We start from the raw sequence: 53,502 nt of genomic DNA, 5'->3' as shown, positions 1-53,502 counted from the left end.
AAACTGGCTCTGAGAGTGTTGTGTTGGTTTTCTGTTTGGGGTGGGGGGAGGGAGGCTTTGACCATAAAAATCCTTTGTTAAAGCCCATCGAGAACCTCAGGGGAAAAAAGAGAAAAACAAATTAAAACAAAACCTATGTCATTACTTGCATGTTTCAAAAGGAAATAGGACACGCTGTACACGGTGAGTGTGGTGGGCTGGCTAGGGAGCCAGGGACAGCCTTCTGTATTCAGCATGTGGCATCTGTAAGCACTCAGGCGCCCAGACCTGAGCGCCTGCGCACTGGATACAGTGAATCCTGACCATCGACGGCAGAGCTGGGCGGGCGCGGGTGCTGAGAGACGAGACACAGGTCTGGGCTGTGCGTCACCTCTCAGCCCAAAGAGGCCAGGGGCTCTGGTTTCAGGGGACTCCACCATGTGCACCGAACTCACAGACACTAAATCTCCCCATGCTGAGCCCAAGCTAACATCCTAACCTTTCCGCTGAAAGAAACCTTCACAGAAAACCATTTTTGTTTCCTTAAGAAAATAAATATTTCTGGGAGGTTAAGTAAAGTACAGGGGCTGGACAGGACCAGGCAGTGGGGCCAACACTTTCAATGAGCTTTGTGGCTTCCTCCTCCACAGAGTACCAGCTAGGGCATAAGGACCCTCATCTCGTCCGTCTGTCCAGGTATCCAATGCTCACAACTGCCCTTCCCATCCCAGAGCTACACAAGTTGCCCCTTTCTTGGAGGTGATACAGTGCACTGCCATGTTGGCTGAGTCCCAGCTGGCCCCAGTGACTTGGGGTGGTGGGGGCTGCAGGCTCTGGTCAAACCAGGCATAAATCTCCCTGTTTCTATTTCACCACCAGGGAAGAAATGCGAGTCAAGTTTAGAAAATGTCCAGTTAAGATATTCAGTCACTGGACAGCTGTATCCTCAGGACCACCTTCTCACAAGTAAGAGTCCAAGCCCCAGGCCAGTGCTGCAGGAGATGCAAACAGACAAGTCTTGCCTTTCAGCGCCGACGGAAGGCCCGGGATATTCTCCAGGCGTTGGGCTCCTCATAGCGGTTGTACAAGGGTTCAAGACGCTGCTGCTTCTTCTGTTTGCTTAGCTTGGTCGGGTCGGAGACCTTGAAGAAGGCCGGAGCAAACTCCACAAGCCACCGGGGGTCGATGGTGGTAACCTCACGCATGTACTCCTTCGTGGTCAGCACCAGCTCGTGGTACACCACCCTGAGGAGGGGTGGACAGACATAGGCTCAAGCCTCCAATACAGGCCCTACTCCAGTCACCCGGGTCCCCGGGGGTCAGCGCTGAGCTTGCATTTTACCCTTCCCTCTCCTGCCTGACCCCTCAGGAGACTGAGTCTCTCATATGACAACCACCCTCCAATACTGAGGAGCCTGCACACCAATAACCACAAGAAAGCTGTCAGGATGATGCGTTCTAAACCGGGCTTTGGCTCCAACTAGTTAAGTAACACAGCCAACCACATCACTTCTCTGGACCTCAGTCTCCTGGTCTGTGAAATGGGAGGGTAGGTTTGCAGGCTGTCTCCACAGAACTCTAGGGCCCTGAAGAGGAGCTTCAGGGGCTGTTACAAAGGGAAGGGGAAAAGCCACACAGGCTAGGCTCTACCTCTCCAACTCTTCTACCACGGTGGCATAGTGGTTTTAACTCACTTTTATATTAGGGTGGGTAAAATTACAACATTTTAAAAATGCTACTTCAAAAGAAATTGTTTTTCTAACCACCTCACTGAGTGATCTCTGAAATCCTTTCTAGCTCCTATCACTCCTATGATTTTATTTCTCTGCAAAGGGCCTGATATTGGGCCTAATTCAGGCTCTTGCTGCCCTAGAAATATAAGCAATGTGAGAATAGGAAGCGTTGGCAGTGGGTGAAGACACAGACACAAAGTGCCAGCAGATTATAGGTTCTCTCCGCCCAGAACCGCCCACCTACCATTCCGGTTGCCTGTTGAAGAGAGCACTGGAAGGATGGATGTAGACCACCTGCTGGTCGATCAGCGTCCGGTAACCCTCCTGCGGGTCCTTCTTGGCAGCGTTTCGAAAGAACCCACTGCAGATGGCCTTCTGCACTCGGACTGTGGACTTGCCACAGGAGACCACATCCAGCTTGTGTCTGTCAGGAACATAAGTCAAGACAGGATGAAGAGGTGGGCAACTCTGTTTCCAGAGGTTCTGTCTTCCAGAATCATGGTGCCCAACACCCCCATCTCGGGTCCCCAGAGTAGGCACCAGGACGCTCCTTCCAGACCTAAATGTACTACAGGGCAGCTCTGCACAGTGGGCAAGATGGATGCAGTGAGAGCCAGAGACTTAATTCAACTCGACTATGAATGTCCCAGATGCTTGTAAACAAAGAGCATTTTTCAACAATTAAGAAATCAATTTCCTTAGGAACTCTTTCTGAAGTGATTCTCGGCTGCACCCTTGCCTAGGGAGGAGCACAACCAAACTAGAAAAGCTGGAGGAAAAGGGTCATGCAAGGAGTCTACAGCTTCGCAGGTATACAGAGATGAACAGACATGACATTCAAGGAGTTTCAACTCAAACGCGGGAGAAGTCACCATGTTACCTGTCCATTATGCCCAACATCTGCTTGCGAATGTCCTGGGCCCGGCGCAGAGAACGAGCCTGGATAAAGTTCTCATAGCACCATGGGTTGGAGAACTTGTTGTTCTTCCAGGAGTTGTACACGGCCAGTAGGGTGAGGTGGTCCCCTTCGGTCTGGTGGAATTTGGCCTTCTTCTGATCAGCGAGGGCTTGTTTATCCTGCCAAGCAGTGGCACAGAGGATCATTTTCCGCCCAGAAGCTACGAACTGAACACCCAGCAGTTCCACGGAGCCCTACATGGCCCTGTCAGTGTCCACATGAAGCACTGAGTGGCAATGGCTGATTGCACCACGACATTACCACACCCCCATGTGAACGTGGCTCTGCGCTCCCTACCTTGGGCCTGTAGAAGACGTTCTGCACAGACAGCATGGACACGATGGTCAGCATTTCCTCACTGCAGCCCAGATGCACAGACATGATCAGCATTTTGCACAGCATGGGCTCCAGGGGGAATTCTGCCATCTAGAGGGAGAAAAAGAAACTGCAATTGCTTCCCTGTGGAAAACCCATCTGGACCCGCCTGCGGGAGATACTGGTCAGAGTGGGTAACAGACCATAGGGGGCATGACGACGTGGGGTGCCCGTCTCTACCAGAAGGTTGTTACTGTTTATTCCCAAATAAACCCCAATGAAATGTATGAGACCAAGAACATGACTACTGTTGGGGTAGGTGGGGATTTTGCTGACATCTTTTAAAATTAAGGCTCGACTCAATAATATATCCTGAGGTAAAACTGACTGTGGATAGACTTTCCTTTTTCTGGAACAGTTTTAAGTGATAGTTGAAAATCCAACTTAAAAACAGGCATCTAGAATTCTACTCAATGCTTATCCAGGGCCTCAGAGCTTCACTTTGCACAAAACAGTAGGGAAGACTGGCCAGGGAATCAGCCCAAAAGCACTGGAAGTTAAGTCCCCTACCCTGCGGCCAAGGCGAGTAAGGAGGCCCTCGTCATCCAGGGCCCCCAGCGTGTACAGCTGCTCCATGGCTGTGATCAAGGTTTCCATTGGCGGCGCGTCCATGAAGTCAAAGGACAGCAGGTCATTGATGCCCATGGCCTAGAACAGAACGTGTGTGATGGGAGGATCAGTCTCACCAGGGTGAAATTAACACGCAGGAAGACTACTTGTCGCTGTCTTCCCTGTTTCTTCAATTGCATTAGGAAGCCACCAGCAAGATGAGCAGTAATCTGCAAGGCTGGGCCACACAAAATTCAGACGAGTAGAAAGCATACACTTTCTCAGGAAACTTTAAAAAACACTCCCTCAAAATGATAGCACACACAACTCAACAATAACAAGACAACAATTAAAAAATAGGCAAAGGACTTGAATAGTCATTTCTCCAAAGAAGATATAAAAATGGCCAAGAAGCACATGGAAAGATGCTCAACATAACCAGCAATTAAGGAAATGTAAATCAAAACTACAATGAGATACCACTTCATACACACTAGGATGGCTATTAAAAAAAAAACAAGTGGCAAGGATACGGAGAGACAGGAATCTTCATACATTGCTAGTGAGAATGTAAAATGGTGCAGCCACTGTGGAAAATAATTGGATGATTCCTCATAAGTTAAACATAGAATCACCATATTATCCAGTGATCCCACTTTTAGATATACACCCAAAAGAAGTGAGAGCAGAGTCTCAAATAGATACTTGTAACTAATGTTCACAGCCGCATGACTTATAATAGCCAAAACGTAGAAACCACCCAAATGTCCATCAACAGATGAATGGATAAACAAAATGGTATATACGTATACTGGAATATTACTCACCCTTAAAAAGGAATGAAATTCTAACACATGCTATAACATGATGAACCTTGAAAACATTATACGAAGTAAAATAAGCCAGATACAAAAGGACAAACATTGTTTGAGGCCACTTATATGCGATACGTAGAGTAGGTAAATTCATAGAGACAGAAAACAATGATTACCAGGGGCTGGGGTCGGGGGAGAAGGGATAGTTTAGTTTCATGGGTACAGAGTGGTGATCGCTGCACAACATTGTGAATGTACTTAATGTCACTGATTGGAAAATTTTCAAAAGGTAACAATGGTAATGTGTTGTGTATTTTACCACAATTTTTAAAAATAGATAATACATTAGCCCGTCCTGTCTCTTGCACACATAATTTCTACTGTGCATCCAGGACCTGTCTCATACCATGTTCGGTTGTAGGGATATGAAAATGACTAAGATATGGCACCTGTCTCAAAGAGTTCACAATTGTACGACACATGGGCACAAAACCACGACAACACAGTGCAATCTGCATGCCTGGCACACAGTAGGCAGTCAATACATTTGTTAGCCAAGTTGAAGAATAAAAGAAACGAATGATGTGCTAACCAAGTGTATACAAAGGGTGATGCGGGAGGACATAAGCTTTCTGTGTCTTTCCCATAAAGTGATTGTGACCATAAACACAGCAGGTGTTCAATAAATGTTTATTGTATGACTAATAACTACTAGGAATTATGTTAGCAATCAGTAAGCATTGTGCCAAGTTCCTTTACCTGCATTATCTCATTTATCTTCACAACAGATACTATTAATAGCCTCCCTCCCCCTTTGAGAGAATACCGAGCAGAGGGCCGAGCAGGTAAATTTGCCAAGGAGAAACAGCTCAAAGCAGAAATTTGAGCCACAGATGCCTCTGTTCTCACTCCAGAGACTGGAGCAGGTTTTTTTCTGCAGCTCTGTTGTAGCCTCTCTCCCGGGGAATGAATAATAAATTACAACAGAGCATTCTGCACCAGGAAAGTGCCAGGGCTCCAGGGTAGCATCAGTGTCGGGGTGGTGGGGAGGGGGTGCCATCATCTGGAAAATTACTCATGTGGCTCTCCCTGCCAAAGGAGAATGAAGGTCCTCACGGGGGACTAAGAGAGGAAGAGCAATGATTCAGAATGAAAACCAAGCCCCAGAGGGCCAGTCTGAAACCTCTACTGATGATAGCTCCTTTGCAAAGTTTTTGGACTGGGAGCTTTGCTTCCATTCTAAAAAAACACAATTGGATCTGAAAGCTAAAGGGATAAAGGAAGTGAATTTGTCCACAGTTTGGCACTGATTAGATTTTTCTAATATCCTTTTAGAAAATGTTCCTAACTGAAATCTTTTATAACCAAACATTCTGCTGGTTATTATGGTAAGAAAAAAAAATGCATGTGCACAGCACACATGCCAACTTTGCCCCAGAACCACAGTGGAAAGGCTGTTATCACAGCCATTTGCATTTCACTCAAAGGGACTGGTTCTATGAGGTTACTAAAGTATTTAACAAGGTTCATAAAACAGACTCATTTACTAAGGCCATAGGATTAGACTGTCCTACCAACCCATTCTAACAAGGCAATGGTTTCTACCTTGAGTGAGAGCACCGTGCTGGCTAAGTTGGTTCTCTGGATTTCCGGCACGTTGGTGGTCAGCATTTCATCTCGGTAGGCACGTTCTGTGTATAGCCTGTAACACTTTCCTGGGCCTGTTCTCCCAGCTCTGCCAGCTCGTTGCTTTGCCTGAGCCTAGAGGGGTGGGCATGTAAAAGTAACGTATCTATTAAAAACTGCTTAACAGCCTTACCCAGGAAATCTGTTAAAAGAGGGGCAACTAGCAAAATTCAAAATGGGGTTTATTTCACTTCATTTAGGACCATTTCCAAGACTATCAATGTTATTATTATCCCCTCTCCAATATTCAACATTTTGGGAAAGTTTGTTCAAGTGACGCAAATATAGGCAAGGTGAATAGAAGAAATATTGTACAGATTACAGAAATGTACCTTCAAAACTGTGGCACAACACAAAAGGCAACGTATAAAACAAGATGACAAAATATCATCCCCACAATTAGGACCAAAAATATAAGTGAACTAAATAAATGTACTGTTAATATACCAATGATGACTGCACCCATTTTAAAAATCAGGCTTGATATGCTCAATGCCAGAAAGAAATGTTCACTCACATAGGTGAAATAGCAAGTTACAAAACAATACTGATTTTTAAAAAAATACCTTTATGCATATATAGCATAAACTACCAAAAGGAAAAAACCCAGGGAAAAATAACCTAAAATGTTAACTATGGCTAACTCTGACAGTAGGCTTGCTGATGGATTCTATTTTCTTTACTTTATCAAATATCTGATATTGAACACATACTACCTTAATAATCAGGACGATTAAACCCTTAAAAAATATACAAAACCTACTTACTAGACTACTAGAATTGCAACCATAAAAAAAAAAACATGAAAAAAGATGGTCAAGAAAAGCATCAAAATGATGACAGCATTGGTAGGATCATGGGTAATTTAAATTTTTCCTATTTCCCCAAAATAAAATGTAATATTACTTCTATACTTAGGGGCACTAATTTTTAAAATTAAATATATATATATATATTTGTAGTTTAGCCTTAGGCTGCTAGGAAACAGTGACTAGCAATCTGAAGAGGGCCATTTTTTCACAAAACCATCTATCTTACAAATAGTATCAGGATTTACAAATTCCTATGCCAGCTCCAAACCAAAGGATGTATGTAGTATGAAAGGTCACGAACCACACAAAGGCACGTAACGATCACACACCGTGGCGGACTCCACAGCATTCTACAGACATCTCTCTCTAAATCAGCGAGGGCAAGTGTACTAATTTCTTGGTCACTGTGAGTTGCATGCACCACCCTGAGAAGTGGTGCAGAGTACACACACTGGAGCCAGACTGCCCAGGTTCAAATTCTGGCTCCACTAGCTGTGTGACCTTAGGCAAGTCACTTAACCCCTCTGCCTCAGTCTCATCTGTGAAATGAGGATAATAATATCTTCCACAAAGGACCGATACAAGAATGTAATGATTTCATTTAAGTACATAGGACAGTAAGCAGCACTTACCTTGTTTCCCCGAAAATAAGACCTAGCCAGACAATCAGTTCTAATGTGTCTTTTGGAGCAAAAATTAACATAAGAGAAAAAAAAATTAACATAAAACCCAGTCTTATTTTACTATAATATAAGACCGGATCTTATATTAATTTTTGCTCCAAAAGATGCATTAGAGCTGACTGTCCGGCTAGGTCTTATTTTCGGGGAAACACGGTACTAAGCACCCTGCAAGTATTAGCCACTATTACTTAAATTTCAAAATGAAAATAGCCTAAAGGTTTTTATAGACTATGAAACTAATCATACCTATTATAAAATATTAAGAAAATATATAAAAGTATAAAGAAAAAAAAAAGCTTCAGTAACCAGTAGCACCACCAAGAAATAATACCAATTAACATTTCAAATACCTGCTTTCAAGTCTCAGATGGGTTTGTATACACTGTGCACAAGCGCACACCATCTTTTTAAACAAAAATTGCTTTATGCTATTCCTACTATTTTGTAGCTCACTTTCTTCAAATAATATATCACAGTTTTATGCTTATGTCACTAAATATATATACACGCCACCATGTTAATGCCACATAACGTTCTATGCCATGGATATACTTTATTTTATTAAACTACATCCCTTTTGGAGCTCATTTAGAATTTTTCCAAGTTTCCTCTTATATAAACAGTGCTTTAGTGAACATCCTTTTCCATTATCTTTAGGTATGTATTCATTTCTAACTTTCAGATATATTGGAACTATTAGGTTAAAGAGATGATCTTTAAAATTTTGGATACATGTGGCCGGACTGCCCCTCAGATAGGATCATCAGGTTCTTCACTTTTAAATATAATTTAGGCAGGAAATTATTCCATAATTACCAAAGAAACACATTATCATCTCATTAATTATTACATCTCAGCTATCTATGGCTAAGGACGGTATTTAGAAAAGACATTCTAATCAACTATCTTAGATAACCTATGTTGCTAGGATTCAAACTTTTTTTTTTAAGTTCAAATTATATGGGGCTTTTTAATGTTAAAAAACTATTCTAAAAATTAAAAACAAACAACACAAAATCTCTATCTCACAAAAGCATCTGGTATCTTAAAAGTTCATCTTTGAAAACAACCAAGTTCAAAATACAAAACGATAAAAAAACTTCCGAAAGGCCACAACCAGGATTTGCAGGCAAGCTGTTGGGAGAAGCCATCATACCTGAGAAATAGGAGTCACCACCAGCTGGTCGATCCCTGTCTTCGAATTATAAACTTTCTGCTTTACAAATCCAGGGTCAACCACATAATAGATGCCATCAATAGTCAGCGATGTCTCTGCAATGTTGGTGGCAATCACGACCTGCAGGCAAGAGGGACACAGCTGGATTGAGCTGCCCAGGTTCAGCCTTGAGGTGTGAAACAGGACTTCTGAACTCAGACATCTTCCCAAAGGAGTGTGCAGTTATCTCCCTCTACAGACGATTACATAGCACTGAATCTCAGTTTGGCCCCAAATGTGGGGAAAGAAAGGAGCCTTCATCTTAAGGGTTAGCTTGGGGAGGGGGTAGAACCTGAGAGAAGTGGAACAGGAAAAAGCAAAGGCCAATCAAAGCCAATTTCATTTGGTACAAATGGCTACATAGCTCATTTTCTAGATCCAATGTTGATTACTACAATTTTAATTTTCTAGCACCCTGGGAAAGAAGAGACTTCCTGGCATCACATGTGCCAGTGCAAAATGAGATTTTTCTTCCCCCACGGGGACATCTGGACTACAAAATGGGCTGTTTGTGTATGTGGAACAAGAGGGAGCCTTTCTTTTCCCTGATCATAAAATGAACCACGAGGTGGCAGAGGAATTTCACGGTTTGCGTGAATGCAGCAGTATTTGTGATCTAGAAGATTATTGGTCTCAGCTTGGCACTGCCACTGCTCTTCCACCCAGAGGTTCAGCTAATAAAACACATTGCTTGGGAAAATCATTGCCAGGAGGCACCTGACCGACCCTGAGAGGCTTCTACCTGCCACAGAGCTGCAGATGACCTCTCGGAAAGAAGTCCAATCATCAGGAACAGAACAGAGAAGGAATCACCATCTTTCTCCCCAAACCTGCTCCTCCTGTGTTTCCATTCTCAGCACCATCTTCCCTCCAGATGCCCAAGACAAAAACCTGGGAGTCATTCCCGACTTCTCCTCTGCCCTTCCTCTCTACACTTCCAGGCACCCACTATGTCTCATCCATTCTAATTCTTTAATGTTATTCAAATCCATCTGTCTTCCATTTCTAGGAAAATGAAAACATGTCCACACAAAAATTTGTAAGCAAATGTTCACAGCAGCATATGAATAACAGCTAAAATGTGGAAACAACCCGAATGTCTATCAATTGATAAATGGATACATTTTGGATGCAGAATAATATTCTACAATAGAACATTATTCAGCAATAAAAAGAAATGCTTATATAGGCTTCAACGTGGACGAACCTTGACAACATGCTACGTGAAAGACGCTAATTACCAAGGACCACACATTATATGATCATTTATATGAAATGCCCAGAATAGGCAAATCTCTAGAAGCAGAAAGTAGATTAGTGGTTTCTAGGGGCTGAGCAGAGGGGTGAATGGGCTAAAGGGCACAGGGTTTCTTCTGGGGTGATAAAATTATTCTAAAATTAATTGTAGTGATTAAGGCTTAAAGATTAGTTACCATTACTAATGGTAATTAATGGTTGCATAATTCTATGAATATACCAAAAACCACTGAACTGTACACTTTAAAGGGGTGAATTGTATGGCATGTAAGTTATATTTCAATAAAGCTTTAGTTAAAAACAATCCGTCTGTCTCCTCTCCCATTGTCTCACACACAGACACAGTCAGTGTCAGCTCCTGGAACTACACAGCTCCCTGAAATGGCCACACTGTCTCGCCTCTAGACAGAGTACCACAGGCTATTCTGTCTAATCAGAACGCGTGCCCTCCTGCCCTTCTTGCTAAGATGGACATCCAAGTGTTCTTCAAGTCAGATCCTTACTTCCTCTAAGAATGCTGCTTTGGGTGCTCCCCCCGGGGTATCCAGAGCACCAGTAGCATTTTCACACTATATGCTAAAGGCCTGCCCACTGGTGGATGACGTCCCACAGCAGAGAGAGGCCTGTCCTCAGACTGCAGCCCTGGTGTCTACTCCAAAGCCTGGAAGATGCTCAAAAAATATTTGTCGACTAAAGGAAAGGAGAGGAAGAGGAAGAAGAGCAGGGGTCACATACGAAACCCTCATTCCTTAACAAACTGGCTGACTAGTCTCTAAAACAATAAACAAGACCGGCACACATCTAAGCAATCGCCCTCAGGGCCAGTGGCATATACCACGTGGTTTCAGAACATAAAGGAGCTTCATTTCTGCCCAGGGTTACCTTTCTGCTGCCAGGCGGAGCTGGGTCAAAGATTCGGGTCTGCATCTCACTGGGAAGAGCAGAGTACACCGGGAGGATGATCAGCTCTGGAACATCAGGCCCCAGGGATTTCATTCTTTCATACAGGATCTCACAAGCAGTATCGATCTCTTCCTGACCAGTCAGGAAGACCAGGATGTCACCTCAGAAGAGAATAGGAGTATTAATTTACTTTCCCCGTGTATGTTCTATCCAAAGGCCATAGTGACATTAGCAGAACTCCAGATGACAAAAGACACACTCAAATTCTCACCTCTAATAAATCAAGAGGTTTTTATCTGTCCATGTTTATTCTGTTTATTTATTTATAAGTTGTGTCTATGTTTAGATAGATTTAAACCCTGTACACCATTATTTACATTTTTACATCACCATTTCAAACATGCAAGCCTGAGACTTACAATATTTAAAAGGCATTTGAGTGGAAAAGATACATTAGGACTAAGAGGAAAAAAATGTTCTTTGCCCCCACCTGGTGGTTCTGTTAAATGGATCTGCATGACAGTGATCAAGCTGGCATCCAGGTAATCTGTCTCAGGTTCCTTTGTGTACAGTATTTCCACTGGATATGTTCGACCGGGAATGGTGAAGATGGGAGCTTCATAGAAGTACTGAGAAAACTTCACCGCATCCAAGGTGGCTGAGGTGACAATCAGCTTCATGTCCTGCCGTTTCTGAACCGTCTGAAGGGAAATGCGATGCGGCTTACGAGGAAGGACTACCCAAAAGGCACAGGTACTCCCACCCCATCCCCAGAATCCAGTTCCCAACAGCCAGAAGGGTCACCAAAGAACAGCCAGTTACCTTTTTCAACAATCCAAAGAGCACGTCGGTGTGAATTGTCCTCTCGTGCGCCTCGTCCAACATGATGATTGCATACTGCGTGAGGTCGGGGTCGATCAGGCACTCTCGGAGCAACATCCCGTCTGTCATGTACTTGATGACCGTTTCGGGGCTGGTGCAGTCTTCAAATCGAATGGTGTAGCCCACCTAAGGCAGAACAGAAGCTGAAAACCTTAGACACAAACCTCTCCTTTGTGCAGTCACCAGGCAAGATTTCAGCCCAGTCAGACTGTTACCCGTAATCTTATTGGATTCCGAATTTGACCAAGATATACAGTGATACCCTCATAGTAAAATCAGCCTTGGACTTGATTCTAAACAGATCAAAGAGGACAATGAGAACCCTCTCTCCCTCAGGAAAAACTTGAAAGAAGGTAGCATTATGCCCATACTTATAGAGACCTGGGCCTTTACTCTTTCTTCAGGCATTTTCAGAACACCTTCACTACCCACTTACCTCTTGGCCTAAGCAACAACCAAACTCTTCTGACACTCTTTTGGCCACCGACATGGCTGCCACTCTTCTGGGCTGGGTACATCCAATCTTGCCCCTGGAAGTGTAGCCCGCCTCCGCCAGGTACTGGGTGATCTGCGTTGTCTTCCCAGATCCTGTCTCTCCGATAACAATCAAGATCTGATTGTCATGGACAGCCTGAAAGCAACAACAGAATATAAATACTGTCATGAAAATTTGTCACTCATTACTCTGGAGTAAAATAACTAATGCTTACGGTCTAAAACTAAACGAGAAAAAGGGCACACGATAATATACATATGGTAAGACTATAACCAGGGTTATAGTCTTAAACATGCATAGAAAAAAACATTAATGATTTTTTTCCTATGGGCGAGGCTCTTTCTTATTTTAACTGCATGTATAACTTAAAAACTTTAACCTTTATAGGTATTCTTTAACTGACATTAATTTTTTAATTTATTGGTTTTCCTAAATTCATAAAAATAAAAAGATGCTAAAAGCATAAACTATCACCCAGATATCCCTAATATGTGTGTGTGCACGCGCACGCACCCTATATATACATATATATGGTATATATACACATACTATGTACGTACGTACTATATACGTGTAACTTTTAAGCATTACATACACATAGTTAAAGAGTTTAATAGCAAATAAAAAGCTCTATAAAGTATTCCTTTCTACTGTCACTCCCAAATCACCAGTGCCTTACCTCCAACAGTCACCTCATTTCTATGCTGTATATAACAGCTATGGATTGCCATCAACCTACATGTCTATTAATACAGGACTAGTTAAAAAAGCCAGAGCACATCCATACAACAAAGCACTAAAAAAAGTAATAATAATAAGGACAACCTCTGAGCTATATCATTAAGGAGAAAAAGCAGGATGCCCAACAGTTATATAACATGCTGCAATCTAGAAACACACACTGTACACATGAAATATATAATGTTTGTGTGAGTGCACACATACGTATTTATATTTGCTTACATACGTATAAGATATTGCTGAAAGGATTCACTAGAAACTAGTAAACTCGGTAGCCTCAGGAAGTTTGGTAGTCTAAAATCAGATCTCCAGAAAATGGAAATAAGTACTTGAAGCAAAGTCTTGCTGATATGAGATTGTTGGCCAAGCACCCCCATTTTTCTTATTGACCAGAGCTAGTGTTCTGTGCTACAAATACTCTGTCCATTTGGAACTACTCCAGGGTCCCCCAGTTCAAACAGATTTCTTTCCTCATAGGAAAAATAAAATATGTAGACTAATGTATGTTTTTAAAAAAGTACTTGGAAATATTGTTTATTTCCTATGCCCTCTGGAAAAGCCACTTCAAATATGCACACACCTGTCCAGCTAATTTCAATTAAAACATGTCGTCCTTCCCTTAGGAAAGACCCCTACTTCCCCACCACACATCATAAAGGGGCTTCTCACCTGGACCAGCTGTTCCTTCAGTTTGTAGATGGGCAGGCTCTCTCTCTGCTCAATGATTGACATCTGGGTCTTTTTTCCATAAGAAGCTTTGTTGCCCCCAAAGGCATGCTTCTTCCACTCAGGAATGTCATTGGGCATCATCCCAATACCCCTCATGTTGGCAGCAATCTGCCTGCCTTCCGCTGCAAAGGAAATAAACGACTTAGAAATGTCCTGAAGCTACCCCACTGCCCCTCCCCACATCCAACAAATCACATTTCTGCAGTACACCCTTCCTCTCTGCTAGTTCCATGTGAAACCACCATCCCCTGCCTTCTGAACTATTATAAAAGCCTCGTAATTCATCTCACGTGTCTACTCCTGCCCCATCCAATCCATTCTGCAGGGCACCTTCAAAATCCTTTAGAAACGCAACTCTGATCATGCCACTCCCCTGCTTAGAACTTTGCAACATTTCCAAGTGAACTTCAGAATTAAGCCCTAATTCCTAATATCATCTACAACGTCCTGGCCTGCCACCCATCACCCCCCACCACTCTGCCCATCCCTCGCTGTATTCCAGGCACACGGGTCTTCTTTCCTACCTCACCGCCCCAGCACAGGCTACTCCTCAGCCTGGAACACGCTCCCCAACCCCTGTCCCATCCCCTATGACAGACTAAGTCCTATTTATCCTTCGATTCTCAACTTTCCCAGGGAAGTGACCCCCTAAGCCAACTATACTACCTGTACTTCTTCATACAGCACTGGTCATGATTTAGTTAGCTGGCAATTATTTGGTTAACATCAATCGTCCCCACTAAATTGCATGTGTCATAAAAGCAGGGATTGTGTCTAATTCACACCTGTATTTCTAGTTGCCCAACATAAATGAATAAATACTTGTCATGACTGTATCCAGCAATTAGTTAATACTTGCCATACAAAGAATCGTATGAAAAGGAGTTTCAGAGCTATACTATTTTTTTGAATAAAAATTTTAAGTTATTCAGAAGAAAAACTCAATCAATCTAATAATAACCTGACCAGGGTTACTAAAATATTTTTGGTTTTAAACACTTGTTTAAAAAAAACAAAAACATGCTTTAACTGAAGGGAAAAAGCAAATCACCAAAGCCAAGGCTAAACGTTTAGTATGTGCTGACATTCCCCCTCCCTGTGTACTTGAAGGCTCAGATTTTTTTTTGAAAAGTCCACACCCCTATCCCAGGGTCTTACCATCAGGCAGAGGATCAACCCAGTGTTTGTTGAGTCCCATGGGAATAGAATCCATCTCAGCTTCCCGTTGAGCCTGCTTGAGTTCCCGTCTTTCTTTGGCCAAGGCACTCTGCATCATCGCTGCTTGGGAGAGGGAGCCATCTGGGTTCTAGTGCAAAAGAGGAAAGGCAACGTCAGAAGGGGATCTCAGCATGCATTAAATATCCAGGAAATACGAAGCAGATGTTAAGCCACTTGAATCTAAAGAATGAGACCCACCTAGAAGAAAGTTCCTATCAACATACCAGACTACATGAAAGAAATGGATAAACTACAGCAAATTCAGAGAAAATAAACAAGGACAATGATAAATCACTGAAGGAACTGGGGATGCTGGCTTGAAGATGGGAACTCCAAGAGAGATAGGACATATAAAGAAAGGGACAAAAATTCTTCTGTATGGTCCCTAGAACTAAAATGAAGACCAATGTGGACACCGCAGTAAGAAAGATTTCCCTCCTGCCTAAAGAAGAACTAATGATCAGATCCACCAGAAAATGGAATGTGTCTTCTTAAGGGCTGATGAATTAATTCCCTGTCACCAACAATGTCAAGCAGACACGAGAAGACCACATGGGAGGAACACTGTAGAAGGATACATGGGATTGCAAGCACTGAATGGTGGCTGGGCTGAGAGACCTTTAAGACAACCTTTTTCAAATCTAAATTTTATCATAACTGTTCCATGAATTCTTCTCCTCATAGCTCCGCCCTCCACAACACCCAGCATTAAAGCTTCCTATTGGGTGCCAGCAGCAATCGGTCAACTGAACCCTTCAAAACTGCCTTTGAATCTGCAAGGTTCAAGCCCTGAGGCCTGGGAAAAAGCAGTGATAGTAGATCAAGCACATGTAGTGAGATCTCCTTTCTCCCAAAACACACTAAAATGAGAACAAAAGAATTAAAAAGGCAAAAGCCACAAAGCTGAGTCGATCTCCCTTTAAAATAAAAATATTCTAGATCCTGACCAACAGTCAGTGCTACCTCCTGTGACTTGAGTTCTGCTTACACAGATCTAATAACCTGCTCTGAAAAACTGAAGTGTTACATTAAGAAAAGTTCACTTGACATGTCCAGGTTAGAGTCCCAGCATTTCTCACCTTAACAATTTTAATAGGACTCATGTCCATGCTTTGCTTGGTGTGCCCTCTCAGGAACGGAGGTTCTTCTTCAACCAGTTCAATCTCAAGGTCCTCATCTAAAAGGCCCCCCGAAAGAAGAATTAGCCAAACACAAAACACAGAAATGACCACAGAAATGATCATTTTCACCAAAATAATTAATTTCCATGAACACCAGCAGTTTTTATCACAGTTGGCTCCTAAGGTCAAAAGGACAGCAATGCAAGTGAAATAACCCAGGTGACTATTCCCCCTACTCTCCAGCCATTTCTAGCAGCCATTTCTGCGCTTTGGCCCAAGAACTGATCAAACCTACTTTCAAAAGCAATTAAGCCTGTGGAAAAATGCTGTTCTGATACTCTAGATAGTACTAAGGCATTTGCCATTCAACTTCATTATAAAGTAACTGTTAACCCACAAAAAGATTGGCAAAAAGAATTAGAGGTGGCCGGTTAGCTCAGTTGGTTAGAGCGTGGTGCTAATAACACCAAGATTGCCGGTTCAATCCCCATCAAAAGTAAAATCAATAAATTATGGTAAATTTATATACAGCAACACTCTACAGCACTGAAAACAAGTGAAATATGACTATAAAAATCAACAAAGCTAAATAGCAAAACAATGATGAATCAAAAAAATTAAGTTTGGGGGCGGCCAGTTAGCTGAGCTTGTTAGAGCGTGGTGCTCTTAAGGTTGCTGGTTCGATCCCCACATGGGCCACTGTGAGCTGCGCCCTCCACAACTAGACTGAAACAATTACTTGACTTGGAGCTGATGGTCCTGGAAAAACACACTTAAAATAAATAAAAATTAAAAAAAAAAAAATTAAGTTCAAAAACAGACTAAACAATACAATGTTTACAGATAGATACCGTGTTTCCCCGAAAATAAGACCTAGCCGGACCATCAGCGCTAATGCGTCTTTTGGAGCAAAAATTAATATAAGACCCGATATTATATAACATAAGACCCGGTCTTTATAATGTGATATGATATGATATATGATATGATATGATATGATACCGGGTCTTATAGTTCACTTAGTAGGTGTTTATTTATTATTGTTATATGAATTATGTATGTTCCATCATAGGATTTATTTCACAATTTTTAAAAATTTTTAATGGGCTGAGTTAGAAGTTGTTTCCAGGGCAACTCAGAGATAATCTAGGCAGATCCAGGGTTTTTTAGAACAATTACTAAGAATATGAGATCAAATTTACTCCCCCAAATACAATTATAACTTTTTATATCCTAAAAACTTATTATAAGCAACAAGTATAACAATACATAAATGTTTCCCAGAAAAATGAAGTTTTTTGCTTCCATCACGAGGGGCGCTCACTCTTTTGAGAGATGAATGGTGAGATCCAAGGAACAAATGATTCATAACCACTGGATTAAATTACAAATAGAACCACCTAGTCCAGGGGCTCAAATTGCCACATGTTCTCCTGAACCATTATCCTGCTCAATCTCAGTGGCTAATTACCTTCTTCGTCATCCACTTTAGGGAGAATGCCAGTCTCTTCATCGAAGTCTGGAAACTCTTCTTTAGAAAGGACATTGGCGGCAATCATCTAGCCAAAGGACAGAAGGCAGCACTTGTTACTTGCTAGGATCAAAACTCTTCTTTTGTAGGAGAGTTAAGAAAGGTTTCGTGTAGGAAACCAAGGTATTTTCCTCCTCTGACCCAGGATTGCAGGGCCTCAAACATCATGTATCCCATCCCTAGGGGACAAGACAACATGGTGCCCAAACACATGGCTCAAGGGTCTCTTCCCCAGGAACAGTTATCTGACTCTTCCCTTGCTTCCCTCCACAGCACTCTGCACACTCCTCGTTACGTAGTATGTAAACCTTCACAGCTATTTGTTTCCCTCTGCCTCTTCCACTGGACTTGGAGTTCCTCAAGGGCAGGAACCATGATACATTCGTCTTTGCAGCCCTAGCATCTACACGGTGCCTAGCTCACTGTGGTTCTGCTGTTCAGTGAATGATTGAATGATGGAAACAAGAACGAACCTTTACGTAGCATTACCACATGCAGGCAGTAATCTAAGAGCTTCATTCCTATTAACTCATTTAATGCCAAGGCCACCAGTGGCCCTGTCTTACAGAGGAGCGCAGCGGCACAAAGAGGGAGAGTAACTTGGCTCAGGATCACACAGCTAGTCAGTGGCCGGAAGTCACGCCAGGCCATCATGCTCCAGGGCCCACACTCTTAACCACTATGCTACCTGCTGTATGACTATGTGGCCATAAAAGCAAATAGTCCCGACCTGTTTGATCTCCCACTTCTCTGGGTCAGAGATGCGGGTAAGGCGCTTGCGTTCCAGCGAGTCATCTTCTACTTCAGGGGCGCTGACGAGGGACAGGTGAGTGGGTCTGTCTGGATTCCTCATTGAGGTCTCCTCATTGGTCTCCCCAACAAGATTTCGTCGTCGATTTGGGTTTAAATCTTCCCCGGTCTCTTGATCCACATCCTAAGGCACAAAAACAATGAAACTAGCTCACTTGCTGTCCTCTTGTTTCCTTGGCCATCAAATGTGGTCATAGGCTGGCTCTCTCGCCTACCTTCATGCTCAGACTAGTCTTGGTGCCAGTGAAGGACAGCACTTTGACCTTGACCCTCTGGCCTTTGCTCACCACATCAGCCACATTGGCCACACGGCCTTCCCTCCGGAGCTCGGAGATGTGCACCAGGCCTTCCCACCGCTTCCTGAGGGAGAGTCAGAGACATCAGGAACATTCCCAAAACACCTTTTCCCCAATAGACTCCCCCCTTGTTGGAAGGGAACAAACGAAAATGGTCTTAAACTCAAGAGGAAAGTACCAAGAAGGTGGTCAAATAAAATAGTATTACCTCCCTCCCAAAGGAAAGACATGGGGGAGGGGGAGCAGACATGACAAATTCTCATGTCTTAACCAGCAAAAGGGTCGATCTCTTGAAAGCAGGGGAAGGAATAAATGGCTCTATGACATTTCAAATAAAAAATCAATTTCTAACAACCTGATATGGCTGATTTAATTCAAGTGTCATTAATCATAACTTTTAGAATGTGAAAAATCCCGTGATAAAAGAAATTCTGGCCATCACTGGTGTGAAAGAAGAGCACCAGCCATTACCTTAGTCCCTCCAGCTGCACAAAGCATCCAAACTGCATGATGCTGGTAACTTTGCCATTGTAAATGTCCCCAATAGCGGGCTCTTCCGGGGGAGGGCGGTCCACATGCTTATCCCGCCATCTGTCCAGATTCCTCTCCCCATACTTGTCTCGGTCCTTCCGGTCTTTGGGGGGGCTCTGACTTCTGCTCCTGGACCGATATCTAGACTTCCCTTTATTTCTCTCCCGGGTCCTGGAATGTGATCGAGAGCGGGACCGGTGTCTCCGCTTGTGGTCTCTATCGCGGTCTCGCTCTCTCTCACGGTCACGGTCACGCTCTCGCTCTCGGTCACGGCTCCGGCTGCGCTTCTTCTTCTTTGTCTTGTCCCTAACAAATCAACAAACACCTATTTGAAAAAGAAACCAGCCCAATTTCATCTTTGCATCCTCAAGAACACAGCATAGTGCCATGCATGTGGTAGGTACCTTCTAAGTGTTAAACTAAATTAGAGTTTCAATAACTATGACGTCCCTGCAGGCCAATAAAGAATGAGGCCAGAAAAATATTCAGCCTCTCTGGGTCCAGATTGCTATCCTCTGAACATCTTAGCATTTGTTGCATAAATATTCTTGACAGGGAGCAATGAAAACAGATCCAACAATATGGTACACGGCCAGTCTAGATTGTGTAAACTTGCCCCCAATTTTGCTTGGCTGGTTCACAAAATTCAACTACCACAGTATCCTAAACTCCCCAAAAGACAGGACACCAGGAACAAACCGGTGCTCAGCATCTCTTTGCTTCTCCTGGCCTGCTGCACTGGGCATTAAGGCCTCCAGTTCCTTCAGGACATCCACAGCGACTTTCACATCATCCTCGTCCAGCATGGTCTATAGGGGCGAGGCCAGCAAAGTTAGGAGAAGAGGGGGGGAAAAAAATCACTCAAGAATCTGTACTTCCGGTACTACAAATATGACAGCCCCTATATCACTGCCTACTTATGTGAGAGAAGCAGGAGGGGGTTGAGATTTCCAACACAATTTGAGGCACAGGAATAAGCGAAAGCTCTTAGAAGTCATTTCTACATTTGGCAAACCCCTTTGTCCTTAGTACAAGGCTATGGAAAGAAATTAGATATCACTCCTTCTGTGAATCACACAAATAATGATTACAAATAGAAAACAGATGCTAAAATTTTTTAAAAGCAACTCTCCATTTGCACTCCCTTCTCCCCTTTCACCTGCTTTATTTTTTTCCATAGTTCTTGTCACTATCAGCTATATTGTATACTTACTTATTTGTCTATTGCCTGTCTCCTCCCCACCAGAAGAGTTTACATGTTTATTTCCTGACCCCAGCCCAATATTAGAACGTAGTCTCCAAGAGGGCAGAAACTCTAGACTGTTTTGTTCACTGCTGGTACTTAGAACAGTGCTTGGCACATAGTTGGCACTCAACAAATACTTGCCAAGATAAAATTTAAAAATCAAAACATTTCAAAGATTAGATATTCTAACATGTAATGGAGCAAAAAAAATCAAATTTCACACATCAGGCATGTGTTCTAGAGGTTTAAGTTATTTTATACATACTTCATAATCACTGCTTTCTACAATTCCCAAACTCATTTCCCTCAAATATCATTATCTAAACCCTTTAACACTACTCTACACATAGCACATGCTCACAGAGTGATCACTTTCACTTTGAAAAATATGTGACAATAAAGGTAAACTTAAAGTTAATAACTAATGACACAAAGAAAAGAAGCAGGGGTGGGGCAACATACAGTATAGTAAACATTCTCAAAATGATATCAGTACCCGAACGGAAGGGTTGTCTGGTTGGCAAAGGCCTGGGAAGAGTTCCTTCAGTTTTTCTTTTTCAGTTTTGGGTTTAATAACTGGATCTTGTTTCATTAAAGAGCATGAAGGAATTAAAAAAAAGAAACAAAGATACAGTCAATATTCTCAATCACTGACCAAAGAACTTCAACATTAGATATGCATCAACGTGGCATTTTTCTACATATTATTCATATACATTACTATACACATAATTGAATTTTCTAAAAATAACATCGATTACAAAACCCTCAACAAACTATCTGAGTATTAGGGTGGGGGGAGGGTGCATCAGTATTCATTTGGTTGGTTATGTCTTATAATTCTTATTTTAATTTTGTCTTAAGTCATTTGAAAACTTATACTAGAACATTTACTTGTTCGGCAGCTGCTGCAAGGGAAACAAACACAATTTACAGAATGCTCGCGACCTAAACCATTCTTCAGGCTAAGCTCAGCTGGAAGCTCTGCTCACCTTTGCTAGTAGAAGGCTTTGCTGGAGGCCGCATGGTTTGTATGAGACGTAGCAAGTTACTAATAAGAGAATCCTTTAAAAAGAAACAGAACAAAAATTGTCAGCCCCTGGACCAGTGCTTAAAAACACTAAGACAAGGGTGTCCTTTAAAGAAGGGTGATTATGCCCACCTGCCCCATTTTTCTAGAAAGGTGTCACAGGAAATCCAGTTACATCACCACTGCTTGGTGGCATGAAAACATTACACACTTATGGTGAATTTGATTGGTAGGTATAAAGTATCTCCTTTCTGTATCAAAACCCCATATTAAATCCTATCAAAATTTAAATTCAATTGTGACATTAAAATAAAACAGAGTGCTTCAGATACACATACCGTGAATTCTGCACCATTTTTGACCAGAGATGCCTTAAAAGTATCAAAGGTGGTATTTTTCTCAGCAAGACTGATCACAAATTCAGCTGCAAATGAAAAAAGGGATGAAAACAAGAATGGAGACTTGAGCAAAAAATCAATTTCAGTATGCTAAAATCAAAATCAGTATGCTAAAAACAAAACCAATTAGGCTATCCAACAATCATAAAAGCCAAAGACCACCATCCAGTAAAAAAAAAAGAATTTAGACTACCAAGATTATCCATGTATGTTCTAATTAGTTTTTATAAATGAAAAGGAGATATTACTACAAAACGGCTCACCAAGCCCTTGAGTGCATTTAAGGGAGGAAGACATTGTCCCATCCATACCATTGTTCTCTCTTCTCATGAAACTAATAGCTGTGTACACTGCCATATAGACTCTAGAGGTAACAATGTCCAGAAGCATGAGTCCATGTATACACAAAGGACACACACATAGGATGCTTTCTTGAAAGTTTCTGGAAAGGCAGATGCAATCTACATATGATGGCCAGGCAGCTGCTGGATGGTGCAATCTACAAGTTAAAGGAAGACTCACTTGCCCCCCAAATTCTTCTCTGTGATACTGCCTAGTTCTTGAAATTTCTAATATCAGAGCTATTTTATTAAGAGCTTTTCATGGTTAGGCCCGGTGGCTCAGGAGGTTGGGGCTCCGTGCTCCTGACTCCAAAGGCTGCCGGTTTGATTCCCACATGGGCCAGTGGGCTCTCAACCACAAGGTTGCCAGTTCAGTTCCTCGAATCCCGCAAGGGATGGCGGGCTCCGCTCCCTACAACTAAGATTGAACACTGGCACCTTGAGCTGAGCTGCCTCTCAGATGGCTCAGTTGGTTGGAGCGCATCCTCTCAACCACAAGGTTGCCAGTTCAACTACTCGAGTCCCGTAAGGGATGGTGGGCTTTGCCCCCTGCAACTAACAATAGCAAATGGACCTGGAGCTGAGCTGCGCCCTCCACAACTAAGACTGAAAGGACAATAACTTGACTTGGAAAAAAAATCCTGGAAGTACACACTGTTGCCCAATAAAGTCCTGTTCCCCCTTCCCCGATGAAATCTTTTTTAAAAAAAAAGAAAAAAAAAGCCTTTCAGGAGAGAAGTGCATTTTATGATAAGCCGAGATAATATGCCTCAACCTTGTGAGTCCTGCAAGAAAATTTGAATGATTTCATTTGGTTTTAATCCTAACAAATAACAACAACATGGAAGATCTGAGTAAGTAACTCATAAACTAGTACTGCCATACCATTTCCATGCTGGAATCTGCCTTTACCTTTTTGATGACAATAAGTGAAGAAAGCCAAACGCCATCAGGCTACCTAAACACAGCTTACGCATATTAAGTTAGTAACAACGCCAATGATTAAGACCTTTTGACCATCTACTACATGCCAGGCACTAGGCTAAGTGCTTCACACTTAGTTATCCGTGATCCTTCACACAGTTATCCGTGATCCTTACAACACCCTCACAGGTAGGTACTGTGGGGGCCCAAGACAGGCCGCCCCAAGATATCCCACAATGGCATATTGATTACTTGAATTAAAGTTCCTTGACAAGTACCGGTGCAAGAATTACGTCTGCCATTATCACCATCATCATGTGGCTGCTGCTGTCGTTAACGCTATTTAATTACCTGGGGCTAAAATAAAATTTAAAAAGGAAGCAGCGATGGCCGCTCCGGGTTTCCCTGACAGCTCTGAAAAAATGGTTTCTAACAGCTCGGTCTGGCGGGTTCTCATGCGGAGGCCAAGGCCGCAGGTTCTCCAGGCCTAAGTCTCTGTGACAGAGACTCACACCGACACACAGGGCCCCTCAACCCCCGTTCTCCTTCCGCTTCCCTCAATCCCAAACCCAGAGGCCGCAGGAACTTCCCCGTGCTCACCCAGATCCTTGTCGTTGATCCCCAAGTGATTGTCCAGCTCGGTGCAAACCTTCGACACTAAAGACAGATACTCGAGTTTGGCGAGTTCTTCCGCGGGGCCTAGCTCCGTCCCGACTATGGCTCCCGCCATGGCCACAGCCACCGCCATGGCTACGGCTTCCCGCGCCTCCTCACCGTCGGCCTTCGGAGCTAGTCCAGCCAGGCTCCAATTTTCCCTTCCGGGTCAGCGTACATCCCTTTTGTTTACGGTATGTTGAAAACTCAAGCAACGTTTCCGGTCGTAACCGGATAGATCACAGAGATCAAACAGGAAGTGCGTAAGGAAGGGACGGCCGAGTGGGTTACTCTGCGCGCCGGCTGGCGCCCTCTACAGGAGAGCGAGCCTCTCGGCCGGCTCTCAGGCCCAGAAACGTTCCCTCTCAGAGCGCTACCGCCCTACGTCGGCAGAGGGCAGCCGTGGCCTGCGCAAAGGGTGCCATGCGCTTTAGAAGCCTTGCTAAAGGAACCCTAATTCAAGTAGAAGGGTGGGGGGAAGCAAAAGTCTCTTTGCAACAGATCCCTATATTCATTCCCAGGGCTTTGCCTCTGCGTGGCTCATGGCTATCTCAAACGACTCTGTGACAAACGACCAGGCAAGGGAGTCTAGTTGTGTTAACTCATTTTACAGAAGAGGAAACTGAAACTACCACTATCTAGCTGAATGACCTTGGGCAAATTAATCTCTGGGACCTTAGTATTTTCACCTGTAAACTGGGGTAGTGTTGCTCTAACTGGGTTTAGGTGAGGACTGTGAGGTAGCTATGCAAGGAGCCTAAAGTAAGTAAACACACAAAGGTAGTTACTACCATCCCAAGGCCGGAACAACGGTCACTTTAACATTTGTCAAAAACAGATCACCTCAGTCTGAGACCTCAGAATGCCACCTGGCTCCTCTCTTGTGAAAACCATTTCTCAACCCCTGATTTTCCCAATGTTAATGATGCTAATACCCTCAGTCCTCTCAGAACTCATACCTCCAAATATCTGCTGTGCTATGAACCCAGTGCCATAAGCTCAGGTCTCCCAACTTCTACTCCAGGTCCCCTTTTCCTTTGTGGCAACCCTATGGTGAGGTGAGGATTTTCCCACATCACACTGCTCTGTGTGATAAATAAAGAAACAGAGGCACCCCAAAGTGAGTGACCCTGTAATCAAACAAAAGGAAGGAAATCAGACCCTTTTACTTTTAACTTCAGGTTGCATTACACTGCCGCACTTTTGTACTCTGTTCTTCCAACATCTCACCACGGACTGAAGAATGGCAGAAGGAGAAAACCCCAGAGCAATAGTTCTCACTGCCTCCAAGAGCTCCGTGTTTCCACGTTCCTAGGGAGTCAGTATTGTACCCTCTGAGCTCTTCCCATTCCTCCCCTTTCTCTTCCTTCTTTTCCCCATGAATGGAATGGAAAATCCTGCACTTGATTCCATGTGCTCAACTTGCCAGTTTGGAGTTAGGATATCAGGGCTTAATCCATTTGACTTCCTTTCTTGTGCCTCTTTGCCTTTAAATTCTGCTTTCCTCCAATATTTAAGTGGGAAGGGGGCAGAATCTGGAGTTTGTTTTGTTTTAAAAGTTCTGTGGAGGGGTGGCCGGTTAGCTCGGTTGGTTAGAGCATGGTGTTAATAACACCAAGGTTGCTGGTTCGATCCCCACGTGGGCCACTGTGAGCTGCGCCCTCCTTAAAAAAAAGAAAAAGAAAATTTAAAAAAAAAAGTTCTGTAAAGAAAAGTATAGAGCCATACATGTAGTAGGAGTAGCAGTAAATACTGTAAGAACTTTTGTAATTATTTGGGAATTGTTGAACATATATCTCAATAGTAAATATTAACAGCAAAACTTATTAAATTTTATTTACATATGCCATTAACTTTACATTTGCTGAAGTAAAAGTTTTTTATGCAACACACTTATTTCCTGTAACATTAAGGAATTTTTTTGAAGCTGAAGGAAAACAGATAAATACATAGATACTGATAACTTGACAGCCCAAATACAGATACACGTGGAAACCTACTGTGGATGAAAAGCGGTGCTGTAATAAATCATAGATTCCTAACTGGACAGGTCATGGTGAGTAGTCATGCCCCAGGCCTATAACTTCTTTAGTGAAAGGTTTTTAAGCAAGCCCTATCCTTTGTTCTTGTGCATTTGGTTAATATACCTTTGAAATGCCAGAAGTACTACCCCTCAAAGGCATAACCACCATCAAGAGAACACAATCTTGTAACCCAATCCCTGCCTTGCTTTCTCCCATCTTAATGTAATATTTCTTATATTCCGTCTTTAATTTCAAATGCATAAAAGAAACTGCAAAATTGTCATTTTCCAGAGCACTTTAGATCTTGCTTCCCAGCAATTGCCGTCAGTTTTGGCTCAAATAAACTCTTATAAATATTCTCTACCCTTTTGGACTTTTTTTACATGGACACTACTCTCTCGTCCCATAAGAGATGCTGAACCAAATGCAATTCAAAGTGAATGCATCCTAATTGTCCTTTGGATATCATATTTTAAAATATTATACCAGATATAATTAATTGCCCATTATTGTTATACGGCTTTCTTTAGACAGCCTCCATGTGGCCCTTTTAACACAGCCATGATAGTTCCCAGTAAATAATTTACCTTCACCAAAAAATATTTTTTAAAATAGCCTATGCTGAGTCACTACCCACACTACCACCCATGATGCATAAGAAATTATTTCCCACCACCCCCCTTGTAGTAACAAAGGCTGTGCTTTTATGCTTATTCCCAGACTGATATATGTGTTCAACCCTAACCACAATTCCCACATTATTTCTGCTCTGTCCTGGAGACTGGTCCCAGCTGTGGGCCTTTGGGTAAGAAGTTGGACAGTCGGGGGGAGGTCAGGAAGCAGAGAAGAAAGTACTGAAGCACTTAGCAGCCCTAGATTGGATGGGGGAGGACAGATATAGTCTGTTTGTAACTGAAAGGTGGCATCCTCAGGGAAGTTGGTGAGAAAAATTACAGGACTTCCTGTCACCACACAAAATGGTGTTGCTGCAAGCAAGACAGCTCTGGCTTTTTCTGATGGAGTAAAACTGGGATCTGAAGGGAAACATTCCTGCTCTGGAAGGCAAAACAAGAATGCTTTGCTTCTAAGCATGTAACTGCCATCCAACTGTGATAGTTATTAATGCAGAGAGACTTCAGAAAGAATGGACCCTTCTTCACTGCTCCTCTGGAACCCGACACAACCAGAGAGCCTGGGAACCAACCTAAAGACATTGATTAGACTGGCCTGAGCCCTTTTATCTGAGGCCCACGCTGATAGGGACAGGACCCCAGAGAAAGTGAAGCAGTGAAACACCCCTCATCTTTCACTCTTTGACTTTTCCCCCAAATTCTTCTCCAAATTTGAATCAATTCATCCAACATGTATGGAACACCAACTTTGTGCCCAGGCACTGTGGTATATTCTGGAAAGGATCATTAGGGGTCTGAGAAGTGGTGGAAAATCATCAGGAAAGAACTAGAATATTCTAAATGCCACGCTCATGGCAGATGACAGAGCTGTGTTTATAACTCAGGCATTTCTGCTGCCTAAACATGAAGGCAGGTGATTAGAAGACAAAAAACAAATCAGGTCTGCTCTCTGTCATCTGAAGGTAGCTGGGAGGAGGTGAGGGGGCAGGCTGGGGCCAGGGCCATCTCACAGGGCAGTTCCTGCTGTTGCAATCCATTATTTGTCTGCCTTACATTCTAATGCCCAAGCACAGCCTCAGTTTTGCGCAAAATGTCCCTGACCTAAAATTCCCTCTCTTCTTAGGCCATCAACCTGCCATCAGTAATAGTGGGTACTTTGGGCTCTAAATTCTCCATAGCTTTCCAGGATCGGGCAAAAAAATGTCTGCCTCAACTAGGTCTTTCTTTTTTGTCTGTCACAGTCAAGTTCCTCCTTTCTCTCTCACTTTAAGGGCTGTCTTAAAAATGTCAGGGAAAAAGAAAAAATCAGACACCCTATGATGTGAACTTGTTAAGAAATTTTGTTTCCCCCTCTACACCTCCTCACCTTCCATTGGAATGGCAAGGAGTTTTCACATACGTATTTGTGAGTTAATTATTCTTTAAGTGACCTTGCTTCCACATCTGGTTGATATTTCTCTGACTTATGTTAGATTGGTTTTCTTTTTTAAAAAATTAATATTACAAGTATAGGTGACAAAGTGATGAGTTACACTGGGCTTCTTTTTTATCTAGTGATATTTAGCCCCCACCTCTGGGGGCAGGAGAATTTTATAGCCTCTAGTTTCTGTTTGAGGTCATTCTCTGAACTTTTAAGGCTTTCCTCAGGAAAGATGCAAAAAACAAGCCGAAACAAGAAGTGTGTTAGTGGGAAGAGACCAGCGAAAAGAAGAGCTGACATTCTGTTTGCAAGCTGAGCATGTAAACAACTGTCCAGCGAGCCCAGGGCCAAAGGTTTGTGTTAACCTGCATGCTCTCACCACTAACTCAAAAGAAACGACTCCTCCGGGAACTCCATCTCTTCCCTCAAGTGAAGGAGGCTGAGTTCCCAGCGTGCCCTCCATCCCAAATCTGAGAGTGCAGGGTGAGCAGGCCCTGTGGGACTCCTTCCTGGCTCTCCAGGCCCTGAGACTCAGGTAGAAGAGCTTTGGTGGTAGCCATAGCTGTTACTCTGGTGCCCGAATAGCTGCCTCTCCATTTTGGGATTATAGTAATTATGGTGATTTATGCTCCCCAGAGTGAAAATTAGCAAACTGGTGAGGTAACTAAAAATGAATGCATCTCTTCCTAGAGTTCACTCCACCCAGCTGAGCCATCAAATAAAACCAGCATATGGGACAATTAGGGAGCCGAGCTCCTGCTTTCACAGCCCAGCAGAAAGAGACAGAGTTCAGGGGCCCAGGTTCCCTTGCCTGGTTCAGTAATGATCAAAAGCAGCTCCTAACAAGCGGCCCCTCTGCCTCTCAACAGTGCCCCAGTCTGGGTCCTCCCATAAACACCAGCCTGTGGTTTTGCCTTTCAAACAAAGTCATTTGTTCCACAGCGTGGCCATTTTACCCTCTTTTATTACAAATTGGCTGGGGGGGGGGGGGGGGGGAAGTGAGACTAAACCACTGTCACATGGGTATGTGTGGGGCAAAGATTTTTTCTTCTTAGTCATATATTTGCTTTTACGCGACCCAGAAAGACTCTGACCTTCACCAACTCTCATGCCCACTCTCAAATATTGGTGTGAGTGGAATTTATACAAAAGTTTTTGAAAGACTTAGAGATCAATAGTGATGGATCAGCCTCACCACTGAGCACAGGCAGAAATTCCCACTCTGTTTTATCCCCATGGACTTGGACCTTGTGGGACTTCATGTGCAACAAGGATGGATGGGGGTCCTACTGTCAGCTCCTTGAACATTGGGATTTAAATGCAGCATTCAATCACTGCATTTCTTGGGAAAGGCTTAGAGTGGGAAGGGATTTAAGAGACAATGTAAGTAAACTCACTCTGAGTTATGCTGAGCTAATTGGGCTGGGTGTGATGTGGGCATCGGGAGTTTTAAAAGCTCCCCGGGTAATGCTAATGTGTGGTAGTTTGGGAACCACTGCCCTAGCCCCTAATGCAAAGTTTTTCAACTTCAGCCTACTGACATTTGGGGGTAGGGGCATTCTTTGCTGTTGGGGGGTTTTCCTGTGCAGTGTAGGGTGTTTAGCAGCATCCCTGACTTCTGCCTATTAGATGCCAATAACATCCCTCCCCTCAGTTGTCATAAATGTCAAAAATGTCTCCAGAAATGCCAGGTGTCCCCTGGGGAGCAAAATCATCCTGGTTGAGGGCCACTGACCTAATGACTGCAGTTCTCACCCTCCTTGACATGTCAGTAGCATTGTGAAACCCCTCCTTCAGAAGATTCTCCTTAATTTGGCTTTCACAACACTGTACTCTCCACTCAGTATGCAAGGACTTATTGATATTTAAAACAGAGTGTAGAGTGGACCTAGAAGTTGCTCACATGTCTTTTGCCCACCTCTTAACACCACTTATCTGCAAGGGAGATGAGAAATGTAACCTTCATTTCGGGTTGGACACATTAGCCATGTGTCCAGCTAATGACTGGAGTTCTGGTCCTGTAATACTTTCAGATCTGTTTCTTTCCTATTTTCCCTTCTTCCCACAGGCTGGAGGAACAGATGTGGTAGCGATGAGTCACCTTGGATCATATGAACAAGGTCATGACCCTGGGGTTGGTAGAGAAAAAGATAGACAGAGCCAAAGTCTCTGACCTCCCAGAGGCACCATACCAGCCCTAGACTGTTTACTCCTGAATTATTATGTGAGAGAGAAAGAAATGCACTTCTGTCTGGTTTAAGCTATCATTATTTGGGTGTCACTATTATATCAATTGATCCTATATCCTAATCAATACAGAGCCAGTCAAGTTCAACTATCACTTCTGGCAACTCTCAGATCTCTATCTCCAGCCCTGAAATTCTCCCAAGTGCTAACCCCACATTTCAGTTAGCTACTGGGAGCTCCAGATGGATGGATATCCAACTACTAGGATCTTGAACTTAGTATATTTAAAATCAAAATCATCACCCTTTATCCTACACTAACTCTTTCTATTTTCACTATAAAGCATCTTATACTCCAAGTCACCCAGTCTCCAAATCTGTGACACCTGCCTCCCTTCTGAATCCTATAGCCAATTAATAGCTCCCCAACAACCTTAGTTCTCCCCACTCCTCTAAATGTCCCATACACTTCAACCAAACCACTTGCTAGTCTGCCCTCCTAATTATGTCCTATGCTTCCAGAACTATTACAGATTCTGTACTCACCTCTACTGAAAGTCCCTACCCGGCATGCCTTTCTCCCTAACGGCATGGCTGAGTCATCCACAGAAGTCATCCTGAAGCTTTGCAAGTGGTAGGTCCGAAAATGTTTTCCAAATTGAAGAGATCAAGCAGCTTGCCCAAAGCCACATGGCTAGTTAGAAATGTTCTGCTATATGATTGAGACAGCACATTCAGATGGTAACTATATTTCCTGCTTTTTTTATTGAGCTGATAATGTCCTGAGGACATAGACTTCTTAGGAAAAGGTAGTGATTTGAGAAATTCTAAACTACAATTTAAATCGGCGTTCTGCTATTCTGAGCCGTTGGCATACCATGCACTATAATTATATCTGTGTGTCTGCATCCAGACATGCTCTAGCCAGCCTGCTTTCTTCATGGGCCAGAAAGCATTTAGAATACTGAGATACTTTTTAAATTGAGAATCACTGTGGGATCCTCTGGGCCAATTTTAAACCAATCAGTGGATACCGTGATCAATATTTGAGGAATGTAACCTGCTCTTACAATTGAATGTCTGTAGCCAACTTTATGTGACCATGATTTTTTTTCCCCAAGTATTTTAAGCCATAAGAAAAAGAAAGAGGATCTGTATTTATTTAGTACCTACTCAGGCACATGGCTAGATACTTTAGTCGTTATTATCACAACCCTAGGAGGTGGGCAGGAGCTGCAAGATACAAGGAAGTGGGAAGACAGGCAGCAGGGCCATTTGGCCAGGCCTCCAATGATGGGGCCTCCAATTTTTGCTGCTTTTCAGAAGCAAATTTGAGCAGGGTTGGTTTAAGCCTTGAACTATATCCTCCAGCTCTTTCTAAGAGACACATTGTCCCCAGTTGCCTGGGCCTGGGCTAGTTATTCACAGCTACCTGTGAATTCCAGCTGGGTTTGTGATCAAGAAACTCTCCCCTTGGCCACTTAGGAAACGTTATCTCTCCTCAGGTTATCACTCCTGCTCACAAGGAGACCTTTCTTCCTCCAGAGCACAAGGAAACATGCTCTTTGAGCATCATCCAGCTATTTCTCTAAATATAAAAGAAAGACTGATTAATTGCACATATTCTTGTATGTTACAAACTGCATACATAAAGATATGTATTATTAATGTATTTATTATAGTTTTAAATTTCTGATTTATTAAAAACACTATTCCTTATAATTTTCTACATTTCACCTTTCCCTTTATTAGTTTTAAATCTGGTTTACATAAAACAGAAAGATTTCACATTCAATTATTTTCTTATACATCTACACTAGTGTTTTTTGTCTTTTTGTCAGTTCTGTAATAATACTGTTTAGATCAGTTTGCATTCTAAAATAGTCACACAGTTTCATTTTTAAAGGTATCGTTTAATTAGACCCCAAATTCCAGAATTTAGGTGTTGCCTAGGAAATAATTTAGGTTTAAAAGTAACTGCTTTACACACTTATGGTATGTGAAATAGATATTGTATGTCACCAAAATTCTTTGTATTAGTACGCAAGTTAAAGTTTTTCTGGTTTGTCTCATTATTTCTCAGCCCCCATACTAGCTAAATCTAAGGGCAAAATGAAAGAGTCAAAATGTGAGAGCTGTATACCTTATTGTGGTATTATTAGTCCCATTTTACATGTGAGAAAACTGAGGCTCCAGAGAGACAAAGTAACTGTATAAGTGGGTTAGCTGCCGACTCAGTGGATTTCCCGGTCTCTGGGAATGGTTTTGTTTCTTCAACATGACACTCCACCATACCCTTTGCCACAGTTGACTGGTCCAGGACCAGACATCTGACCCAAGCCAGGCCAATCAGACTTCTACTCCAAGGATTTTTGAAATTGGAATTGAGGAGAGAGACCAGGCCTTCTCTAATGGTAAAGTTACGATCCATGAGACACAAGAGCTACCAGAAGCCATGATCCCCTCTCTGGGGAGAACGCCAAGCTGAAAGAATAAAGCCAACGCATGGGGGGAAAACATAGGAGAGAGTGTCCTGGGAGTATTTAAGTCCCTGACTCCAGTTACCCCAATTCTAGATGCCCTAGGATCCTTCTACTAGATTACCCTTTCTGCCTAAGCTGGGTCAAGCCATCTTCATACACCTAGCAACTAGCAGAGCAAAGAGGTCTGGATTGGAGAGTATAACTCCTGAGCTCATGCTCTTTCTGCTGTAGGAGATCAAGTTCACCTGATTGCTCAGATCGTGTCTTTGACAATGTGGGTATGAACAGCATAAAGGCACCAAATCCTGTCCTTCAACTTCACGTGATTCACACACGTATTCAGCCTCAATCCCCCACGGCATGTGGGAAACTGTTGTTCCCACTGATCTTGTACATTTCAAGATGACGCGTACACCTAAGGGCATGGGTTTGGAAGGAAATGCTACACTCCCAGCTATGTGTCTACACTGGATTTGGGTGACATGGTGAATAATCAACCCCATGAAGCCACACCCAGGCAAACTGGTATAGACTTGGAAGGATGGGAAGGGAACACAGAGGAAGCAGAAAATCTGAATTAAAGGCAAAGATAACAGGCCTCCACATGGTTATACTATTTGCTTCTTCCAAAGTACTTTCCCACAAGTTATCTTGTTTTAAGTCCCATGGAAACCCTGGAGGCGTAGAGTAGGTACAGTATTACCTACATTTTACAAAGAAGAAAACTGTGAAAAGGCACCTATCACAGTGCCAAGAGCATAGTAGATGCTCAATAAACTCATTCATTCATTCATTCCATGTGCTACTGGTGCTCAGTGACCATTTGATGAATGAACATATGTGACTCAGAAGCATGAAGTGACTTGTCCAACGTGACACAACTAATAACGGGCAGAGGAGGCACTTAAACTTGGGTTGTCTTGCTCAGCACTATGCTACATAAGCTGCGTCTGAAACTGTAAGCAATTCTAACTGCTTCATGCATTCATGGATTTTACCTTCAGAGACTAATTCCCCACTACATGAGAGAGGCACTTCTCAGGCCTGCTGGCCCTGCAGAAAGTTCTTCAAATAAATGCTTACTAGCTCTACACACAATTAGATCTTCTAGCATTGAAAGGTCTTGCTACCCAAGCAAGCTGTATCAAAAATCTATGATTCGAGCACAAAAACATTCAAGAAAAACAGAATGATTACCATAGGAACTGGTGAATGATTTATGGATAAGACACACAGCCCCAATCCCCTTTTTGCTATTCTCAGTGACCTGTGAAGCTAATTTGAGGCAGGAGGACGTTCGAGTGCCTAAGTCCTATGATGGTGAACACCCTGCTCTTCTATTAGAGGCCATGCCAGCAGTTAAAATAATATGTGACTTCTCCTGCTGAGCACATGAAGATGATGGACACCTGTCATTGCTTTATTCCCTTGTCACCAGAAGAATATCAGTTCAGAAATCCCATGCAGAAAATAGATAAAAATATAAGTGGGGGCGGAGGCATTGCTGTCACTTGGGACTCTCCCCAGCTGAAGCTGCTGAAGCTCTTCCTACAGCCCAGGAAAGGCTTTTGTCACTGACTCCTCCAGCACCTGACAGATGCTTCTGTTCCCTGGGCGGGCAGAATCAGCTGGATCTGAATCGCTACCTCAAATCTGTCTTGGACAATCAGAGTCCTGGCTAGATTCCAACCAGACCCAATCCTGAGGAAATAAATGGGCTAATCCCCAGTGGGGATGCTTTGCTCTTTAGGGCAGACTCTTCAAGGTCAGCTAGGATCAACTAGGATCAACACGGGATGCCCCTGGGCTCTGGGGAAAACGAGAACTCAGATTTATCCCAGGTCTCAGGGTGGCTCTGGATATTTGGTCATTCAAGCCAGCAATCCAGAGAGCAACTAAGGGTGTAGGCTAACCACTGCAGGAAATTCAGGTCAGGTGACTTTTAGCCCTTGGGGACTTGCCCACAGGGTATTTCTAATCTGCGGGAGAGATAAATCACTTTGTGGTTATTTATTTATTCATTCAAGAGACATTGGTAAAACAGCCACCAAGAACAGGTACTGGGAAAGATGACAAGGTGCTGGAAAGTTTTTTCAAACAGGGCCTCTTAGAACAGCTAACCCATGGTTGATGACCTCAAACTTCAAGTTTGACCTCAAACTTCAAGAACAAACTGGATTGTAAATTGCACTGGTCCCCTTGGGTTAATGAGCAATCGGCAGAGAATTTATTGATACTCTCCAAAGTCATTAATTAACTGACTTCGAAATCAGAAGGCCAAGTTGACCGTTTATAATGAGGATGAATGCTCAGAGTACTCCAGCCAAAAATTGTGCAGGCACAGGAGGCACATGACATTTTCATCAGTCAGATGGTCCTGACTGACTGACTGGGAGGGGAGTTCTTCAGCTTATAGAATCAGCTGAAGGAAGACCCTGAGGAAGCTTCTCAAGACGTCAACAATTGTCTTAAATTTTTATCTTGCGGTATTTGGTAATATTTATCGAATTTTTAAATCTTGTTTCTAGGAATTTATCCTATAGACATGTGCACCTAAGTATGCAAAACTACGTGTCCAAATGCATGAGGATGTTCATTGCCACGCCGCTTGTAATAGGGAAAAACTATGAACCACCCTAATGCCCATCACCAGGGAAATGATTAAATGAATCCTGCACATCCATAGAGGGAACATAAGGCAGCAGCAAAGTGCAGAATGGTTTGAACAAGGAGACCTTATTGTTGTTGTTTCTTTTTTAAAGAACGGTTGATACAGATGGATATAAACATACTTGGAAACATATGCTTTTATACATATTTAATCTGGAAAGAAGCACAAGAAATGGGAGAGAGAGCTAAGGAGGTGACAATTTTCTCTTTATACCCTTTTATACAGTTAAAAATTTGTATAATGGAGCATCTACTATCTTTAAATTTTTTTAACTTTTTTTTTAAGGGGCTGCAGCTCACAGTGGCCCACATGGGGATTGAATCAGCAACCTTGGTGCTACCAGCACCACACTCCAATAAATTGAACTAACCGGCCACCCCTAAACTATTTTTTAAAAATTCTATCCCTCAGTCTTTCTTCAGAATGATGTCAGCCCAGCATCTGTCCCACCTGACTATTGTCTGGACCATTAATTACCCAGTGAGTTTGCCCTTGAATTTGATAGACCTCAGCAAATTGGGACTTCAAGACACCTTTCCAGCTCACAATTGCAAAGGGGGGATGTTCAATCATTTGATCCCATTATAAGTAGGTGATTCATTCAGCTGTATAATCATTTTTTCTTAGAAACAGTGATGAGCACACACCAGTTACAGGAGACAAATCCACATTTTTAATGTACTTTCTGACCTTCTTAAAACATACTGTCAAAAAAAATTGCGGAGGGGCCAAGATAGGGAGTTCTTGTTTAATGGATACGGAGTTTCAGTTTTGCAAGACAGCACAACAATGTAAATGTACTTAATGTCTATACACTATACACTTGAAAATGGTTCACATGGTAAATTTTATGTTACTATGTGCATTTTACCATATTTTTAAAAAATGCATACAGATAGCTACCCTTTCTTCATTTACCAAACCACACTACACACATCCACGAAATCAGGGTTCATTTTAAAAAGAAAAAGCAAGGGTGGCTGGTTAGCTCAGTTGTTTAGAGTGTAGTGCTGATAGCGTCAGGGTTGCCGTTTTGGTCCTTGCATGGGCCACTGTGAGCTGCGCCCTCCTTAATTAAAAAAAAAAAACAAAAAACAAGCAAATAGTAAGAAGGAAATAAAACAAAAGCCCTACCCCCTTTTTTAAAATGCATTCTATCTGAAAGCAGAATGAAGAACAGTCACTGGGATTTTAGCAAATTAGATCCACTCCGTCTGCAGAACAAAACAAAGTCCTTCATATATTACCCAGCTCTAAAGAGATCTTTTCTCCCTATTACATGGTACTATTTGAAAAGGAAAGATTTTTGTAGGACACCAGGAAAGGACCCATTTGTAAAGGACCAGGACAAATTAAAATTAATGGTGAGCCCTTGAGGGTGACAGAGAAATAATGCACCAAGGTACATAAAACGAAACAGTGGCCCTTCCAGAAGGGCCTGAGCACAGACATCCTAGCAGCTTCTCCTGCAGCACTCCACGTCTAACAGGTAATTGTTTCCATGTTATCTCATCAGTCACTCATTAACATCCAATTGTCTAGCCAAGTCACACAGCAGATGCCTGACTCTTGCCAACTCAGAGAAAAACAGGGATGTGTGGCAAGTTCTGCACATTGAAGAAGTTTAGTGATTGCAGGAAAGTAATCTTTTTGGTGAGTGAAAGGGACAGGTTGGCACTCAATCCCTTATCCTGCTTTCCAGTTTGAATCTGAGCAGACTACAGGTCTGGAAAAATGCTTCTGTCCTCAGAGACTCTGGAAAAATTGTAAGTAGGAAACATTTTTAAATCTTTGAGCCAAGTACAGGCAGAGCTCCACATTCCCTTTCCTATCCCCACGCCGGCTGCTTCCTTTGCCGCTACAAGGATTCTCCTCACTTCACTTCTTTGGGCCTCAATTTTGTCCTCTGTAAAGCGGGGTGACAGTAGTGCCTCCCTCCCTCACATGGTGTGGTTAGGAGTAAATGAGTTAACACGGGAAACGTGGGTACTCAGAACCTGGCCCTGGCACTCAACCAGCGTTAGAGGCAATGCCACCATCACCAGCAGCACCTCCTTTTTTGCAGGTATTTCCAACTGTCCTCTTGCCTCAGTCACAGCCAGCTCTCTGCCCTCATGGAGGTTCTAATCCAGCCAGAGAGACAGATGACAAACAAGCAAACAGATAAATAAGTAAACAGGGTGATGTTTGACAGCAATAAGAGCGATGGGAAATATAAAGCAGAGTGATTATTTCGTTCAATGTTCACTCAAACAAGATGTATGAGCATCTGCCATGGACCAGGCACTGTGCGAGGTGCTGGAGATACGTCAATGAGCAAAACCTGACAGAGATCCCTGCCCACTGCACCTTACATTCCAGCTCCTGGAGGTGACAGAGTGTGAGGTTAAGGGAGGGATACTATTTTTAGAAGCAGTAGTCTGGGGAAGAGACTTTTGAGCTGAAGGAGCAGTCTCTCCAAGAACCTGTCAGGAGAACAGCAGATGCAAAGGCACTAAGGCAGGAAGGTGGCTTCCAGGAATAGAAAGGAGGCTGGCGGAACTGAAGCAAAGCAAGAGAAAACTGATACTTTCTGGAAAAATCCACCAGTTCCCAAACTTTAAGCTGTAGTTGGGCAGGGGAGTCCTGGGACACTGGGCACAACAGCGGAGATGGAGAATTGGAAGGTTTTCACTTCCTTCTTCCACTTGCCCAATTTTCCTGTGCCCACAACAGAACCCTGAAAGGGACTCGTCCAGCTTCCTAATCCAAAACTCCCAGGAAAGTAAGACTGCAGGTGAAGAAACACTGGTGTGTCACCACCCAGCAAGCCAGGAGCCAGTCACCTGTCCCCAAACTTTGGAGGCTTCCCCTGCCAGAGGCATCACCTCCCCCTTGCTAGAGGCAGTGGAGACACCTAGGCAACCTACTATAATGGTTATATTCCATTTTTCCAGCATCCAAGTGGCCAGCCACCTCTCAGTTCTCTGCTTTGTTAGAACTCAGAAATTATTTCTGCCCCAGGGGCAGAACCATATGAGATAAGTGCATTTTTATCTGCTTTGATTACATCTGTTTGTTTCCTCCACCTAGGGAATCAATCCCTCAGCCCCAAGCAGCCTAGACAACCCCATTTTCACTCTTGTGCATTTTCCACTTCTGGGTGTGAGGCTGTCAGGCCCAACAACTGGCAAAGAAAGACATCTCTACAAGGGCAGCCTCTCTGTAAAAGTATGATGCGATGCTTTTGGGGGTAATTTACACTGGAAGTAGATGTTGGAAGTTATTCTTAATTTGCAGCTCACTGGCATTTCACACAATGACAAAACTCACTGGTCCTCACGGTAAGGGGCCAGGTCAGTAATACTTTCTCTCTCTCTCTCTCTCTCTCTCTCTCTCTCTCTCAATCTCTCTCTCTCTCTCTCTCTCTCTCTCTCACACACACACACACACACACACACACAAACACAGTGATTTGCTACCTTTCCTGTTACTTCAGAGGAAAAAGAAGAGTTCAGAACCATAAACCCAGCTCTGGCAGGCAGGTGACAGGTGGGTCAGGACCTTCACTTCAGCAGTCTTCATGTAAGAATGAGCCACCCTCCCTCGCCCCAGGGCTCAACACTTCCTCTGCTTTCCAGCCACTTCTGGGAAGGCTCTCCTACCAGGGGAGTGCTGAGAAACTGGCTCGTGTCTTACATTGCAAGAGTTCCCATCTACCAGGGATTGAGAGGTCCCGCGGTGAGAACTTGAAAGAAGCCCAGTCTTAAATTAGATTGAACTGTTGCCTCTTTGGAAATGGCAGGTTTCTAGAAGCTGGTGGAGTCAATAGTGTATGTATGTCCTGATGAACAATATTGAGAGGGTCTTCTACATAGAGAAACAGGGAGCCCAGGGGAGCGGAGATCCCAGTTCCCAGTACCGGGAGGAGAAAGTGGGGTCACCAAAGGGTGGCTTAGAGTCACTTCACCCAACCCTGTAATCAGTAAGCCCTACTCCCCAGCTTTGACAGGACCTATTGATTGATATTGACTGTTTCCCAGTCTTTTATAAAGGGCAAGCCCCCCCTCCAACCTTCTATGTGGTTGGTTGCCCTTTAAGCCCTCCTGAATAGATATTTTGAAAAAATATTTTGAAAAAATTAGTAAAAAAAATTAACTAATAATAACAACAACAACAACTCAGAAACCACTCAAGACCCTCTGCCATCCACACTCTCATCCTCAAAATATTTTATATTTATAGAATAATTCACAATTTCCACACCCTTCCCCCATAATTTATTGCTTTGAATTTCATAACAAACCCTTGAGGTAACAGATAGGGGTTAACAGCCCCTTTTTACTGTGGAGGAAACTGATGCTCAGAGAGGTTAAGTAACTTATCCAATGTTGCCCAGCTAATACAGGAAGTGGTGAAATAGAGACCCAGATCCATGCAACCACCAGATCTTGGTGGTTGGCAAATGAAGACCACGCGTGCTTAGGTTGGCCAGGAAGGCCGTGGAACAGGCTTTCCCACCAGGGGCGGCAGAGCATGCTCTCAATGACAGCCTTGTTACAATGATTAAACCATCCTGTGTCAGTGACAGATTGGAAGATTGGGAGGCAGGTGGACTATGAACTCAAGAGCACCTCTGGGACAGCCCAAGCAATGTAAGCCATCCATCACCAGGAGCTGGCAGGGCCCACGGGCTCCTCCAACACCTCTGGGGACAAGACAGCCGGGGACCCTGATGAGGCAGATGTTATCTACTACCATTTGCATCTAAAGTTCCTCATTTCTTGGCATGAATTAATGGAAGAGGCATAAAGCGGTGGTATAATGGGGTTGGCACTTTTGATTCCTTTTTGACCCCCATTTAGAGCAGCCTCAAGGGGGAAGCTGCCCAGAGGTTAACTGACTTGAGGTGATGAGCAGGAATACGATTAGACCACTTGGCCCAGAAACATCAGAGGCCTGTGGAGAGCAATTTGACAGAATCTATCAAACTTTTAAACAAATGAATTTATTCTACAAATATATTTTCTCATGGTCCAAATGACGTATTCCAAAGCCATTCATTATAGGATATGTCCACGTATAGGCATACTTCAAAAACAGGTCAGGTTCGGTTCAGACCACCGCTATAAAGCAAATATCATAATAAAGCAAGTCACACAAAGTTTTTGGTTTCCCAGTGCATATAAAAGTGCTGTTTACACTCTACTGTAGTCTATTAAGTGTGTGAGAGCGTTATGTTAAAAAAAAATGTACATACCTTAATTAGAAAATACTTTATTGCTAAAAAATGCGAGCCATCATCTGAGCCTTCAGCGAGTTGTAATCTTTTTGCTGGTGGAGGGTCTTACCTTCCATTTGTAAAAAATGCAATACCAGGGCCAGCCCGGTGGCTCAGGCGGTTAGCGCTCCATGCTCCTAACTCCAAAGGCTGCCGGTTCGATTCCCACATGGGCCAGTGGGCTCTCAACCACAAGGTTGCCAGTTCAACTCCTCGAGTCCCACAAGGGATGGTGGGCAGCGCCCTCTGCAACTAAGATTGAACACGGCACCTTGAGCTGAGCTCCTGGATGGCTCAGTTGGTTGGAGCACATCCTCTCAACCACAAGGTTGCCGGTTCGACTCCCACAAGGGATGGTGGGCTGCACCCCCTGCAACTAGCAAGGGCAACTGGACCTGAAACTGAGCTGCGCCCGACACAACTAAGACTGAAAGGACAACAACTTGACTTGGAAAAAAGTCCTGGAAGTACACACTGTTCCCCAATAAAGTCCTGTTCCCTTTCCCCAATAAAATCTTTTTTTAAAAAAATGCAATATCTGCGAAGTATAGTAAAGCAAAGAGCAATAAAATGAGGTATGCCTGTATTGAACAAATATCTGTTAAGCATTGCAGATAGAGCAGGAAATAAGTCCAAGTAGCTGCCCTCATGAGCTTTCACTCTAGAGAGGAAACATTTATTCATTCATTCAATAAACCTTTACTGAGCCTCTACTATGTGCTAGGCACTGTTCTAGGATAAAGTTGCCAAATAAGATACAGGCGCCCAGCTAAATTTTAATTTCAGATAAACACAATTTTTTTCTAGTATAACTATATCCCAAATGTCCTGCCCTCTTGAGACATAAGTACGAGACATACTTATATTAAAAAATTATTCATTGTTTTCCTGAAATTGAAATTTAATTGGGAAATCTGTATTTTAATTTGCTAACTCTGACAGCCTAATTCTAAGAACATTGTTTATAAGAACAAAAGTTCAGACACAACCTAAGTGTCTATCAACAGGGGACTTGTTAAGTAAACTGTAGTAAATCCAAACAATGGGAAATTGTTAGCAAAAAAATAATAAGGTAGATTTATATGATGATTTGGAATTTTCCAAGATGCATAATTAGGTGAAAAGAGAAAAGTTCAGAATAGTATATAAGTTATCCCACCATTTGGTCAAGAAAAAGAAATATGGAGATATGTACACATATGTTCATTGAAGCATATACTCTCTGGAAGTTTCCCAGAGATGGGTAACAGTGTTTCCTTCTACAGGAGGGGAACAAGAAAACTAGGGGAAAACAAGAATGCCACAACATACACACTCTGTACCTTTTGAATTTTAAAATATATATGTTATGTATTTTTAAACAAATTCTTTCTCTGTGTTCTGTTTTATGATATCTTGGCTGGTCAGGCTGTAAGATTCTTAGACAGGGTAGCCATAGCCTCCCTGATGGTCTTTGAGAGTCAGGATTTTAGGATGGTCCCTGAAGCAGGAGAAAGGACAGAATGACCTTAGAGGGTCACTTAATTGCAACATCAAGAGCCACGGCACACATGCAGGATCACATACACAATTTTCAGGGCCTAGCACAAAGTGTTGACCCCTTGTCCGTAAAGTATTAAGAATTTCAAAACAGTAAGAGCAGAACATGAAATCCAAGTGTAGGGGCCTTCTAAACACCCTGCCCTGCTTGACTACACAGGTCGTACACCCATGGGGCCAGCCCTGTACACACACGGTGGCCAGTTGGGCAGAAATGGGCAATTTTGCTGCAAGACATTCCAGCCCTGCAAAGCAGAGCAGACCCATGGCAGCTGGTAACTTTCCTCAAATCAGGACACCCAGGAAAGTAATTTCTCAGAGTCGTTTTCCAGTCACCACTGCTCTGATCATGAGCTCAGAAGAGAAACCAAAGTAGTAAAATAAACATAAATCAAAGCCAACCATGTTAATAAAATGGACCCAAAGGGTCAGTGTGGCAGTCAGGACATTAGAATTCAGACAGCTTTAGTATCTTTCTGGACAAATTACACAAATTGCTGTCAGAGGTATCCCAAAGTTCACACAAAATACTCCTCCTGGCTCATTTAACTCCCATTTCCCTGGCACTAAATTATTAATTGACCAAGCTCGAGCTGGTCCAGCTGTTGTCCCAATATAGGCCTGACGTCTGCATAGAAAATTGCTCAATAATCTGTACTAGACGTGACCTAGCGCTAAATCCATCCCTCCCTGAGCAGCGGCACCTGGCTGTAGGGGAAGAATCCTCTGTACAGCAGCCTGTTCCTTTTGGAGAGGGGGGCAGAATCCAAAGGTGGCCCTGCAGCCTCGGAGCAGCAGTCCATAACCCAGTAGTCAGTGATCTCGTAAGGCCAAGGCCACAAGAGGGGCCCACAGAGACCTCCTCCAGTGGGTGAGAAGGAAAAGAAGGAGAGGAAGGGAAAGGAAAGGCAGACACTACGTGAGATGAGAGCACAGGCTGAAGAGGGGAGGGAATGGAACGAGGAAGAGAGAAGAAATATAAGCTTTGGGACAAAGTATATGGTTCCAAAGAGCACCTTCCATCACATTGCTGCCCTATCTCAACTTCTAGAAGTCCTTCCAGTCCTTGAGGCTTAGCTCAAAGGACTCTTCCCCCACAGAGCTTTCACAGATTGCCACAGAATAATGTTGCTACAAAAAGGAATAATAACAGCTACCAATGGGGGAGAGTTTACTGCATGCCACCTGCATCATCTCATTTAGTGCCTCCAACCCTTTGAGGTGGACATTATTACTGCTCCAGTTTTGCAAATAAAGCAACCAAGGTGCAGAGAGGTTTAGTAACTTGCCCAAGGTCACACAGGTGGCAAATGGTGCAGGTGGAACCAGAGAGTCCGACTCTTGAGTTCTCACTTTTAACCATTCGTTGCTACCATTTCCTTCTTCTGCGTCACTGAGTTCCCTCCAGTGACTGTTTTTCTGCATGTGTTATGAATGGTGGTGTCCAAGCTTCATCTCTCCACCGCCACTCCTGGGATACCAGGGACTCTGTCTTACTCATATCGCTACTTCTCCAGCAACCCAATACAATGTCTGGCACATAGTAGGTGCTCAATAAACATCAATTCCATTCCTTTCTCTCATCAAACACATGTACAAGAAAATATTGTGTCTCAGCTACAGACTGGGAGAAAACACTTACAAATCACATGCCCAACCCAGGGCTTGTATCCAGAATATATTAATATAATGAATTCTCATAGCTGAACAATAAGAAAACAGGCATCTCATTTAAAAAATGAGCAAAAGATATAAATAAATACTTCACCAAAGAGAATATAAGGATGGCAAATCAGCACATGAAAAGATGTTCCGTATCATCAATCATTAGGGAAATGCAAATTTAAAATATGATTAGATATTACTACACACCCATTAGAATGACTAAAATAAAAACTACTGACGATACCAAATGCTGGCAGTGATGTGGAACAACTGGAACTCTCACACATTGCTGGTGAGAATACAAAATGGAACAGCCACTCTGGAAAATAGTTGGGCAGCTTCTTATAAAGTTAAACATATATACACTTATCCAATGACCTAGTAGTCCAACTCCTGGACATTTACCCTGGAGAAATGAATATTTATGTCTACACAAAAACTGGTACATATATATTTATAGTGTTTCTATTCATAATTGTCAAAAATTGGAAATAGCCCAAATGTCTTTTAACAGTTGAATGAATAAATAAACTGTAGTGCCTCCATACAACGGAATACTATTCAGCAATAAAAAGGAACAAACTTTGGTACACAAGGCTTGGATGAATCTCAAAGGCATTTATGCCAAGTAAGGAAGCCAGTCTCAAAAGGTTACATGCTGTATGATGCCATTTCTATGACATTCTCAAATGATAAAACTGTAGGGATGGAGAACAACAAATCAGCGGTTGCCAAGCGTTATTGATGGGGAGGGGTGGCAATACAGGAACAGCAGAAGGGAGTTTTTTGGGGTGATGGAACAATCCTGATTATGGTGCTGGTTATATAAATCTACATATGCGTCAAAATTCACAGAACTACCTACTAGAATGGCTATAATCAAAAAGATATAATAATAAGTGTTAGCAAAGATGTAGAGAAATTGTAACCCTCATATATTACTGGTAGGAGTGTAAAATTGTGCAACCACTTTGGAAAACAGTCTGGCGATCCCTCAAAAAGTTAAACATAGAGTTACCATATGATCCAGTAATTCCACTCTTAGATATGCCCAAGAGACTGAAAACACACACACACACACACACACGCACACACACACACGCACACATATACATAAATTTCTGTACACAAATGTTCATAGCAGCATTATTCATAATAGCCAAAAAGAGGAAACAACTCAAGTGTCCATCAACTGAGAATGGATAAACAAAATGTGGTACATCCATGCAATGAAACATTATTCAGCAATAAAAAGGAATGAAATACTGATACATGCTACAAAATGGATGAATCCTGAAGACATGCTAGCTGAAAAAAACTCAACAGAAAAGGCCACATGTTATGCAATTCCATTTGTATGAAATGTCAAGAATAAGCAAATCCATAGAGACAGAGTAGATTCATGTTCACCAGGGGTTGCAGGGAGGGAAAAATGGGGAGTAACTATTATTGGGCATACGGTTTCTTTTTGGGAAGATGAAAACGTTCTGGAATTAGATAGTCGTGATGGTTGCACAATTTTGTGAATGTACTAAAAGCCAGAGTTACGCACTTTAAATGGGTAAATGTTACGGTATGTGAATTATATCGACAAATAATTCACAGAACTATACACCAACAGAAACATAAATTTGAAAATTAAATTTAACAAAATTAAGCATTGTGCCTGGAGTGCAGGAACCAGGTTCTTACCCGTTTTGTGTCACCTAAGGTGCTTCGCACACTAAATGTTTACAATAGTGGCCCCCAAACAGCTACACCTTGGAACCACTTCAGTGGAGCGGGGGGTCTTTAAAAACTTCTGATGCCTGGCAACCACCCCCAAACATCTTGATTTAACTGATCTGGGGTGCAAACTGGAGACTGAGAATTTTTAAAGCTTCCCAAGGTGATTCTAAGGGCAGAAGAATTTGAGACCTTCTGGCTTAGCAAATGGGTGATGACCAGCCATTCCAGGCAGCCAAAAGCCAGTCCCCTCCCTGCCTTCACCTCCGAGCAATCAGATCCGATTGGCCCTTGGCAAAAAGAGCAACTACAGTCATTCCCACTGTTCACCATGCCAGACAGAAACAAATCAGATCATTCTTTCCAGTTCCTTAAGGTCTACAGCTCTCTCTGTAAACATGGGGTTGACCACCAACAACTGAAGCAAGACCCTTTCTACAATGCTCTGCCTCCGTTAGGATGGCAGGCTCTCTCGCTGGCCCCCTTGGTGGTTGGAGATAGAAAGTGGAGGAGGCAGGAGGAAACCACTTAATAAAGATATTCTCAGGAGGGTGTAGCAGGCTTTCTGAGTTACCCTTCCCAGGGACATTCATACATTCAAAGAACACCCCCTGCTAAACAAAGGCATGAATGGCTAAGGATAAAACTTCAGGTGCTAATAGGGTTGGTTTTGAGAGAGGAGGTCTCTTTCCCTTCCCTTTTCAATCCGTGTCTGGACTGGTCCTGATTGTTTGGCCTGTCTGTTTTCTTAGAACACAGGATGAGAGTCAAACTAGCAGCATTCCATTTGCTTAATGACTTGTGGTTTGAATCGAAATTTCATTCAGTTATGATTAGGTATTGTCTGTGGCATTCGTGGGCTTTCTAGGCCAAGCAATCTCACACTTAACTGAAAGCTCTTTTGTATTATCCACTGTTGTTCCATGTAGGTGTGCCATTTCTCCCTTAGTTATTAAGATATTTGGTGACATATTACAAAAACCAACTTAAGTAAGCTTAAGCAAGGGAGTTTAGAAGATTACAGGAAGGAGGGGCGGCCGGGTGGCTCAGGTGGTTAGAGGGCGAGTTCTTAACAACAAGGTTGTCGGTTCAATTCCTGCATGGGATGGTGGGCTGCGCCCCCTGCAACTAAGATTGAACACAGCACTTTGAGCTGAGCTGCCGCTGAGCTCCTGGATGGCTCAGTTGGTTGGAGTGCATCCTCTCAACCACAAGGTTGCCGGTTCAACTCCCGCAAGGGATGGTGGGCTGTGCCCCCTGCAACTAGCAACGGCAACTGGACCTAGAGCTGAGCTGTGCCCGACACAACTAAGACTAAAAGGACAACAACTTGAAGCTGAACGGCACCCCACAACTAAGATTAAAAGGACAACTTGACTTGGAAAACAGGCCTGAAAGTACACACTGTTCCCCAATAAAGTCCTGTTCCCCTTCCCCAATAAAATCTTAAAAAAAAAAAAAGAATAAAAAATAAAAGACAGGTGACTATCATGACTATGCAATTCATAAAATACTAAGTGACAATTGAAAATATTTTTTTAAAAAAATGTTCCCCGGGGGAAAGTAGCAGCCTCAGTTGAGAACCACTGGGATAAACAGACACCCTCAACAGGTGTCTACCTCTCTATTTCGTGAGCCCCTGAGACCTAGTATCCATGTGCCTTCTCTCCCTCCTCCCCCAGCAATGGCCCAGAGAACTGTATACAATTCACCCCATAAATTCAGGATGTGCTCTGTCCCTAGAGCCTGAAGGCGCCCACAGACTTTGTCTCATGCTCTCTCCCCAGGATTTGGCTGGACACTGAATGAAGAGAGTAGTCTAGTCTTAGAGACCTAGGATGATAGGGGTGAAAATATGAGTCGTACATGGTAGATTCACCTTCAACGAGCTTTCAGGAGCATACAACAGTTTTCACAGTTTAGGAATTAGTAATTTCTACTATGAAAAAGAAAAAGTAAGAGTAATTTTTTTTTTAATTTTGGAAACGAGAAAAGTACCTATCACCTTACCCCTGCATAGTTACTCTGTTTTGTATGTTACCTCCATTTCCTGTCTACACTCACTCTCACTGTGTACACAGTTGTAGTCAAAGAGAATACCTTCTGGGGTTCTGCTATTTCCACTTAACACTTATAAATGTTTTCCATTTGCTACAGGATTTCATACTGAATGATCTTTTTAATGTCTTCATAGTGTTCCATTGCACAGAACTACTTACATTTTTAAAAATCTCCCAAGTGTTAAATGTTTAGCTAATTTCCAGGTTGGTTTTTTTTTTTTTTTTTTTTTTGCTTTATCAGTAATGTTGCAATACATGTTATTATGCACACAACTCTGGTTCTGTTTTAATTGTTCAGATAATTCCCAGAAATGGGATTATTGCGTCAATGGGTGTGGACATCTTTATGGCTCTTGGCACAAAGTTTCATATCACTTTCTTAGAGATATGTACCAATTTGCAATGTTTCCTGACAATCTATGAGTGCACCAATTTCACAGCAACTTCATCAGCATTAAGCACTCTCATTTTTTAAAATAATCCATCCACTATGTGAAATGGTGGTATTTCAAGTTGTTTTAAATTTGCATTTCTGTGATTTGATGCATTTTCCTGGTGCTGTTTCTTATTTGTACTCCTCCTTACATGAATAAATTGTACATAGTGTCTAAAGTGGTCATTATTATCTTCATTTTACACATCAAAACCCCGCTCAGAGAGGTTAGGGAAAGTTGCCCAAGTTCACAGAGTGGGTCAAACTTGGAAGGAAAATTTTTAACTTGTTTAGCCCCGTGCTCTTCCCACCCCACCCATAGCTTCCCCTGGCTCAGGTAGGCTCAGGGCTGAAATCAGCTTGCAGAATGCAGTTCCCACCCAGGAGCAGATGAAGGGCTGGTTCAAAGGGCCTCTGAGCTCAGTAGCTAACGCCCATCTGGCGCAAGTAATGGGCCCAGAACCCGACCTTCAGTTTCCTTCCCTGCCTCTCCTGCTCCAGGTCCTGTAGAACGAATAGGGGGGTTCCTAGTGTTTTACCTCTGATCAATTCCTGAGGGTAGTGATTTCTAGACCTGGTTGTTTCAAAAATCCCTTGGGAGAACACTTCCCACTTCTACTCAAGGATTCCCGGCCTACAGAGTCAGAATCTCCAGGCACTGGGGCCTGAGGATTTATAGTTTTTCACCCACCCCAGGTAATGAGGCTCACCTGTGTTTAGAACCCACTGCCTTTGGGTTCATAAGATCACCGAGGGGTGCTTGTTAAAGATTCCAGCCTATCTTGGGTCTGGCGTGGGGGCCATGGACTTTGCATTGCGACAAGCATGACGTCCACAGAACACACTAAAGAGAGCTTTGAGGACTGGGAAAGGGCCTCTGCAGCCACTACTTTTCCAATTTAATCAAAAGTAGATGAGCCTCAGATGGAAACCGCTCTTCCTTCTTCCCAGAGGAACCAGCTAAACTTCCGGTAAATCTGGTTTTCTCATCTAGCTCCCAAACATTAGCATAAAAGCACTGGTGAGTGAAGGAACAGGAGAACAGATTTCTGCCCAGGAGAAAACTCCCTCCCAAGCAGAAGGGGAGCTGCGGGGGACAGCGTGGCAGGTGGTGTTTAGCTGCAATCATGGGCTATTCAACAAACTCCCAAACCGCCTCTTAGATGCAAATTGTTCATCAGCAAATTGTTCGTCACTTAGCCATTTATCCTGGGACTTGATGGCAGCAACTAAACTCGCCTTTTCCCCCCTTTCCCAAATCAAACTCCTGCAGAGCCCGCAGAGTCTGGAAGTCACACGGAGGCACCACTTCCTACGTGACAGGATAGGACACCACCCCGGAAGGCGATCACAAGCCCCAGGACTTAGAAAAAGGAGTCGGGTTTGTTGCACAGGCAAAATCACAAAGATGTTTTTACATAAGTTCCAAAATATTTCTCCCTTTATTGGAGTTGGGGAGAGAATATATTTAACTCCAGATTTATATCAATCTTCCTACTTTCTTCTCCCCCACATGCTTACCTGTAAGCGGGAAAATCTGGGGTTGCAGCCCAGACCAAGTCATTTGTCTATCAAAAGCCCACAGACTTGGTGACAAAGGACTGGTGAGAGCACAGTGTATCTCTGTATCATGACCTGCAAACAAAACCATTAAATGAAAACACCGGGGGGGGGGTGGGGGGTGGGAGATGAGGGTAAGGGGGATCAAATATATGGTGATGGAAGGAGAACTGACTCTGGGTGGTGAACACACAACGGGTTTTATAGATGATGTAATACAGAATTGTACACCTGAAATCTATGTAATTTTACTAACAATTGTCACCCCAATATTTAAAAAAAAAAGAAAAATGAAAGCACCATGAGATTACAATCAGTAAAAAAAAAAAAAAAGAAGAAAGAAATTAAATCTATCAAATTGGCAAAGATTAAAAGGAATTATAATACCCACTGTCGGCAAGAATGTGAGAAGTGGGCAGCCCTCTTTTTCTACTATACTTCCTGGAAGGCAACTGGGCAGTTTGTGTCACAAGCCCTAAAAATTAGGTAAATCCCATGCCCCAGCATTCATGCTTCTAGGAATTTATCCCAAGGGGCAAAAAAAAAACAAAAAAGATACATAGGTACTGTGAGACCTGGTCTTATTTTAATACAACATAAGACTGGGTCTAATATAATATAATATAATACCAAGTCTAATATAATATAATATAATATTATATAATATAATACCAGATCTTATATTAATTTTTGCTCCAAAAGACGCATTAGAGCTCATGGTCTGGCTAGGTCTTATTTTCGGGGAAACACAGTGTTACTTGCAGTGGTACTTGTAATATATTTTGTTTTATAAGCAAACAAATGTTGTTTTGTTTTGTTTTTTAATTGGGGAAGGGGAACAGGACTTTATTGGGGAACAGTGTGTACTTCCAGGACTTTTCTTTCCAAGTCAACTTGTTGTCCTTTCAATCTTAGTTGTGGAGGGCGCAGCTCAGCTCCAGCTCCAGTTGCCCTTGCTAGTTGCAGGGGTGCAGCCCACCATCCCGTGCAGGATTCGAGGAATTGAACTGGCAACCTTGTGGTTGAGAGCTCACTGGCCCATGTGGGAATTGAACCAGCAGCCTTCAGAGTTAGGAGCATGAAGCTCTAACCACCTGAGCCACCGGGCCGGCCCTATTTGTAATATTTTTAAGTGGAAATGAGTTAAGGTTCAAGAGAAGAAAATAAAAATTATGGATATACAACAGGAATCTAGTAAGCTCTTCAAAAATAATGTTACAGAACAGGAGTTGGCAAACCATATCCACTGGCCAAATGGACCAGCGTCCTGCTTTTGTAAATAAAGTTTTATTAGAACACAGCCATGCTCATTTGTTTATGTGTTGTCTATGATTGTTCTCATGCTACAATGCCAGAGTTGAACAGTTACAACAGACCTTATGGCTTGCAAAGCCTAAAATATTTACTATCAGAAACTTAATAGAAAAAGTTTGCCAACTTCTGCTATAGAAGAATATTTACTGACAAAGACAAATGTTTATAATATATTGCTAAGTGAAAATAAAAAATCAGGCCACTGCATACCATTTTTGTTATGTATAGAAATAAGACTGAAAGAAATTCAAGTAACAGTGGTTCTCTCTGTGTGGTAGAATTATGGGTGGTCAGATGTTCCTGGATATTCCTTAATGGCTTTTTTGTTTTTCATGTCCTCCATCCATACAAAATATGAATTGCTTCTATAATTGGCAAGAGGAAGGAGGAAAAAATAAGAGTAACAGAGTAGGATCATATTTTGGTCTGGCTTCAGTGCCATTTTCCACGCTGCCCTCTTGACCCCCACCTCAACCCCCATCCCAATCTCTCTCCGAGGCAATTCTGTGCCCCACCTCCACCCCAATCTGGCCTTGCTTTGCAAAACCCCAACTTTAAAAAAAGGGGGGAAGATTCGTTTTATTCTGGCTGGGGCCACCACAGCATTTGCACCTGGGTCTTGGGGTGCTGGGAAAAAGGGAGGAGTAGAGAGGGAGGAGGGAGAAGGAGAGGAAGCGGGGGTTTTTTTTTTTAGGGGTTTTGCCTCTGAACTAAAAAGTCAAGCCTTAGGAACCTAGGTATTCAAGGCCCTAACCCATTCTCCAAACCAACCTGTGTTGCCACAATCTAGGGCACTGGTAAGTAAGCCCCTATGCCAAGCTTGGAAACCTGAGTACGTACTTTGCAGCATCACACTAGTGTAAAGGGCAAACTTGGAACTTAAAAGTAGTAATAATAACCTCAATGATAAACTGTTATGCTTGCACAGCACATTACATTTGTCAAATTTCTTTTACACAATTATGTCATTCTAGTTCTCCTTAATTAATTAATTAATGTATAAATAGACATTTTTAAGCACCTACTGTGTACAGGAAGTGTAAAAAAAATATAAGCATCACATAGTGGCCCTCAACCAAGTTGAACATCAGAATCACCTGAGGAGCTTTAAACAAAAGTTCAGAAAATTCAGATGTCAGAACCTCCAGAGGTGCAGCCAAGGAATCTGGTTTTCAAATCTCCCCCCAACCAGCTCTCCCTATGCAAGGCAATAAGACCAAATGATTTCAATAGATGGTTCTGGAATTTGGCTGCACATGAGAATTTAAAAGTCCCAGTGCCCAGTCTGGCATCCAGACAGATTAAATCAGAATGTCTTGGGGGGGTGGGGCAGGCATTGGTATTTTCTAGAGCTCCCCGGTGATTCCAGCGTGCAGCCAAGTTTGACAGCCACTGAACTGAAGGAATGCAGAGGTGATAAGAAGGTAGAGTGGCCAAGAGATGTTTCTGCAGGAGATGGGATCTGAGCCACGGCTTCAAGAATGAACAGACAAGAATAAAGAAATTTGAGGGTGAATAACAACACAGCAAATGTTTGGCGTAGGCAAAAGATTTGTAATGAGAAATAAGGCTGGGAGCATAGGGTGGGGCCAGACCCTGAGGGGCCCAGAATGGGAAGTAAGGCATTTAAGTTATTAGTAAGAAAGAGTCATAGAAGATCTTGTGAAGCTCTTGGGGAAGATAAACCTGGGAGTAGACAGCAAATGCATAGAGAAAGGCTTAGGGGAGCAGATAAGAGAGTGTTAAAGATTTTCTAAAGTGCTAATACCTAGTAATGGAGAGCAGACAGAGAAAGATGGACATTCTCATATACTGCTGGTGGGTGTATAAATTGATACAGCCTTTCTGGAAGGCAGGGCAGCCTCAGGCCTTTGGATGCCTTTGTGAGAATGGGAGCCAGACACCCCGACCTCCAAGTAGACACAACCCCATGCCACAGTGTGTGGCTTGGTAAGCAGGGTTGATTTTCAGCCCCATTTTTTCCCCCTTGACACTGCCCCCCATGCACAATGAACAACACTCACAAGTATCGGCAGCAGTCCTGCTGGAGGTCAAGTTCGCAAAGTTGTAGAACTGCACACAATCAGCCTCAGCTCTGGATCACTAAACACGAAGCATTTAGAGATTGTTCCTGCTCAGGTGCACTCCCCGCAGAGCTATGTGTATCTTGGAAGCAGTGAGGGTCCTGAAGAACTTGGACCAAGACAGAGCACCTCAGTGGCAAGCATCATTGGTCATCCATACAGTAGATACTTTCCTCGTCTGCCTTGATACAGAACCCTGCGTTTGTCACACAGCAGTGTGCCCAGCACCGAGGATGGCTTGGGATTGCTCTAAGCCATTCCTGGTAGTAATTGCTGTTCCCTTTGCAAGAGATTGGTCCAAGGGAGCATATAACACAGTTCTAGCTAATAAGAGGATTTGCCTCCCCCAAATGGGAGAAGTACGTGAAGTTGAAGCCCTTTGCGGCCAACAAGAACCTAATGATACAATGAGCTGTCGAAAAAAAGAGAGAACCTAATGAGCTCCTCCTTGATACTAAGGATTTAAAGAAGGATAAGTTTCCAGTCCTCTGGGAGTTTAAAATCTGCAGAGGAAGACAAACCCATGGGACAA

The 53,502-nt window shown here is 43.0% G+C and overlaps 1 protein-coding gene across 1 annotated transcript; it reads right to left on the bottom strand.

Moving 5' to 3' along the window:
- Positions 1-511: 511 nt before the first annotated feature.
- Positions 512-24,117, bottom strand: DHX8 (DEAH-box helicase 8). The gene is made up of 23 exons (XM_033089562.1): positions 23,861-24,117; positions 21,936-22,021; positions 21,560-21,632; positions 21,064-21,149; positions 20,021-20,130; positions 19,262-19,627; positions 18,710-18,854; positions 18,415-18,618; positions 17,625-17,712; positions 16,112-16,209; positions 14,973-15,120; positions 13,755-13,936; positions 12,285-12,479; positions 11,789-11,974; positions 11,457-11,667; positions 10,946-11,127; positions 8,747-8,887; positions 6,015-6,170; positions 3,556-3,693; positions 2,968-3,096; positions 2,593-2,789; positions 1,957-2,136; positions 512-1,224 (listed from the first exon to the last, which is right to left on the bottom strand). Exons 1-23 carry the CDS (start codon positions 24,006-24,008, stop codon positions 1,005-1,007), a joined length of 3,669 nt encoding a protein of 1,222 aa, XP_032945453.1. The 5' UTR covers positions 24,009-24,117; the 3' UTR covers positions 512-1,004.
- Between the last annotated feature and the right edge of the window lie 29,385 nt (positions 24,118-53,502).

This window comes from Rhinolophus ferrumequinum, chromosome 21, assembly GCF_004115265.2.
Source record: "Rhinolophus ferrumequinum isolate MPI-CBG mRhiFer1 chromosome 21, mRhiFer1_v1.p, whole genome shotgun sequence".
NCBI classification, from domain to species: domain Eukaryota; kingdom Metazoa; phylum Chordata; class Mammalia; order Chiroptera; family Rhinolophidae; genus Rhinolophus; species Rhinolophus ferrumequinum.
This window is presented reverse-complemented; position numbering and strand designations above follow the sequence as displayed.

Coding starts and splice junctions, on each gene's coding strand:
- DHX8 (XM_033089562.1), bottom strand. CDS start 24,008: ATGGCGGTGGCTGTGGCCATGGCGGGAGCCATAGTCGGGACGGAGCTA. Junction 15,121..16,111: donor GTCCTATTAAAATTGTTAAG/GTGAGAAATGCT, acceptor CTTTTGCACTAG/AACCCAGATGGCTCCCTCTC. Junction 3,097..3,555: donor TTACTCGCCTTGGCCGCAGG/GTAGGGGACTTA, acceptor TTCTCCCTCTAG/ATGGCAGAATTCCCCCTGGA.